The sequence below is a fragment of the Hypomesus nipponensis genome, chromosome 28, assembly GCF_054491055.1.
Source record: "Hypomesus nipponensis isolate SF chromosome 28, ASM5449105v1, whole genome shotgun sequence".
In the NCBI taxonomy this organism is placed as follows: Eukaryota; Metazoa; Chordata; class Actinopteri; order Osmeriformes; family Osmeridae; genus Hypomesus; species Hypomesus nipponensis.
This window is the reverse complement of record NC_140388.1, coordinates 12295001-12352500: the sequence shown is the minus strand read 5'-3', so window position 1 is coordinate 12352500 and position 57500 is coordinate 12295001. Positions and strand designations below refer to the sequence as shown.

General features: G+C 46.9%; 5 protein-coding genes and 1 long non-coding RNA gene across 18 annotated transcripts in view; 2 read left to right on the top strand and 4 right to left on the bottom strand.

Moving 5' to 3' along the window:
- sgsm1a (small G protein signaling modulator 1a) overlaps window positions 1–4746 on the bottom strand; it is a 27404-nt gene extending 22658 nt beyond the window's left edge. Inside the window, exons 1-2 of one of the 4 annotated variants that reach the window (XR_014751005.1) lie at window positions 4575–4746; window positions 4412–4455 (exon numbers count right to left, since the gene is read on the bottom strand). Coding sequence is in view for 3 of the 4 variants with exons in the window: in XM_084694468.1 (XP_084550594.1) it covers window positions 4412–4455; window positions 4575–4635 (105 nt within the window). In the remaining variant the exon portion in view is untranslated. The remainder of the gene's footprint in view (window positions 1–4411; window positions 4456–4574) is intronic. The other 3 variants (XM_084694468.1, XM_084694467.1, XM_084694470.1) reach the window with 3 other exon arrangements.
- A 4937-nt stretch (window positions 4747–9683) lies between these two features.
- Window positions 9684–16962, top strand: slc6a4b (solute carrier family 6 member 4b). The gene is made up of 13 exons (XM_084694471.1): window positions 9684–9906; window positions 10795–10929; window positions 11310–11529; window positions 11694–11832; window positions 11986–12120; window positions 13292–13395; window positions 14253–14380; window positions 14510–14622; window positions 14941–15072; window positions 15172–15271; window positions 15450–15550; window positions 16362–16529; window positions 16882–16962. Exons 1-13 carry the CDS (start codon window positions 9684–9686, stop codon window positions 16960–16962), a joined length of 1779 nt encoding a protein of 592 aa, XP_084550597.1.
- On the bottom strand, window positions 15834–20458 carry LOC146220101 (uncharacterized). Of its 2 annotated transcripts, XR_014751007.1 has the most exons (4): window positions 20207–20458; window positions 19911–19988; window positions 16149–16188; window positions 15834–15912 (listed from the first exon to the last, which is right to left on the bottom strand). It is a non-coding gene; the product is annotated as an uncharacterized LOC146220101 (long non-coding RNA). The 2 variants fall into 2 exon arrangements; XR_014751006.1 differs by lacking the exon at window positions 20207–20458 and having other exon boundaries at window positions 19911–20142.
- A 1915-nt stretch (window positions 20459–22373) lies between these two features.
- Window positions 22374–29774, bottom strand: ankrd13a (ankyrin repeat domain 13A). Its single transcript, XM_084695150.1, has 15 exons — window positions 29526–29774; window positions 28803–28938; window positions 28322–28446; window positions 28074–28119; window positions 27765–27908; window positions 27199–27388; window positions 27037–27103; window positions 26675–26756; window positions 26357–26418; window positions 26009–26139; window positions 25371–25528; window positions 25018–25149; window positions 24611–24789; window positions 24260–24324; window positions 22374–24157 (listed from the first exon to the last, which is right to left on the bottom strand). The coding sequence occupies exons 1-15, from the start codon at window positions 29622–29624 to the stop codon at window positions 23962–23964; spliced, it is 1812 nt and encodes a 603-aa protein (XP_084551276.1). The 5' UTR covers window positions 29625–29774; the 3' UTR covers window positions 22374–23961.
- Window positions 29775–30753: 979 nt separating this feature from the next.
- brd3os (BRD3 opposite strand) lies at window positions 30754–31722 on the top strand. The gene is made up of 2 exons (XM_084694607.1): window positions 30754–31003; window positions 31125–31722. The coding sequence occupies exon 2, from the start codon at window positions 31233–31235 to the stop codon at window positions 31485–31487; it is 255 nt and encodes an 84-aa protein (XP_084550733.1). The 5' UTR covers window positions 30754–31003; window positions 31125–31232; the 3' UTR covers window positions 31488–31722.
- Window positions 31723–31994: 272 nt separating this feature from the next.
- LOC146220098 (bromodomain-containing protein 3-like) lies at window positions 31995–44322 on the bottom strand. 9 transcript variants are annotated; one of them, XM_084694597.1, is made up of 14 exons: window positions 44262–44322; window positions 43474–43773; window positions 41780–42117; window positions 41239–41376; window positions 40802–40943; window positions 40382–40578; window positions 39832–40200; window positions 39320–39448; window positions 38961–39134; window positions 38382–38450; window positions 36574–36797; window positions 35974–36263; window positions 35464–35589; window positions 31995–34970 (listed from the first exon to the last, which is right to left on the bottom strand). In XM_084694597.1, exons 3-14 carry the CDS (start codon window positions 41969–41971, stop codon window positions 34852–34854), a joined length of 2169 nt encoding a protein of 722 aa, XP_084550723.1. In that variant the 5' UTR covers window positions 41972–42117; window positions 43474–43773; window positions 44262–44322; the 3' UTR covers window positions 31995–34851. The 9 variants fall into 9 exon arrangements, with proteins under 9 accessions (XP_084550723.1, XP_084550727.1, XP_084550726.1 ...); XM_084694601.1 differs by having other exon boundaries at window positions 36574–36758; XM_084694600.1 differs by having other exon boundaries at window positions 39832–40197.
- Between the last annotated feature and the right edge of the window lie 13178 nt (window positions 44323–57500).

Genomic DNA, 57500 nt, shown 5'->3' with positions numbered 1-57500 from the left:
GCATCTGGAAAATCTAGCACCGGACAGAGAGACAGACAGATGTCATTTCCTGCTGTAATGAGCCGGGTCCTCGGAGATATTACCCTGCCCACAGAGAGGTTTCGCCGAACACACACACACACACACACACACACGCCTATGCGAGAGAACACATGCACGCACACAAACAAACACAAACAGACACCCGCATGACTGAATCCAAACACACACACACCTGCAAACAGCAGAGCGAGACTGGGATAGAAACCGTGGCAACCGGTAGTGTCCATAGTCCGTCTACATAGCTGGGCCTCATCATTTCAAATGACTTGATTGTGTAATTGGTTGGATTCTACAGTCTCAAACACATCCACCAAATGTGATTATGGCTACATAGAGCAGGGAATGCCATTACCTTTCGTGCAATCGATCCACATACATCCTCCCTTTGAACCGTGGCTGAGTTTGAAAAAGAATACATAGAACAGATCCAGAAACTATGATCGCTGAAGTCCTCATCTTTCATCCCTTGGTCTGGAAGGCAACACCCTGTGCTTCAGTAGCCTGGCTCTGGATTCATATGGTCCTGTTCTGACACAAGCACATCTCCAGCTCACTCCAACCCACCTGTCTCACCCCAGGCCACCTGTCTCACCCCCTGCCACCTGTCTCACCCCCTGCCACCTGTCTCACCCCAGGCCACCTGTCTCACCCCCTGCCACCTGTCTCACCCCAGTGACACTCTCCGGAGCCAAGGATGACTCACAAACAGAGAGATCTGGAACAACAATTGAGAGGTTGACTAATATGCCAGTTCTCTTTCGAACAAAGTAGCTTGATAGTTTAATAAAAGGAACAATAAGACAAGATACAAGATGACTTCTAATTCGATATAATGTAAGCTATTCTATATTCCATTTTTTGATATTTTGCATAAAAAGCTTAAAGACTTAAATACTCTTAATGTCCCCCACTTGAGGTATTACTTTAAGAATGAGTCAATAGTACTGTTAATGTTGTTGTCCAGAAGCTGTTAGTATTGACAGTCTTGATAACGTCAGATGCACTGTTAACATACGCAAGAAGAATGAGTCATCCTGCATGAGAAATATCTACCTCCCTGTCAGATCACACACACACACACACACAATCACAGACAGACATATACATACACAAACACACAGAGCTAACACACGCCTAAACGCACACACTAATAAACCGGGAGAGGAGGAGGAAACAAAACTAGGCAATGCACGTAGAAACACTTCGAAGGTGGTTCGAGTTCTCACTGAGATCCAGTTGCACAGCCCACAGATTGATCTATTGATTGGTGGGCTGAGTGGATGCAGTCCGCACAGCTCTCTGCTTGTTAGCTGTGTCTTCTGCATCAGTGGAAGACCTCGACAAGCCATCCTGGAATCTAACTGGTACAATGTCTCCCTAGAAAACCTGCAGGTTTCTATGGAGACAGCACGTGTTATTCTGTGTGTCACCTGGACAGTGACAGAACGCATCAACAAGGTCTGTTCATCAAGAAGGACGGCAGAATCTACGCACTGAAGTACGCATCGCCGGCTGGCTCATTCATTCAAAACGTACAACACGGTGCACTCGCAGACAGCATTTAGGATTCTGTCTTGGTTCCGACTGTCTACAATAAAGACAGGTGATGATAATGCAGTAAATGATTCAGTATTCTTTTGAAGACGTTTTCACAGACCTTTGGCCACGTAGAACATTTGAATATAACTCCACTGAGTTCATGATCTTCCCTGTTAGAACAATGTAATTAAGATACACGCTCACGTATGTCATCTCTGGTCACACGAATAACACACGAATAAGTGGAAATTCATGCATTCAGCATTCTGTCATTTATGACTAGTGTGGGTGGCGTGATTTGGTAGAAATATGGTTGATGTCTGCAGAGCGTGTGTATGTGTTTAGAGACAGAAATCAGTAGAAGTAACAGATGGACAGAGGCTGTGATTACTCTTCAGTGCTTGGGTAGCAAATGAAGCCTCAAAGGACAAGTGATTGGACTCAAACAGATCAAAATCAATCCATCTAAAAAGCTACATGAACTACGCCAAATGAGTGCAATCTCAACCTAGTGGTCAGCTTATTACTGGACAGTAATCGAAAGAGTCGTTCATCAAGAGCCTTAGAAGCCTGAAGGTTATTATCGAGTTGTTGTGAATGTCCAAACTCGACAGTAGGATTCATCAAACGCCTCCAATAAAAAAAAAGGTCAATTATACAAAGATGTGAACGCAGAGAGCCGCTCGTCATCATCTTTATCACCATCAGTGACAACAGAGTCTGTCTCTAGCGCCCACAGCACACTTCTCCTCGCCTGCAATCTATTTGTACATACACTACCTCTGGGCGACCTAGGTTTGGAGAGAAATGTTTGACTACTATTACTGTAAGAAGAAGATATTGAAGAGGTTTCCTTCGGGCCTATTTTGACCTTCTGTCTGTATTCCGGCGAGCGGTCATGTCGACAGGAAGTCTAAAAAAAAGAAGGAAGAATGGAGGGAGGTAAATGTGAGGTGAGCTGTTGGCCTTGGTGCTCTGCACCTTTATGGGAGTGCGTCTCTCTCTACCTGAGTAAACACAGGTGTGTATTTGTGTTTGTGTGTGTGTGTGTGGAGGTCTGGGTAAGGGAGGGGCAAAGCCAGACAAACAAAGAGAGAGACAGGAAGAGAATGAAAGAGAGAGAGAAAGAAAAGAGAAAAAAAACGAGAAAAAGAGAGAAATGACTGAGGGAAAGACTGCGAGAGGCATGGTGGTGGTTTATATTTTTCACAACTGTACCGTCGTGTTCTTGGTAGTATGTGTTACGCGTCAGTCCCTGATCCCAGAGAGCATATGCTCAGGTTCTGAGTCAGAGGGCCTTGGGTGGGCAACAGAGATGTGGCACAAGGCCAGCTGGACTGGACAGATCAGACCCAGCACAGCCAAGACCCATCAAACAGTATCATTCAAGCTTAATCCTGAGTGTGAAGAGTAATCTGCACAAAACCCTTTTAGGGTGACTTCTTCTGGAAACATTCCTACTGCTTTGATTACCAACCCTCCTGACTTTAGAGTGGTGTTGTCGGTTGTAAACAGTGATGTTCGTGTCAGAAGTGCAAGTCAGGAGTAGATGAATCAAGTTGACAGAAACCGACCGACAGCCCCAGTCAGACAACACTTAGGCCACTGCACCACATATCATATCAATGCTATGATATGTACCACATGTTTCAGTCAGAGAAGTGTAGGCAATTGGTATCACAGGGGCATACATCTGTACTGTAGGATTAATAAACATGATATAATTTTCATATCAGGTTATATTGAAACTCCAAGCAGACAGTTATTTAAGCATTGTCTTCCATATAAGACACCATCTCTACACCTCCCCCGCAAAGTAACAACTTGCCTTCAGAAAGATGCTGTTCAGTCGCCATCATCATGATCATTTTACTTCAGTTTCGCTCCCTGGTGGCTTCCATCCGTTAAAGCACAGACAATGGAGGTTCTCTCTCTGTCTCTGTGTGTGTGTATGTGTGCCTTGTGTGAGTGAGTGAGTGAGTGAGTGAGTGAGTGAGTGAGTGAGTGAGTGAGTGAGTGAGTGAGTGAGTGAGTGTGTGTGTGTGTGTGTGTGTGTGTGTGTGTGTGTGTGTGTGTGTGTGTGTGTGTGTGTGTGTGTGTGTGTGTGTGTGTGTGCGCGTGTGTGGTTTAAGAGGAGAGTCTCGGGGGACAGAGTGCCTTGGTTGTCACTATGCGCCCCATAGCAGTTTAAATATCTCTCCTCAACTCCAGTAACACTGGACACAGGGCTTCCAGAACACAGCCTTGACAGGTTAGCTCCTAGGGAAGATCTGGGCCTGTCTGATAAGGAGCCTCGTATTCACTTACTAAAAAGGTTAAAAGTCAACAAACGGACCTACAGAACCAGCTCTCGTTTTTAGGACGAGTTTTTACAATAAGTGTTTGTGTGACATAAGGTCCGTCTGCTATTATTCAATTAAAAAGTCTTCTGTTTTAAGATTTTTTGTTTGTTTGTTTTTTATATAAACCGAAGAAAACATATTTACAAAACGTAAGGTTTTATATTTAGGTAATAAAAGCTGCTTTGAGGGCTAGACTAAGCAGGCCACGTTCGGCAAAAGTTTGTACCCACAAAAGGTAGGCTACATAGATTGAGTTAAACATGCATTATTGCGGGTGATGGGAAAAGCGAAACATCACTTGAATTAAATGTTCCTCTTGACAACTAACCTACAACAGAATTATAGTAACCACAGTAAAGGAGTCTTCTATTTAGTAATATTTGTGGGAGAGCGGAAACCCATTTTGTCCTGGTCAGAGGTAACTAGTCAAGTCATAACCAAACTGTTTGTTTTTCCGATTCGATTATTGTTCAGCTGAAAACACCCACCTCTTTCTTGACGGTGCGCAGCAATCTCTGACGCGTTTCGACTTCTAAAACATGACGAAAATAGAGATAAGTCTGTATTAGACAAAGGTTGGTGAAAAAAGGTATACACAGTGGCAACTGTGATTGAATTAGATGTAGTATATTGTATCTTGCGCTCTCTTACCTGCCATTGCTGTTGCCATGGAATCGGTCGCCAGTGTGCGGCACCTCGCGACTGTTCCCATCAGCTGAATGTTGCCAATGGAGGCGCGAGGAACCCAGGTCTTCTATGCACGCCTCTTAAAGCCATAGTGAACTTGGAGTGACTGTGCCGAAACAATCTACACGCGGGCTACTTTATCACACAAGGTTGCACGAGGTCAGGTACACACAGTCATGCAATAACATTAAGCAATTTAATTTCCATTTCTATTCAAAGAATCTACGCCCGCCTACGCGATTAATATGAATGATAATGGATGGGGGCGAAAACTTGAATAAGCTTTTTTCACATTCAGTTTCATGTCATGTCAAGTGATCAGTGAAAGAGCTGGTGGACATACGGAATCCACGAGGCAACCAGGAAGCAGTGACCCGTGATTCTGTGCATTGAGGAAGCGTGTATTGTTATACATATTTGATTTATTGGGATACAATAATCCAATTTTTGGACAATTGATATTCCAAGTGTTAGACGCGAAGGCTCCACGAGCTGCAGCCCAGGCCAACACGCACACCCCGCTCTCGAGCCCTGGTTAATCTTGGTTCCATATACAAAAGCTTTCTCTCAAGATGGGTTGCCAAGCAACCTGCATAGACACATCAGCTGGGGTTAAATTGAGCAGATTCACTAAACTCGAGCTACGTCTGGTTTCCTGGAATCCCGTTCTTATTAGGGGAGGAATCATTTAGGTGGATGCTACATGGGAAATTAGGCTATGTATTCATGGTTGGCTTGAAATGTTGAAGTGCGTATCTACACAGTAGGCCTATGATGTTAGCCCGGTCTATGAGGAGTAGTTTAGGAAATAATTCAGGATTTCCTTACACAAACACATATGAAACACTTGCACATTCACATGTGAAATGTTCGCACACGCTTTCATACCTACTACTGAAAACTTACATAGGCTAGGCCTACATACACACATCCGCAAGGCACGCCTGCAACGTCGTAAATGTCGGAAACCTCCTAGCTTCAGCTTCGCAAACTTGTGCCGCTACGCCACCTTCTGGAGACTAGGCTACTTCAATTTCATCGAGGTGGAGAGGGGTGAAACCATTCACACTGCATCTAGCCTACTAAACAAGTCAAATTGTGTTTTATACATTTATACATAGGCAACCATTATACCGACATAGTTCAAATAAAATACAAATATTTTTGTTTTCATTGTAAAGCTCTACATATAGGCTACATTTAGCAGACACTCTTATCCAGAGCGACTTACAGTAAATACAGGGACATTTTCCCTGAGGCAAGTAGGGAAAAGTGCCATGCCCAAGGACACAACATCATTTGGCAAGACCGAGAATCGAACCACCAACCTTCGGACTACTAAACCGATTCCCTAACCGCTCAGCCACCTGACTCCGCTAACAGGGGTGGTTCTACACTGGGGCCTACAGGGGCCTATATTTTTTTTAAACATAGTTTTTCTTCTTCTAGTAGTCATCATTAAACGAGGAAGGGACATTGCAGACTTTTTTGCCCCAGTAAATAAAAAAGTGAGAGAAACATATCAAGGTATTGAGAGAGCTGAGGAGCTGGATGAGGGAGAGCCAGAGCATTTAGTATGATTTTAATGTAAAGCTAAATTAAAGTATGTAATGTTTAAATAATTTGTTTCCCTTTTTTAATGTGCCCCTCTGATTAAACACTGGCCCCTCCTTGGCCCCCCCAGGAAAATGTGTCTAGACCTGCCACTGCTCTCTAAAGCAGGTCTATGGTCTTGCTTAGGCTGATGTGTAGAGGACAATAAGAAATCAGCAAACAGATCATTCTTGTCAGTTATAAAAGTAAGATTAAAAAGTTCTGTTTAGGCTAGTGCGCCACATAGGTAGGCTAGCCTACATTACAAATATCTGATGATGTCAGTCATGTTTCCTGAGATCAGTCAATAATGTTTGGAGCCTCTATCCCCATCAGGTGGTGCTAGTGTTCATTGATTTTGTTTTCTATCAGGCGCCAAAATCAGTTTTTCTGTTGAACACGATAGGCTACGTTATTTAAATAAATGCAAAATTTTAGTCCAAATTATAACATTTGATAAAACTCAATTTAAGGTGGTATATAGAAGGATAAGGGCAGTGAGAAGACATGCCGAGTTTGGTTCTGATGTGATCCAGCTCATTGGAGGGAGATGGGCCGGGGTGCTGTGCCTGGGGCTCGCACCTGTCAGGTAGACGAGCTGAGAAGGGTAATGCGGGTAATGCAAACTGACAGAAACGGAAGAAATAACAATTATCCTGGCTGGACGAGCCTCCCACCCCCCACCTCCCTCTCCGTCCTCCATCATCTCTCTCACTGAGGAGGCACCTAGAGAGGTTCAACTTTTCTTAAACTCGTCTTCTCTCCATTTCCATGATGTCAAGTTATGGAAGAGACTTCAGACACATGACGTTCACCAAATCCATTTTGAAGCGGATCGAAAATGCTCACTTGAGTTTTTTTTAAATTATTTTATTTTTTTTATCTGCTGAAATGGACATTTGAGAAGAGCATACATGAGTCAGAGATTTTTATAAACCTTTTCGCCAGTGGGTCATTTACTCTGTGCTGTTCCATTTAGGGATTATAGATTATATATTATATACTTATATAGAATCACAAGGGCAGAAAGAGTGTGAAATAACTGGTTACCCGAGACACAAATGTAATCAGATATAAAGTGCAGTCAAAGTAACTGTGAACCAGTGCCACCTGACCTGACCTGCTGTCTGTAATTCACCTCTCACTGCATCTAAGCGATGACGATAGCTTCTGTCCATCACAGTAAATACTGTAGATATAATGAGAAATCTGATGACCAGAGTGCTGATAAATAAACGTTGATAAATCACTTTCCTTTCCTCTTGCTCAAAATGGTCTTTATTCTGGGAGCCCTTCCTTCCGAGGATGAATCACACATTATCATGTTGTTGGATTATGTAGTGGTGCTGCTTAATGCCATGCCAGGACTTATGCTTGAGTACACATCCTAACTGCTTCTCTCGCCAATTAACGGCAGACCCATTCTTTGTCACGCCAGCGTGAAACTCAAGCCAGAATGGCGCGCGACATTCGGCACTCCACGGCGCGCGACACTCAGAATCGCACTCAACTGTCGACGTGTCCAATCAATAGGCCGACCCTTAAAAAAGATCCAGGCTATCTCAAGGGCCTCCACCACCTAAATCCCTTGTGAGGCCAGGCTGACTACGGAGCCAGGAGATGCCTGGAAATCCTCACTAGGGGTGACAATAACAAGATGTGAGCGGGGCTCTGAATCACAACGGCCTGGATGAGAATGTCACGGACGTCAGAGGCACTAACACTTAAGAGGGCAATGAGGAAGACCACCGAGGGAAGTGAGGAGGGAGAGGTGAGAGGGAGAGGTGAGAGGTGAGAGGCTCAAGAGGACATGAAAAAGGGGGAGAGAGAAAGGACACGGACCGCACCGGTAACAACAAAGACAAGATCAGCAGCAGCACCAGCAAACACAACAAACAAACAGTGAGAATAAACAGATTTCTCCCAGGCCTTCCTCAGATCTCCTTCCCGGTTCTTCATGCTCGTGTCCATGTGTGATCAGAGTCGACATTCTCTAATGGGCACCAGGGCATGTGGAAGCAGGCCCTGTCAGTCCGATGTGCTTTTACCCCTGTGTGCCAATGCAGATTGACAGGGTTGCATGGAGATGGCCAGTGTCATATAGCGAAGGGTCTGTTGTTTTCTGTGCTAGCCCCCAGCGGGCCCCGAGCCCTTGGCTGAGCAGGCTTTTCCCCCTGACTGGTTGTTTTCCCTCCTCCTGTCACAGCTGCTGGAAGTGGGGCTGCAGTCGGCAATCTGATGATATCAAGTCAAAGGAGCTTTCAAAAGGTCGTCACAGCATAATGTGAACAATCACACTTGCAGAAGGCTTGTCCATATGTTATTAGATCGGTTTCCTGCCGGTACAAAGCGCCGGTGACAGGAGATTGCGTGTGTTTGTATGAACTTGGAATAGTGTGTGGTTTAGACATATTGTTCAGGTTCAATGCAGCGTCTCTAAGAATGACAATCTGCCATTAAATCATCAGCCTCTTTGATTTTTATTCTCGTAGCAGAGAGGTGGCTGCACTGAGTGAGGAGGATTCTTTAGATTGCCTGGACGCTAGGCCAGAAAGCAACGACTGCCATTTGGCTTTTAAGTGACAACTTCACAGCAGTGTTGGATGCCTGTCGTCCTGTCTCGTTATCATATCCATTTTCCAAACTAACCTTGTTTGGTGCACTCTCCACTCTCTGACCCGCATGATTACTGCAGTTCGTAAATGTGGTCAGACTTTTCAATGGGTCAGTGCTAAAAGCGGTGGATTCAATTACGAAGTCTTTTTTTATCAGGTTTTCTTAACGAGTCTAGTTATGCCACAGAGCTTTTGTTCTGTACAGTTTCTAGACCAAACAACATTTCCGCGAACTCCGGAAGCCAAAACGCTTACAGAAATTACTCTGGTAAAGTTTCCAATACAATTTTTGTAGATATAGTTATCCTCACTTAACACACACTTTTTAGGATAATTTGAAACTAAATTATTAGATGTTTGAGCTATGTGTTGTTGAATTAATACTAATTAGGCTTCTCTGTGTTATTTGTGTGTAGCCTACTTGGAATCTGTAGTCTATATAATAAAGTCTTTGATAGCCAAATTACAGATTCAATTATTATTTAACGTTTATTTGGTCAAATCTGCTACACACAGTTGTGCCTATTCTTTGAATGGGAAAAATAAATGCATAATTGATTTTGGAAACAACAATAACAAAATATATATATTGAGCTATTTCAATAAAAGAGGTTATTGACCTTTGATCCACAGTTTCATCCGTAGGCCTATTGACCTGAATTCTGTTAGTAGTGCTACTAAAGCTGGAGGTTTTGAACCCACTGATACGCACTCCATTAAGCCACCGCTTCCAGTGGGTCCTACTCCTCCCACTCCAACCTGTCATCACCCTCTTCACCACAATCTTTTCTCCCTCTGAGCTTTGCCAGTTTTTTTCAAAGTTTCTTCTACCAACGGCGGACTGACTTTAGATAGTCCGCCAACCATGCCCTGCCAAGACTCAACGGCCCCGGTGGGTAACTCGTGCGCCCAGGGCCCCTCGAATGCCAGCTATAACACAAACAACGCGCCGGTGCCAGTCATCACTCAAACGGACTCCAGGGACAAATGGAGCAAAAAGATGGATTTCCTCTTATCTGTCATTGGATTCGCAGTAGACTTGGGAAACGTTTGGAGATTTCCATATATTTGTTATCAAAACGGAGGAGGTAAGAGTTTTAGACGCAGTTGGCTATTTAAAATACATTTTGCTAATTTATTCTGGACGATTTTATATCATGTTTAAATGACATTCGTTATGCGTTATTGGTAAATCGTTTTCAAATATATAATTTAAAACGATACTGTAAAAACGATGTCTCTATGCGTGTTGATTTTAATTAAACTGTATATATTCAACAATGTGCGCGCGTTATTGTGAAGACCACAGGGACCTGTCCACGGTTTTTGATTGTAGGCTATACTTTTCCCTACGCGAGAGCCTAAGACTCAGAACTTAAAATGTCATGTCCGTTTCTTTCGTCAAAATGAGAAGAAACGGTATTTCAAAGTAGCTTAGTATTTGAGACAATTCAGTGTAGGCATATCATCTGCTCATGGAATTGAGTAAATTCAATTTGTTATAATCAGATGGAACTATAAGCCAAGGTTGTATGTTGAATAACAAAAAGTAAAAAAAAATATCTCAAACGGAATCTTCTGTGTCCTTATCAAAATGGTGTAGCTTTTGTGATACGTTCACTGCATAACTGTAATCACTTGTTGCACAGGCCTACACTATAATACTCATTAATCTGACACAGTTTATCCCCGAAAAAACATTAAATCGCTTCCAATTATTCACAACGTCAATTGAAACAATTCGTCTTATACACTTATAGCATCTTGTCAATCAAAAACTCAATGATGTAAACTAAAGCCTCAAGCACCTAGAAATAGGGCAACGTTTCAGAATCAGTATAACGCCATCCACCAAATGGTTGACCGTTGCTGTGCCTACACTTTATAATGTATGCAGCCTTTTACACCATGTTACAGTTATTATAAAGCAGATGTGGTCTACCTTCATGACCTCCAACACTTCCTCTGGTGTGTAGGTGCATTTCTCATCCCTTACATTCTGATGGCCATCTTTGGAGGGGTGCCACTATTTTACATGGAGCTGGCGATGGGCCAGTTCCACAGGACAGGAGCTATATCCATATGGAAGCACATCTGCCCCATTTTCAAAGGTACTCTGCTCACCACCAGGTTAAAGGTTACACCCAGGGCTATGCCCTGCATGGTCCACTTGTTACATATACACAGTCATCAGTACACTCCTAGATAGAATAAGTTATGAGGATTTCTTTCAGAGAAGTAGTAAAAAAATAGAACTTTAAAAACTCATATTGACTTCTGGTAAAAATAAAATACAAATAAAAATATTTATGAAATGGTTCTTGCTAGAATTGTGTACCTGCGTTAGTTTTCATAAAGTTCACCCACTTCTTTCCTGAAGCATAAAGGAAAACACTGACAAAGTAACAAACCCATCGCTTGACAGCTCAAACGTGTATAGCTAGACGCCTGATGTTGGCCTCCCACAGTTAGCGTGTCTTCCTGTGTCCAGGCATTGGGTTTGCCATCTGCATCATCGCTCTCTACGTGTCCTTCTACTACAACACTATCATCGCCTGGGCTCTGTTCTATTTCTACTCCTCCTTCGCCAGCACGCTACCCTGGACCAACTGCGACAACGTGTGGAACACAGAGAACTGCACCAACTACTTTGGGAAAGACAACGTCACCTGGAATAACTACTCCAGGTCTCCAGCGGAAGAGTTTTACACGTAAGTGCATGTAAGTGGCAGGGAAGGAGGACGATGGGATTGATTTAAGCGAGGCCTTACAAAGATTGTGATCATGTTTCAGGGTCCCCTCTCCCCTCCCTCCCCCCTTCCCAGCTTACAGTCATCGTGTGTTTGCTTGTGGTTGTGATGCTTCACCATCTCAGGAGGAACGTTCTAGAGATCCACAAGTCTCCGGGGCTCCACAACGTGGGGAGCGTCCGTTGGCAGCTGATGCTCTGCCTCTTCCTGATCTTCACCATCGTGTACTTCAGCCTGTGGAAAGGAGTGAAGACATCAGGCAAGGTACAGGGAAGCCAGCTGGAGTCACACGCTGCATGGCTGACCAACTCACAAGGACGTGACATCAGGTTCCCTGAGATCTCACAGCCTTTTCGATGACCTCCACCCCCCTTCCCCTCCTCTCCTCCCTCCTCCCCCACCCCCCTCTTCCTCAAGGTGGTATGGGTGACGGCCACCCTGCCCTACGTAGTCCTCTTCATCCTGCTGATCCGGGGAGCCACGCTGCCGGGCGCCTGGAGAGGGGTGGTGTTCTACCTCAAGCCCAAGTGGGAGAAGCTTCTGGAGACAAGTGTGAGTCTCCCCCCCCCCCACCCACACACACACACACACACACACAGGATCTTTCTTACCCTGAGGACGGCCTCAGAGCTGATGGAGGTGGAGGGAGGAGGGAGGTGTCTTGAGGTGGCCTCAGATGGATGTGCTCAGTGTGTACCTCAGATGGATGTGCTCAGAGCTTACCTCAGATGGATGTGCTCAGAGCTTACCTCAGATGGATGTGCTCAGAGCTTACCTCAGATGGATGTGCTCAGAGCTTACCTCAGATGGATGTGCTCAGAGCTTACCTCAGATGGATGTGCTCAGAGCTTACCTCAGGGCTCTCCTCTCTGCAGGGCTGAGTGTGAGGTCTGAGTCTGAGGACAGGCTTTGCTTCAAGGGAATATGGATGAGATGAGATGCATAAATAAGCCACAGAACAGGATAATGCGACGCATAATTGGTTTCATTTTTTTTCTTTAACAAAGCCCCCTTCGTTCTCTCACTCTTGCACTCATGCACACTCCCTCTCTCTCTCTCTCTGTCTCTCTCTCTCAAAAGCATGTCCCCCTCTTCAGATCTCTCCAGGTACAGCTGTTTGGAAAATGGGTTCCTATGAGGCTCTCAGTACCTTTTTCAGCCTGACAACTGTTACGGCAGAACGGCCAAATATGGAAATTAAAGAACTACATGTTTTCTCTCAACAACCTTTTATTATTGCGTAAAGTGCATAAAGTGCACTAGTGAAGGATACACTATAGGTAATTATGTTAAAAGCAAAATGATTTAACATTTAGACCAATTTGATAAATCTACTCAGGTAAGCCTTATTTAGGATTCTTTATTCCTAAGCAGAATGTGGGGGGGAATGTGAACCAGCAACCTCTTGATCTACAGTCAAACACTAACCACTGAACTATACCTGTCCCCGGTTTACCATTGTTAATCTTGTATTCAGCTCCTTCATAAAGCTCTCAACCCCCAGGGGACATTGTTAGGGTCTATAACAGTGGTCTTCTGTCCACTGTCCTGTCCAGGGCCCAATGCCCTGCATACAGGATTTAAGATGTTTCTCTGCTCCAGCACACTTGATTCAGATGAATGGCTCCTTCGTAAGGCTTCTGCAGAGCTTGAAAACAACCCATTGGTTGAGAATGTGAAGAGTTGTGCTTGTGAGGTCAGTTGTTCCCTCTGTGTTCTGCAGGTGTGGGTGGATGCTGCCGCTCAGATATTCTTTTCTCTGGGACCAGGATTTGGAGTCCTACTGGCGCTCTCCAGCTACAACCCTTTCACCAACAACTGCTACCGGTAAGAACACTCTGGGGTCAATCCAGGGGTCACGGCGAGGTCGCGACGGGGGGGGTCGACGGTTCAGCAGGGAGGAAGGGAGCATGTTAGGATGTTTGTGATCTCAGTTTGAACTCTCTCTGGGTCGAGGCCTTGCCGATGTGCACGTCTACAATCTCTTAAGCCAGCCTGTCTCAACCCTTTTACCTCGCCCTCTCCCGTGAGTCCAGCAGCTAAATCAGCTGGATTAGCTGTGTATGCGTCAAGTGAATGGTTGAGACGGATGCCCTTCAAAAAAATACAAAATATATAATAAGAATCGTCTTTCAGACAATGTGATTAGAACAGGGAGTGGTTGATGGGGGAATCGGCGACGAGTTATCCTGAAGAAGAAATCGAATTGTGAACCCCTTGTAATAAGGCAGTGGAGTGTGCGTGGGTAACGCGATTAGCGCGGCACAGTGGAACGTGAGGAAGTGGAGCCTGTCTGAGATGTGAATCACACAGCGACACTGAACCCAGACACACTGCTGGGGGAGGGCAGGGTCGTGTTTTTAAGGAGGTTGGAGGCTCTTTCTAGAAGGGTAGAACTGTACCACAAGAGAGGAAGGGAACCGCTGTTGGTTGGGTGTTAATATTCCAGTCCAGATCTTATGTTGTATCACGTGTAGTGGCTGTTCTGTTATTGTCACTACCCCAGCAAGAGAAGAGGTTTTTCTATTTCTTTCAAATATTTTTTAGGCCAGCTTGTGGGAAAGGGAGAAATAGATGATAGACATATATAAAATACATGCGGATAAAGATGCAAACAGATTCTTGATTTCTGATTGTTCCTCAAACTCATCAAACTCTTTGCACCAAACCCTAACTGTGGACAGCGATGCCATCGTGACCAGTCTGGTGAACTGCCTGACCAGCTTCGTGTCTGGGTTCGTGATCTTCACAGTGCTCGGCTACATGGCTGAGATGAGGAAGGTGGAGGTGGAGGATGTGGCAAGGGACAAAGGTGGGTCTCTGAACCCTGTTTAGTTGTAAATGAATGAGATTTCAACGTACTGTTCTTGTTGAACATGTGACTCTGACCCCCTGAAATACTGTTAGAACTTCTGCACTTCCGATCTGTGTCTCCCTCCAGGTCCCAGCTTGCTGTTCATCACGTACCCAGAAGCCATCGCCAACATGATGGGCTCGACGTTCTTCGCCATCATCTTCTTTGTGATGATGATCACCCTCGGGCTGGACAGCACGGTACGAAAGAAACCCTTGGTGGTATTTATTTTGGTCATTTTTGTTGACGTGAAATCTTCTCCTCAGGGCCGGCCCAAGCCTTAAGCAAAATTGATTTGGGGGCCCCTCGGCATCGCTTATCGTTGCAAAAAAAAAAAAGAATATATACATTTTTACATAATACATTAAACTGTAATTTCATTTGCTCTTTGGGGCTCTCTGGTAGCCACAGGGGCCCTAAGCAGCCGCTTAGTTCGCTTATGCCTTGGGCCTGCCCTGCTTCTCCTGCTTGGTGGTGTAGCAGTTCTTGAGCTCATGTCTCCGTGAATGTTTTCTCAGTTCGGAGGTCTGGAGGCCATCATCACGGCCGTGCTGGATGAATACCCAGGGTACCTCTCCCACAGGCGGGAGCTGTTCGTCCTCGTCCTGGTGATCGTCTGTTTCCTCGGCTCCCTCAGCACCCTCACCAACGTAGGTGGCCACACCTACCGCTAAGCATTCATATAAATAATGGTTGTGTCGATGTGTGTTCACGGGTCGAGTCACATTTTGTCCCTCGGTGTTCGGCAGGGCGGGGCGTACGTGGTCAAGCTTCTGGAGGAGTTTGGCGTGGGCTCCTCCATCATAGCTGTTGTTTTCCTTGAAGTTATCGCCGTCTCATGGTTCTACGGTGAGCGGTGGCTGGATCGCACCCCACCTGGGGCCTGTCCGTAAAGCGAGTTTATCGAATAAGCCAGGCCGAATATAATCATTTTGATGGAACAACAATGAACCTCCCTGTTTTTAAAAATGTATTTTTGACTACTGGAGCATCTTGTGGTAAATGTGAGTTTTTGTCTTCACATCAGGGATCCAGAGGTTCAGTAACGACATCCAAGCCATGCTGGGATATGCTCCCGGACTGTTCTGGAAGGTCTGCTGGGTAGCCATCAGTCCAGCCTTTCTTGCGGTAAGGAGAACCGTGTGGACGTCTGTTTTTAAATCCTTCTCAAGACCTGTTTTTATTATTTGGCTTTTAACACAATTGCCTTTCGTTGTCTTGGTTTGTTTCTTTAACTTTTTCGTGGGTGTTATGTTGTGTTGTAGCCTACAGCAGTTTGGGCAGCGGTTGTTGTTTTTAAATGTGCTTTATAAATCAACTTGACTTAACACTGTCGTGAACAGGAACATGGTGCTACACAGGGAACTATGGAAACAGGTTTTGTACAGACCAGGGACAATATCACAAAATAGCAGGCTCTGTGCCTCTTTTAAGTTCAGTATTACATTCATTTCTTTCTCTCCTGGCCTCATCCCAGCATCATCTTGATCCTGAAAATGTCAATTCCATTACTAAATATAAACGTCACATAATCTAATATCCCTGACTATCTACTGTACATCTCCAGTAGATTCAATTGGCCTTTCCCCATCTCCTCCAGGTGACATTTTCACACATCTCATCTCCTTTTATGAGAAAGGTGCTGCCGTCATCTACCCCGATGGGTCGTAGTTATTAAAGAAAAAAAAAGAGAGTAAATACAGTTAGGTATTGAAATAGCTTTTACCTTGTCAAAAGGGCCATCCACAAATGCAGCTTTTCTCCCTCTGTTGAATGGAAAGATTGAAAAATTCAGAATATAAGTTGAGTTGGCATGACATGGGTGTCACAGTGTGGTAGTAGGGGCCCCAGTGGGGGTCAAAAATGGAACTGAAGTTATTATTTATTTATATGAAGTATTACTTATTTGACGGTGAGTGAGTGTTCTGTTTCTTCTCAGTATATCATAGTGAGCTCCCTGTTGAAGACTCCTCCCCTGACGCTGTTCGACTACAAGTACCCCGACTGGAGCATCTCAGTAGGGTACGTGATCGGAGCCTCCTCCTTCATGTGGATCCCCATCTACATGGTCTACAAGCTGGTGTGGACACCCGGATCCCTCAAGCAGGTCAGACCAACAGACACATTACATTCATTCATTTAGCAGATACTCTTATCCAGAGCGACTTACAGTAAGTACAGGGACATTTCCCCCGAATCAAGTAGGGTGAAGTGCCTTGCCCAAGGACACAATGTCAACCTGGAATTGAACCGACAACCTGCTTATTAATGCCCGATTCCCTAACTGCTCAGCCACCTGACCCCTTAGAAGCAATCGATGAAATAACTTCACATGGAAGGGTGTAGGCTAAACGGGCGGACAACAATGTTCCCCAGGCAGCGAGCGAGTTAGCGACACCTGTATCAGGTAACTGTTGTGTCGACGTGAACGTGCTAAACTTCCTTGTTGTTCCCTGCAGCGCCTGGCGGTGTGCCTGCGTCCTGAGAGGACTGTTCCAGACATCCACACAGACAACCTCAACATGACGCCCATCCCGTAGACACAGCCCCCGCCGCCACCGGCCAGGCCAGGCGCGTGATGTCACTTCCTGTTCCTGAAGAGGACCGCGCTCTGACAACACAGACCAACACCCCTGGGACCTAGCACATGCTAAGCAGGCAGCTCGATGGGTACAACACACACCAATTAGTATTAAGAGGAAATATGATAAATGCGTTCCCAATTCCAAATGTAATAGTCTTTAGGTAAGCTGTATTATCTCTAGGTTGGTTTGGTGTTCGTCGTCAGTCATGTCAGGCGATGTGCACAGATGACTTCAGCATTCACACACGTGACTGAGGACTGAACTTCCAGCAGCCTGTACTGTACCAAGATTCTAGGGACACTTTGCAATCCAATCGCTCCTTTCCTAAACCAGATAAACCAGCTGAAGTACTTACATGACAATATACTTGATTACCATGCCAAGGAATTACTGTAGGTGTTCTATCATTCAACAACAAAAATGCTCATACGTGATTCTATATGTTGTACACCTGACAAACAACAGCCAGGACTGTTTCTTTCAATTTTATTGATAAATATAGGGAAAGGGAAAACCCGATCAGTGCATTTATAGCCAATATCAATGTGATTTGTTACGTGTGAGAAGTAAAACAAATGTGATATATTAATGGTTCATATCTTTCTATTTCAACTCATTTTTATTAATTTTTTTCATTTTAAAGTGTGACGATTACCTCAAAATAGCAGTGTTAATATAAGACTAAAAACACTGCTAAGGAGAAATCAGTGTGAGAGAACACTGGATACGATCTCTCAGTATCCCTTGTTCTTTATGCTTTATTTACATCAGGAATGAGTATCTCTGTAAGAAGATTAATCCTAAATGAAACAAGCCAACTACATGAAGTGTTATGTTACATATTCCCAAGTGTTTGTTGTTGAGACAAACAACTTACAGTGTTTTTTTTTTGCCTTAAATATGCCTATATATTCTAGATATGTAAAAGACATGTATAATCTGTATTGATTTTGTGCCTCTCCAGACAAACATAAAACTTTTTTTTAGTTTTCTTTATAAATGAAGACTGTTTTTTTGTGCAGATAAAATACCCAGGCCCATATCATAGCCAGCCAGAGATTTGACATATTTTCATGTATTTACTATTTTGAATTGTCTATAAGAAATGTAATGAGAAGTTTATTTCTAAATATATTTTGAATGTCTTGTGATTCCTTTCCACCTCTTGATTCATTTGATCCTGTAGTACTGTTTGGATGTGTCAGAACTGTTCTCCACTTGTGCAGTCCTGAGCAGGAAACAAACGCTATAAAGACGTACAACATAACCATCCTGTCTGTTACCTAAGATGGTTAATCAACAAATCCAAGTCTAGATTTCAAGACAAAAGCCACATCACATTGTATTTTTCATGGGTTAATGATGTTCCTGAAACATGTTGATTGACTGAAATATCGACACAATAAACACAAGGGGAAGAAACGTTTGCAGGCTGGATTTTTGTCACCGTTCACCCGGCCTCTCATGTCATTGTTGGGGCGCTCCTGATGCAGTCACCTCAATGAGAGATTTTAATTAACAGGCTGATTTGCAACATCCAGAATCCATCAACATACAAGGGAATAGAAGTGTCCAGCTTCAAATGCTTTTAATGAAATGTTTTATTAAACAGAACGGCAAGCCCCCCCTCCCAGGCCACAGCTACTGACTGATATCCACGCAGACCTGGACCGCAAGGCTCGATTGTGTTAAGGGGCACTGGTATGAGAACTGGAGAATATAAATGGGTACATAATTCCTCATTTGGGTAATATCCACCGAGGTGGGAGGAAGGTTGATCAAAGCCCTTTTGTGTGAGCTACCGCAGCAAAGCCGTCGCCACACACGGACGACACATGAAAGGGAGGGAACGGCTCAATGGGAGTTTCTTTTCACCGTCAGTTGAGAACGGCGCGGCAAACTTAACGGTCTGTGGCAGACACAGATACCGAATGACTGCAAGGACTGCAGATCCGAGACTCCAACCTAAATGTAGGTTTATCATCTTGAACTCCGGTGTGGACTCTGTAAGCGCATGTTCCAAAGATAGAAGGGTAACAACATTAAAAGGCAGCAACAGACTTCTGAAAACTGATGAAGCCCTTGGCATGTGCCTAGTGTGTCTCCTGTGAAAAAGATAATTTAGAGCCAGGGAAGCTCAGGCCATCTCTAAATGAACCATCTCAAAAGAGAACATTATGTGTAATTGTTGCAGCTATCCAGGCCTTGCAGTGTAGGCTACAACAGAGATTAGTCTTAAAGAGATATCCTGGTCTAACACCGAACCATTCAGGCCAGCAACAACAGAGGTCTGCACACAGAACAGCTAGCTACAGAGTAACACTGTACATCAATATTATTATGTCGCCTATTGTACAGATTCCTTTTCACAGTGATCTAGGGACCCAGGAAGCTTGCAATTTCATTTCCAACCAGAGCCACTCTCGAGCCCGTTTCTGCTTAGTGGCTCATTAAGAGTAGAGAAGTGTTTGTAATGATGCATGTGCTTTCAACAGATGGTGATAAGGAAAGGCCACGGAACAGTCATGCACAGTAATGATGTAAGAATCTAACCCCAAGGATCTTGACCTTTATAAATACACCTCATTCCTCTTTGACATTTAGGAAGATTATGTGATGAGAGAAGCCAACACTTGCATTATCAACAGTTTGAAAATGGATTTCGTGCTTATTTGTTTTATTTGATAAATTGTATTAGGCCTACACTTTGTTGCCTACCTGTAGGCTATTCATTGTTGGCAGGTACCTAAAAATCGATTTCGCGTATTGTGTGCAAAGACTCTGACCACATACGGACATACAGCAACTTAAATGTCAAAACACAAAAGCGTGACTTGTTTTCGATCAAAAGAGCAAATAAAAACATCCACAATTACATTTTAATCACTTTGTCAACAACTTACCCTGGCGACTCTAGGACCCAGGAACACCATCTTGGAACGGTCCGCCTTGATATCCATCATCATCGTCACTGCCCTTCCCTGCTTGAAAGAATTCCGAAATCATGCTTAACAGCCGACTAATTTTAAATTGGTATGTTCTATTAGGCGGTGCATGTGTAAACGGGCAAGTGCTTGACACAAAACTGAACGAAAGAGCATATGTGATCCTCCTGAAACAGAATGTAGGTAAGGTTTTACACGGATCGGTAGCCAATAGGCTAACCAAGGCCCTCGTTGATTTACGGCGAGGAGCACACCTGACAATTCTACTGATGTTGTCCTTGTTCATCAGTATCTAAATGTCTTTAGACTGTAAACGACATAGGCCGTCTGAAGTGGGTAGCCTACATTGTATTGGGATATAAAGGAAGAGTGAGACAGCGTAAATGGCTAATTTGCTCATTAATGTTTCTTGCAGTTCTACTCGTGAGTGTCTTCTCTATCCTGTTGGTGGTCATCATCCTGATGGCGGTATGCGTTTACAAGCCATTGAATCGACGATGAGAAACAGCTGAGTTTGGTCTCAATCAAGAGTACTTCAGTCCTGGGGACTTAATTGCCTTGTTCTTCCACTAAGGTCTCGCAACTAGTCAGGGAGATCCACGCATAAACGAAACACCCGAAAGACATGAAATGCTTAGAAGTCTTGACCCTTTTAAATGGCAGTTCTGACGGTTATTTTCTTGTAGATGAAAGCTTGTCTATCAGCGATTATAGAACATTTTACAATACAATTAGTTTAGTTCAAGTTACCAATACTGTAGTTTTAACATTTTCGTCATTGTTTTACATGTTTTTTAACATTTGTGATATTATTAATTTTTTTAATGCATCATAGATTTATTAAATTATTGTTTACCGTGAGAAAACATTGATGATGTGAATGATTAAAACCCCAAATGGTAATATTTTCTCTTTCTGTGTTATAACCGTTTTAAGTTCATGTTTAACATCTGGAAGTTATTAACAGATGTTGTTTTTTGAAGATAACACCCAAGTCCAAGAAAATTACTATTATAATACATAACATGAATGATTTGAGTTGCCTTTATACAGATTGAGTAGTTATGGCAGCCCATTTTAGGCGTTTGTTACCTCATTTCACCCCTTGTTGTCCTGTTTGGTCACCTTACAAACAGAGAGCTTCGCATTAGCACTTTTGAAGCGACCACTAGTGCATAAAGCTTGTGATCGTTCTCACATTGATTAGGAAGAAAAAATAGGAACCGGTTCCTCTAATCCACAGCCATGGAAACAAAGTGCTTTACTGGAACAGCTCTTCTACTGAGGTAGTGTCTGAAAACGGAAAGACATCCAGACTCACCTGTCGACGAATAAGCGTACTAATCACTGACTCAGTACATTGCCCCTTTCCGGCCACCTTGTAATTGTCAAGTCATTACTTGAATATCTTAAAGATGACATTGGTTCGTAGATGTATGGCTTTGGACTGCTACTTAACTCAGCAGTGTTCTAATCACAACATTTGGAAACTTGGTTCTATTTTTTTGTGCCGTCACACTTATAAATATGATCCAAAACATACAACCACCTGTCAAGTTCTGGTTGTTAAGCAAAATAATCTGAGGCAGCTACCGTAGTCCTCAGGGCCCACTGTTTAGCTTGTATGAGATGTTTCTCTGCTGGTTCAAACACAAGGGAACTTGAGAAAGACCTATTCATATGAATCAAGTGTGTTGGAGCAGGGACAGTGGGCCCTAAATCCAACTGATCCAAGGCACACACTGGGGAATTCACAATATACACATCAGTAAAATACAAATATTACCTTATACAACATCTAATGTACCAGTCTTGTACAGTGTAATATAATTTGTATTATTTTGAAGAATGCACAAAAAATTTCAAGCAATTACGGGAAAGACAAAAGAAGATATCTTATCAAGAAAATCATCATTACCGCCATGAAGTGATATTGGATAACAGCATTTCCCTTTCTATTTTTAGGGTTGATTCCCCCATGCACACTATGGTGCCAGTGTCTATTTTGACATTCACATTAAATCCAATTGGATTACTGTAAACAGTCCAGATGCTGTGATTGGTGTACCCAGTACAGATGTCATGATTGGAGGCGGTTTCTATATTTAACAAACACAACAGCCAATCATACATAATGTTTGTTCCTCAAACCTCAACAGAACTACAGCTTTGCTGCCTTACAATGAGAACATGTTCTATGAGACAGTAGTCACTTTTATCAGTTCTGGTTTTTATAACCGATAAAATGTGTAGAATTTCCTTTTGGTAATGTCTGTGTAAGTACAGCAACCATACATATAAACGAGCTGTTATTTCTCCAAATTTAAAGTAATAACAATTTTTTTTAATAAAGTGCTTTTATTTAAGAAAGATGTAGAGACCAACATCACAATTGACAGATGTTTCTTGAATTATTGAGCATGTTAAAAAATAAGCTTTTCTGCTAGCAAAGGAAGCAGTACAAATACTTCCACAAATGTACCCATAGTCACCATAGTTACAGTAGACTGTTCAACAGTTTGGCAATTTGATCATAAGCAGTTAAAAGCTCAAGCCCCCACAAAACCAGATAAAGAAATTAATCACGTTTTTATTTTTTTTAACAATTGTTTATCATTGTAAATACCTCAGTGGATTAATTGCGTGTTCCCCAAAATCAGTAATGTATATTTGAAACCCCTTAATCTCTTCTGGAAGGATGTAAGGCATATCAAAGTTGCTTCTCTGGGTTTGATTAGTTTGGTCTTGGTGGCGTGGGACCCACCTGACACAAACACGACACCCCAGTCAGCCACATCAGAGAAAGCAGACTGGCTGAGCCGCACACCTGACGACACACTCAGCTAGAATCCACTGAGGATCTCTGAAAGCTCAAGTTGCATTTACATCAGGTCATAAAAGTCCATCATAGTCACAACTGGGTACAGAACCATGCTACGTTTCCTTTTAAACCCTGCTGTTTGTGGCGACTGGTAACCATAGACATTTCCCTGGTTATGAAACGTCTATGTTGCAATCTGATAGTGGCTGAACACGTCTGAACTGCAAAGGTGAGATCACCCAACAGGCACAATGGCAGATGCTATTGGTTGTTAGAGTTGAGGTGGTCATGGTCGATGCTGCTACTTTTAAAGGACAACGAACAGAGTTGAAACCCGCCCAGTTAAGGACAGCAGGAAAATTCTCTTGATTGGACGCACAGGAACACACCGCACGTCAGAGACAAACTATCGTGCAGTTGGTCTAAGTCTGACTAGGAGCACAAGTTCGTATCGGGAGGTCTACTTTGATACCACGGCGCAAGCGGAATGTGGCTGGAAACTTTTCCAGAAGATTCCGCTTACGACCAAACGGCCTGGCGTTATTCGGGGGCAGGGAGGCAAACAGGAATAAACAGCAGCAAGTCATAGTTATGACTTGGTCTGGTTTTAGTATAAGGAATGACCATATCCGTGACTCGATTTAAAGGAATATACTTCCACAAAATGTTTCGAAGCAATTAGGGACTGTAGAATGATGTAACCCTGAGATATTCTATCTTCAGTCAGACCACAACCTTCTGTGATGTTTAGTGGGAGTACAGGACTGTGGTCATTAGCACAACTGTGAACCATCAACAACCATTGACAGACTCAACTTCGGCTTTTGACTAAACAACTAATACAGGTGCATCACAGGTTGCAACCTAGAAAAACCTTCCAAAATAACCTCAGACGACACAGATGACTTTAGGAGTGACTAAGTACTATGCAGAAATAGAACTATACAAAGAAGCATCGTTTTTCATACCAGAAATTGGTACATTACTGTCATACCATTAACAAATAACCTGAATTGGCAGAATTCACGACATGTTCCATAAATTACAAGAGGTTGCATAGTGGGTTGTGGTGGAAGGTTGGAAAGGAAGGCTGGGGTCAAGTGGCTGTATCTCTGACAGGAAGTGCCAACTCAGTTATGGCACAGTGTCGTCGTCCGTCGTTGAAAACGTGTCACCTGGTCCAGCCTGCTACTTCTCTGTTAGAGACAGCTGCAGTATCCTCTCCAGCTCCTCCTCCTCCTCCTTCCTCCTCCTCTGCTCCTCCATCTGGGCGCGGGCAGACAGCTCCATGGCCAGACGCAGCTCCGCATCACGGCTGGAGGCTGAGCTCGACCCGGACGGATTCCCGTCTCCCAGATCCACTAGCGCCCCCTCTGGGATGCTCCTGGAACGACACAGCAGGATTTTTGTTTCGTTTTTGTGTGCAAAAAAATCATACTCAAAAAGCGTCAAAATGGCCGCCTTAGCAATGTTGGATGTTGCGTACCTGTCGCTGGAGCTGCTGGGCAGGAGATCAACAAAGTCCCCGTTGGCGTTGTCCCAGTTCAGCTCCTAGGACACAACCAGCATGGAAACATCAGACAGGGACGTGGCTCTGAGAACACAACCAGACCCCATGTCGAGCGGTGTGGTCAAGGGGCGTAGTTTTGGGTTGAACATTGGTGTTGAAGTAACATACCACAACATTAATAATATTGAAACATCGTTGGTGTTTGAATATTGGGGGAGGGGGAGGGGGGGTTATCCAACCACCATCCCCCCCCACAAACTACGCCTTTGGGCAGGGGTGGGCAATCCTGCCCTTGGGTGTGGCTGTGTCGTGGTGAGTGAGGCAGACCTGGGCCGGGCTCCCGCTGGTGTCCAGCAAGCTCTGGTGGATGGCGTACTGAAGGAGCTCCTCGTCGTTGTTGGATACCGGAGCGTGCCGGCTCCCGCCTCGGAGACGGTAGTTAGGCGGGACCACGAACACCGACGGGCACACCTGGAACGGGGGAGGCGCTGCTGGGGGGGGAGGGGCTGCAGGGAGGAGGGGGTCAACGGTCGTACAAGGAACCCAGGTTGGAAGGGAGCAAAACAAGCTACTTTAGCATCAGAATATTCATTTTAACCTTTAATTACAATAACACGGTCAGTCAGTCGGACGCTTTGTTCCAAAGAGACGTCGAGGTTTTACATGTGTGTGTGATGTCATCTGGGTGTTTCCTTATGCGTGTGTGATGTCATGTGGGGGTTTTCGGCTCCTACCGGCAACCTCGCCGTCCTCCGAGGGAGAGGGCGTGGTCGCTGAGGGCGGCGTCTCTACCAACTCTGCTGTGCTGCACTTGTTGACGCTACCGAAGGTAATCCTTGCGTTCAGCACGTGGAACAAGGGGATTTCTGCAAGAGGCGCATGTTTCATCATGTCACTACAAGAAGTTTCAGGGTATGCAGATTTGAGAGTTCAGGTTGAAATCCAATTTTACGGAAACATTTCACCATAATTTCTACACTATAAATTGTACAGTGTTTGTGATATAATTACTATTATTTTGAGGAATACACAATAACTCATGCAATAACTGGAAAGACAAAAGTGAAAAAGTGTTGAGTCACTCGACCTATTTTCACGGGGAACCCAGGAGGGAACTTGAGGGTGACGAAGTCTCTCAGGCGTGCAAAGTGAGTGCTAGTCCGAGCCATGAGGTCGATGATGGGGGTGACCTGCTCCACCAGCGACAGGGGGTGGTCCTCACTCATCCACAAGGTCCCCTTGAACCTGCACGGAAGGGAGGGGGGGAACACAGAGAATAACATCAACCAAAGCGGCTGATTCACCAAGCAGCTGCTTTTGTCCAAAGCCACATCCATACAGTACAGGTGTGGAGGGGGCTGAACTGGTGACCTGTTCATTTGTAGGGCAAATTCTCTACCCCTGAGCTGTACCCACACCCCAAATCATCTACATCAGTAGTCTTCCACCCTGGTCCTCAGGGCCCACTGTCCTGCATTTTCTAGATGGTTCCCTGCTCCAACACACCTGGTGCAGATGAATAGGTCGGTTATCAGGTTTCTGCAGAAGGCTGTTAATGACCATCTAGAACCAGCAGGGAAACATCTAGAACATGGAGGACAGTGGGCCCTGAGATCCAGGACTGACGACCACCACTCAACATAATCTCCCGGCCTAGGCTTATCCATCCATGCTTTCTCACTAAGTGACCAGATCTCTTCCTGGTGAAATGGAGGAAGTTCTCACTTCTGAGTTCGGATGGTGAGTTCTATCGGACGCCCGATATCTCGGTCTTCCAGGTCAAAGTCCGGGTCAAAGTACTCCTCAGGAGTGATGGCAGTGGGGTTTGTGGCCGTCGCAAACTCCAGGGTGAGGTCCTGTCAACACAACACAGTCTGATAGAGGAACTCCAGGGGCCCGTTCCATAAAGCCAGTTTACCAAATAAGCCAGGGATAGGAAACTCGCTTTGTGGACCAGGCCCCAGGTGCCGCCTTTGCAGCACCGACAGTAAACGGACAGCGTTTATCTATTTAAAAGGGGGTTTAACTGTGAGTGTATGAGAGTTTAACGCCAGCTTGGCCTGTAGCTCTTACCCCTTGAGCGTTGATCTGCTGTTCTACAGTCCCCAGCAGAGACTCCAGAACATTCCTCTCACCTAGGAGTGAAAAGGCTAATTACACATCTCGTCACTGCCCTGCTAGTGTCATAAATGCCAAACATAACAACATTCCCACACCCTGTCTCAGACAACTGTTTGTTATACACAGCGGTGGTCTTCAACCCCGGTCCTGCCCTGCATGTTTTAGATATTTCTCTACACATCTAAAACATACAGGACAGTGGGCCCTGAGGACCAGGGTTGAAGACCACTGACACACAGGAAGCCAGAACGACACGGATAATTCCCCTACTTTTGATCCTCGCTTTCTCCTCGTCTGTGAGGTGTTCAGTCCTGGTCCTGATCACCACGTTGACGTTGTTCACAGCGAAAACCTGCAAGGATCACATGACATCACACAGGATCACGTGACATCACACAGGATCAGGTGACATCACACAGGATCACGTGACATCACACAGAATCAGGTGACATCACACAGGATCAGGTGACATCACACAGGATCACGTGACATCACACAGGATCAGGTGACATCACACAGGATCAGGTGACATCACACAGGATCAGGTGACATCACACACAGCTTAGAGAGCAGACAACTGGATATCAGAACACGTGTGTGAGGGTCCTAGTAGACAATCGTCTGTCATGTACCTTAGCTTCGAATCCATTGACAACATCAGTTTTGTCAGTCCTCCAACCCCAAATCCCAGACTTATTCCTGAGTGATAAAAATTGTATTATATGCATATATTTTTTATATTTGAGCAAAACAACAATGGACGATGGCGGTAGAGGATTACAATCGGGCCTTGCCTCTCAAATGCAATAAGCTTAGTGTCCAGGAAGGTGTTCACAACGGGAGTGGTCAGTCTTTTGGCCACTTCCTGTTCGGCGGGCTGCATGGAGTCCATGGTCACATCCTCCATCTCCCGCGAGATGTCGAAGCGCTCCGTGTCCACCACTTCCTCGTCATGGTTCACCTCCATCAACTCTGTACACGTGTCTGTCACAGGGAGCAACCACAGAGAAACAGAGAGAGAGAGAGAGAGAGACAGAGAGAGAGCGAGAGAGACAAATCAGGTTGTGGGCAATGATGGGGAGACCCTTGCTCAGTTATGCCACCGCGTCTTTCAGACATGAAACACACACACAGAGACATGCACACACACACACAGAGACACGCACACACACACGCACACAGAGACATGCACACACACACACACACACACACACACAGACACACACAGAGACACACACACACACGCACACAGAGACACACACACAGAGACATGCACACACACACACACACACACAGACAGACACACACACAGAGACCAGGATGTGAGAAGCTCCCGGTAGGCCAGGCCAGGTGAACGTACCGTCTCCTCTGAAGATGTAGCTGCGGCGGCCTCTGATCCAGGTCATGTTCTCGAAGCCCAGCAGGGTGGCGTCCACTCGCAGGCTGGCTCCGCTCTTCCAGATGCGGCACACGTCGCTGGGACACACCCGCGACACCAGAGGAACTGAACAACAACGCAGTTACACACATTTTATTTGGGTTCATTTATTTGTTTTATACTGGCACCAGCTAGCTCATGTATTGCCGGGGCAAAATGTTCTGGATAGAAGGACTTAACCAATAATTACTTTTTCTTTTTTTAAATTTAGTCTAATACGATCGAACTTACTCCAACTTGTGAACTCCCATTTCATTTCCATGTAGAAATCTGGAGACTGGAGGTGAGAAAGAGGAATACGTGAGACCACAACTTTAATTTCTCAAGCAATCAGCGTGCTAGTGTGATTACTGAGAATACTGTAGGCAGGGGAGGGGGGGAGGTGGAACAGGTGGGGGCACAGAGAAAGGGGGAACAGGCAAGGGGGGAAGGTGGGGGGGGGACACTGGCAAGGGCAACAGAGGAAGGAGAGAGCAGACCTCTCGGATCTTGCTCAGCAACTCTGGAACTCCTCCCAAGGCGGTAGAGGCTTTGAGGTAGTCTCGACGCTGCAGCACCAGCTGAACCATCTCTGGGTCTCCAGTGCTGACTGCTTCCTGTAGCACTAAACAAACACAAGTGGATGAGAGATAGCTAGCTAGAGAGTTTACATAAGTCCAGACAATGATGTCAACTGTTTCCACCAGCACAAACTATAAACACCCCCTTGTGTGACCAGACAAAAAGGTATTGTATGAACCGCTAGAGTTGAAACTGTCTCGCTAAGGCAGGGAGAGAGAACACCCACATAGACAGACATTCATCTGGAAGTTTCTTACTGTTGATAGATCAATCGTTGTATCTATATATCCAAAACAGTGAGTTATGCTGAATGACAAGCCTACTATAAACAAATGAGACCGCAAAGCATCCTGGCTGAGTTCCAGGATGCTGTAATAGCCTGTGAAGAGCCAAACTAACCTGTCCAGTTATTGGCATTCTCTTTGGTAACTTCTGCACCATGTCGCAGAAGCACTCTCACCGACTCCAGGTGGCCTAACGACACGGCCAGGTGGAGCGGCGTTCTCCCTCGGGGGTCCACTGCCTCGATATCATGCTGAGAAAAGGAAGAAACGGCAAAGTTCCTAGTATTGCAAGGTTGAGCCTTGAAAACAAGAACGACGACAAGTGTCGTGATGGAATTTATAATAGAATGTTTAAGGTTTCTAAGCTGCATGAAATCACTGGATATCTGAGCTGTCATGGTTATGCACTGTGGCCATTCCAGCTGATGTCACATTCTAATTTAAATGACGTTGTTGGCATGGCTCTTGTCTTGTAAATTGTGGCACTGTAAGCAGAGAAGGGTTGTTTATTATGTAGCAGTTAGTTAGCTTGGCTGGCTAAACAGTTACAGTACAGCACTAGTCCTAGCTACCAACAAGAGTAGGTACGGTAGCCGTAGCCGATGTCAACAATACACACAGACACAGAAATTTCTTTTGTAGTTGGTCTAGGTATTTTTCTTTCAGCTAGCGTTATATAGCTAGCTAGAAGCTGGTGGGCTGTCAGTACGTCGTCAAAAAGTAGACTAGCCAGCCAGCTAGCATACCAAAAGCTAGGCTATCGTGTAAGAAAAAAAAAAAAAAAAAAAACCTCGGCTTCAGCTCAGCAGTCAGATATTACATTGAAATTGTCACAAACCTGAAATAACTGGCTCTCCAATATCCTGTAATCATTTCCCCAGACCGAGAAATGCAGCGGAAACTTAACCCTGAAATCTTCGTTGGCCGCTGATAACATCTTCCTTCTCGTCGAACTTATCAAATGAGAAAACTAGCTCACATGAATGGCCATGTGAAAGCGGTACTAAACCCTATTATTAATCATATGTGATATTAATTCATTTTATGTACACGGTTTTATGCCTTATGTTGAGTTGTGATTGCTAACTTTTCACAAATGAAACTTTTGCAAAATAAGGAAGTGCCAAGTTGAGTCTATTGTTATGGGGGTGTTAGGAAATAAAGAATGTCCTATTTTTGTGCATTTTGGTTATTACTGTGAATCAGTACAGGTCTTAAATGGCAGTAAATACAAAATTTGCTATTGCATTTGATAAAATACAGTTCTGATGTCAATATTCTCACTAATAATACATCCCTCCATAAAAAGTGGGTCATTCCAAAACAAAGACGAAACCAATCAACGCTGAGGCAAAGCGGAAGAGTTCTCCAAACCATTAGGTGCGTTTGACTTCATGCAGCGCCGGCGTTGCATGCTGCCGGCTGACTTGAAGCAGCCAATGGCATTCTCACCTTGAAGGCAGCAGGCTGCAGCCAGCTGTCGGCGCCGCCGGTGCTGCATGAAGTCGAACACACCTATTAACATTGGGAACCTTGTATGGAAGAAAATCAGTGACATACTGTTTTGAATTTTAAAAGGTTTTGAATATCTTCGTTTTGAATTAACCTCTTTAAAATTGAAATTTTGGCAATTTGACTTTATTTAAATGTAAAACAAAAATCATATCCATAAATTCAAGGTTTGGATATTCAGTTTTCTCAAAAAATGGAGCCTAAAAAAATTTATATCACCTCTCCCATCTCACTTTTCTGAGAAGGGTCAAACTGCAGACTTTTCTCCTCAGGCCCCTCTCATCCAGGTGTAGCTGCAGATCAGTCATACCATTATGTCTATGAGTCATACAATCACAGCCTGGGGTCTGAAGAGATGTCCGGTCTGAGGCAAGTACCTTGGCCTCCTGATGTTGCAATCTGATGTTTTGACATTGAAATACATTTTCTAATCATCATCATAAACATTTTGCCGTTTTAAAATATAAGTGTGCTTTTTCTATGGACGGTTTAATGTTTCACGCACAAGTCAAATTCCATTTTATATGGAACAACCTTTTTTAATGATTCCTGTCGGATAGGTTTGTGTGAGTACCGTTGCTATAGGCAGCATCATCAACAACGCAATTTTTAACGCTTGTCTAAAAACTATGTGACATCAACTAGCTAGCTTAGCTAGCTGGGAAAATGTTATACTTTTCTGAAAAACAGCAGTAAGCTGCAAGAAGTGGAGTACTCGACAGCAAAAGCCAGTTAGTGTTAACGTTAGCAGAAGGCTAACCATAACCATGCAAGACTGTTTTGCGGGCTGCTATTATTAGGAGTGTAAGCATCAGCATTTTTCACCATTTGGGACGTCATTATCGGATCGGATCAGGTTTCGTAGCTGGCTCTTTATTTGTTAGCAGCTATGCATCTGACAGTAATCGTGATTTGAACTTTCCAGGAAGGCATTGAAGCGATAACATCAGCAACTCAGCACCTCCGCAAGACCATGCCCTGCCCCTGCCAAAGATGACCTAAAAAGGGACAAAGAGAGACTTGTAATTGTAAGATGTCGGAACGATATCCTTTGGCCGAGAAAGCTCTATCCGAGGGTTATGCCCGGCTGAGGTTTAGAGACACATCGCTGCTCATCTGGCAACAACAACAGCTGGAACTGGAACAGGCGCCGCCAGCAAACTACCTCAGTCGGAGTCAAAGTACATGGTACAGTCAATACGGGAACCAAGCCGTCGTAGTACGGGATAAAAACTCCCTTGACGCCGCTGAGACCAGCGGCCGTTCCAGGATTTGTCTAATTATGTGACAGCTGTCACAAGAGACGTACTGAAAATGTCCTTGATGGTAAATGACTGTGTCAGTATGTGTATCTGGTCATGGGGGGTAAGCCTGGTTTGAGGCATGCATTACAGTGTTACATATTTCTTGCCTTCATGTCAGAACACGTCCGCGGTACATTCATTGCAGTGTAATGTAGTTTTTGTATGTTATATATACAATTTATTTTGTAAATAGTCATATGTTCATACGTATTCATATTTTGAATGTTTCGTGCTATCGTTTCAAACGAAGATGTGCTACTAGGGCATACTACCATCCTGACCCATTAGCGACCAAAAATGATTATACAATCTGGCTTCAGCACACTTGCGGGACGTGAAAGAATGCCGAGGAGAAAATCAACACGGGCCGTGAAATAACCACTAACGTACTATTCCAACGTACAGCACTACACATACAGTCAATCTTCCTGAAGATCCATCCAGGATTACAGGATATATTCCTCATGTCACACAGGAGTGCTGAAACAGGGTTGACTACCACACGGTCAATAAAACTTTATTCGAAAAGGCAAAAAAATCATTTATACAAGTTTGTTTTGAAGCACAGGCTCTGCTGGCTTCCTAAGAGCAAGTCCAGTCATGGGGCATCACAGGCCTGGACTACAACAAGCTACTGGGCAACCAGACGATGTTGTGGTGATCAAGACTCTGTAGGGCATGGTCACAAGGCATCAGAGGTGTTCTACAGAGAACCACACATCAGAGGTGTTCTACAGAGAACCACACATCAGAGGTGTTCTACAGAGAACCACACATCAGAGGTGTTCTACAGAGAACCACACATCAGAGGTGTTCTACAGAGAACCACACATCCACAGGTTACGTTTATGTAGTTTATTTATGAAAACAAAGGAACTCAGAAAATAAGGGATCCCATAGAAGTAATTACATCAGTTCATTCAGCTTTGCTTGTCTGTTCTCTCCCAGGGGGCCTGGAGGTAAGGATGATGATTCCTCCAGGGCTGCTGTCTACACGAGATACCATACAGTGCTCAAAGAATATCTGAGAAAAGTTATCAGTCGGAGTGCATGCAAATACATAAAATCATTTAATTAAAATATAAAATCAACTATAAATTGACCATGAAACTAAAAACAAAAATGAGTGAATATGATGAAAAGACTTCTACTCATATCCCATTCATCAGTCAGGTAATCCAGCTGATGCTGTCTGTGTTGTGGGTCGCCAGGCGTTGGGAGGTCCCCTCCTCTGGCCGCAGGACTGACGGCAGGCAGTCGCACTTACCACGTCAGATAAAACAGAGCCACATCTGTCATCAGTCACCACAGCTGTATCACACAAGGTATCAAACAAACAACCTGAATACATGATTTGGAATTTGGAAGGAAGACCAGAGAGCAAATCACAACATAGTTCACTAGCTTGATTTACAAAAGGTCTCGCTATGCTCAAATAGAAAACAAAAAGATGGGTGACATTTACTTTGAACAGACTGTCATGTGTCCTGTGTTCAGTAAACTAATTAAGTTGTTTTATGTGTTTTTCACACAAATACTACAGAGAACCAGGCTACAGTTAGTGTTTGTTACACCAGAATAGGAAAAAATGAAACATTTCAATAGAATCGCTGTCCGATAACAAACAAACCATTGTATTACATTCAGAAATGACAGGTGGCAGTAATGGCAGGTACCAGGTGTGGTACTGCCCCACCACTGGCAGAGAGAGAGAGAGAGAGAGAGAGATGAGTGAGAGAGAGAGAGAGAGGAGTGAGAGACAGGACCTAGAGAAACAGCGAAAAAAGTAGGAGGAAAACCCTAGAGAAAAAAGAAAACCCAGTCTTAACTGCTCTGCAGAACAAATTCTAAATCGACTAACTGGACATATCACTCGAGGAGCTGATTAGTGGAGAATCAGAGGTGGGCTCGTAGGTTTGTCTGTCAGGGCAGCTTATTCCCAACCCCAAGAATCAGTCTGGCCTGCCCTGGGTACTGGGGTCAGGGGGGGGGGGGGGGGTAGTGGGGAGTATCAAAACAAACACTGGTACAAAATATGAGACACGTAATAGACATCAACACAATCCGTGAAGAAATATGAAGAAGTAGTGTTGGGTTAACTGACGTCCTGACCTCAGGCTTCTGACGCTCTGCAAATAGACGGCAAGCCTGGGGGCTGCAGGCAGGTCAGAGGTCAGGGAGACCCTGGGGGTGACCCTGGAGGTCAGAGGAGGTGGACAGGATTGAGACGTGTACCATGCTTCTCCAGAGATCACTTAAAAAAACAAAAAACTAATGTCATTCTGAATCCACGGAACGTTTCAATGACATCATCGTTAATCCTGTGACGACTGAAGTAACCACAAATATGCTGTAACCGTGGCGATACTGTTTCCGAGTTGATCGGTAGCTGTGGTCCAGAGCCGCCGGTGTTTACGGCGCTGGCTAGAACCCTCTGACCGTGGACGCTTCTGGAATGTTGCTGAGGTGAAGGAGCGGCGGGGCAGGGGGGGGGAGCAGTAGTCTGCCAGGGGAAGGGACCTATCGTTGCCACGGAAACAAGTCTTTAGTGTTGTCGTCCAGGATTCCCCTCCGGGGATAACGACAACGAGCCTCCCAGACAGCAGCCGTGGTCAACCGGGATAAACAAGAGGAAGTGACACGTTGCTCTTCCTGTCTGTAGAGGAAGTGACACGTTGCTCTTCCTGTCTGTAGAGGAAGTGACACGTTGCTCTTCCTGTCTGTAGAGGAAGTGACACGTTGCTTTTCCTGTCCGTAGAGGAAGTGACACGTTCTTCTTCCTCTCTATAGAGGAAGGTGGGGGTGGTGGTGGTGGTACCAGGCGGTGCCCTTGTAGGGCAGCACAACACAGAGAGACTAGGGACAGTCAGATACTGCAGTCTCACTCTGTTCCTACTGGCCGTACGACTCTACAGGCCTCTACATACAACCCATGGCCAGGTTCCTCAGACCACGCCTGCTGTTCCTCAGAGAGAAGGTCCTCCAAGGAGATTAGCACTAGTAGCTAGAAAAGGGTTAAATGAGCGAGAGGGCCTCACATATGTACAGTCTGGCTTCAGGATGGAACTCCTCCGAGTGGCCTTCGGGTGGTCTGTGTATGTGTGTGTGTTCAGTCTGAGTCACAACTAGAGATGGAAACATGTCTGTTTGTTCAGTCCCTTGTCACTACTGGAGATGGATTCACACATTTGTGTTATGTGTCTACGTGTTTGTACGCGTGTCCTTACTGGAAACAGATCTATTGTGTGTATATGTGTTTAGTCCGAGTCACTACAGAAGCTGGATCCACATGTGTGTGTGCATGTATGTGTGTGTGTATACGTGTGTGTGTGTTCAGTGTGTGTGTGTTCAGTCTGAGTCACTGCTGGAGCTGGACCCGCTGGAGCTACTGCTCCCAGACTCAGAGGAGCTGCTGCTGCCACTCAGACGAGAGGCCCCGCCCCCTGCAGCCGCGCCCGCCGCCTTCTCTGTAGGGGAGAGACACGGGTCATCAACACACACACACACATATATACACACACACAGATGTGATGCAGATACGGACGCACACACAAATAAACATATACACACACACATGCACACAGGTGGACATGGACACACACACAAGATGTTTCCCAACAGAAATTCCAGTAAAGTCAGTTTCATAGAGCGAAGGTGAGGGGGACAACCAAAGTGTCTGAGTGCCAGACGGCAGAGCAGAGAACACAGAGAGGAGAGAGAAGGCACGTGTCGAAGGTGTCTAAAGTACGGGCACAGAAACCTAGACTGGAGACCTGATCAACGTACATCCTCTCTCCAACCTTTCAACCTCTCATCTCCTCTCTGTCTGTTAAAACTGGGGTGTACCCTGTCTGTTTCCCTCAACGCTCCAGAGCATCTCTCTCAATCTCTCTCTCTCCAGAGCAGGCCTGTTTGAGGCCTCAGGTGCTCCTGCTGAACACCCAGCCCAACAGCAGATACCTGTTCTGGACGATCTCTTGCTGCTGCCCAGCTGTCCGCTCACGTCCTGTAGTCTCTGCTCTAACACTCTCTTCTTCTCCTGAACCAGCTCCTCCTTAGACCTGGAACTCTTTTTCCCAGAACCCACTGCAGGAGACACAGCAGTGCATCAGCTGGCAAGGTGCTGTAGTGTCATAACTACCCCCCCCCCCCTACAACCTCTACCATCTAGCCTCTAGTCTCTACTGGCTGCATGTGGCCGTCTGTCAGAAGCTTGGGACGGGGAAGTCAGTAAGACTGACTGGAAGGACACAAGGACAGACAGACAGGCAGACAGACAGGCAGACAAAGAAAGAGAGGGTCGGAGGGAGGGAGAACAGAATGGAGCTTTACAGTGCTTGGTCAAGAGTGAAAAATGAATTAGCTGTCAAACAATACAAGACTTAGAACACATAGAGAGAACGGTGGAAATGAAAAGGGAGGAGATGTGTGCGTCCACACACACACACACACACACACACACAGCCTTACGTAGCAGCTTGCGTTGTTTCTTCTGCAGGCAGGACTTGACGTATCTCTCCAGCTCCCTCAGAGTAGACGGCTTGAGCGTCTCGAAGTCGATCTCGATCTCGTCTGGGTTGGAGTCCCGCAGCGAGGGCTCCCGGGACTGGATGATGTGGACGACGCGGCCCAGCTTCTCCCCCGGGAGACGGTTGATGTCCAGGCTGAGCTGGCGCTTCTCGTCGTATGACATCGGCAGGGACGGCTCCTCCCCCTCCTCGCCGTTCGCCGGCCCCGCCTTCGATCCCTTCTTCGGTTGCCTAGGAGACGAGGGTGACACGGCTATTGCTCTGCTGGACGGAAATGCGACTGGGCATTGGATGGGGTCAGACAGGGTCATTGGGGTCAGACAGGATCAACAGGGTCAGACAGGGTCATTGGGGTCAGACAGGATCAACAGGGTCAGACAGGATCAGGGGACTAAGGGCTTGAGGGGCAGACTGAGAGGACGTAGGGGCCTGGGGTCAGATGGGATTAGGGGGTCACAAGAGGTCAGGAGACAGAGAAGGGCATGAAAGAGGGGTCTTGGGGCAGACTGGGGCAGTGTTAGGGGTCAGGGGTCGTCGGTACCTGGGGGCTGTAACGGTGCTGTTGGCTTTCCTGGCCGGAGCTTTCTTCTGATTGGCTGGCTTGGTCTGTTGCGGAGCCTTGGCTCTCTTCTCGTCCTCCACCTTCCCCTTGGCCGGCTTCTCCTTCTCTTTCTTCTTCTCCTTGTCCTTTTTCTCCTTCTTCTTCTTTGGTTTGCTGACCGGAGCCTGTGATAGGACAGCCAGTTGTTCGTGGACCGCCTTCAACTGAGGGTGGTGTGTGTGTGGGGGGAGGGGGGGCGTGGGGGGGAGGGCGTGGTCAAAAAGACAAAGGGGGCGGGGCATCAGCCATCTCTGGAGTGAGCAGTTTCCAAGCAACCTACATCTCCAGACACCATTACAGCCACCCCAGGTACACCTCCACAAGACAGAGATCTGTCTTTTCCTTTTGGTTTTAAATCAGTGTTTCTCGACCCTGGTCCTGAAGGAGACCGTGTCCTGCATGTTCTAGATGTTTCCAACACTCCCAATTCCGACGAACGGGTCGTTATCAAGCTTCTGCTGAGCTTGATACCAACCCGTTCATCTGAACCAGGTGTGTTGGAGCAGGGAAACATCTAGAACACGCAGGACACCAAGCCCTGAGGACCAGGGATGAGAAACGGTTTGAATCATGAGTCACCCACCTCGGCCAACATTTAGACAGAGACAGAAATATGAATCACTCCCAGTCAGCCCTGATTCAGCACAATTGCAATATGATTGGCGGTTTCCCTCCCCAGGCAGGTTAGATGCAATTAAGTGACAAAAAAAAGTTATGATGCCAACTTAAAGGGATAGTTCACTTTTTTTTTTTTTTTTTTTTTTTACAGTTGCCATGTTTCCCTTTTCATCAAGATTCCCCAATTTAAACATCCAAAAAAACGTGTCATTCCACATTCAGATTGGGAGAAAGAGGATTGGTTCAATAATTAGCTAAGCCAATCAAAACTTAGCTAGCCACTTCTGTAAAGAAACAGAACGAAAATGTTGAATGAAGTGACCTATCCCTTCAATATCACCTGTAATGAAGCACAGTATCACGAGAAGGAGGAATTTGAGCCAACTAATTGCTTTTGAGTTCAGAGAGCCCCAACCAGTAGAGATGTTGGAAAATGTGTTGACAGGGTTAGCATGTCATGCACATACAGGGCCTCTCTGTGATCAGAACGAGGGGATCCACATCGCAGGCCTACATGTGGTCAACATTTCAAAGGGATAGTTCACCATTTCAACATTCCTATCCACCTGACTAGCACTTTACTGCACTTCGCACAGAGAGCCGCTCAGGTGGGTCATCGAAGAGGGATCAAACACTAAAAGATGCTAATAACAGATCAGGTTGTTTGAGGTCACGTTGACTCTCTCTCTCCTGTCCTGAGATCACATGCAGCTCTCCCCTGCCTGCCGCCTTCGTAGGTCTCTCTAGTCACACCTGGAGCCCCGCTAGTCACTCTACTGCCGCCATCTGGGCCGGTCTCTCTCTCTCGCTCTCTCTCTCCCCAAGCCCCAGCTACGCACTGCCTGCTCCACTGCCTCCATGCTGCCTCATCCACTGCCTCAATGCCTAGTTCATCCACTGCCTACCTAGTTCACTGACTCAATTCTGCCTCCACACTCCCTGGTCCACTGCCTCATCTTCCTCCTTGTCTGCCTCTATCCAATGATTATTCTCCTCCCAACCTACCAACCCCCCCCCCCCCCCCCAACCACCACCACCAGCTGTCACCCCCCCCCCCTCCTGGCGCTCTCTAACCACGGTGCAGTTTGAACAAGGAGGATTGTGGGACTGGGAAGGAAGAGGTAAATCACCTGGAAACGTTTGGCACACCCGTTTTTGTCCCCCGCCCTTTTGGCAGCGGGGTGCTCCTGAGTGAACCGCTGGGTAGAAAGCCAGAGGGGGGGGCAGGGGGTCAGAGACACACACTCCACACAGCAGTTAACATCAGAAATACAGCTCAACTCTACTGGCCTGGGCTGGTCCATGGGGGAGGGATAAAGAGGGTGACTCGGTTCTCCCAAGCTTCTCAAGGTACAGTGTCAACATGCAAGCCGGTGTAGCTAACCCAGGGCCCTGTCTACGTAGCCTACTGCAGGAGACTGCCTCACGGGTGGTGGGAGGGGGCGGGGCCTGGTTCTGGTGTGGGTGATTGACAGGCGGAGCAGTCTTACAAGGCTCCTCCCCCCCCCCCCCCCTCTCTCTGTCTTATCTCAGGGGATGTTCAGGGGGCTGTCTGGCCTGGTTCACCCTGACTGCTCTGGTGACTCTGCTAGGCTAGGGTAAATATGAGCTAGGGTGGGGGGTGGGGGTGGGGGGGGGGGGTGGGACGGTCCATCCCTGCAGGGCGCGGGGGGGGGGGGGGGTCTTGGTCCGAGGTTGGTAGAGCCCACCTGTTCCTGTAGCTCGGCCAGCCGCGTGGCGCGTTCCTCCTCGGAGTCGGAGCTGTCTGTGGAGGAGGAGCCGGCACTGCTGTCGCTGCTCGCCGTGCTCTTACTGACCACCGGGGGCGCCGCTGCCTCAACTGGCTCGTCGGGCATCTTGGCAAAGCGCATCTCGAAAACATCCTGCCGCGCAGACACACACACACACGCGCGCGCAGACACACGTACACACACACACACAGGAGTGTTCAAACACAGATGTGTGAGAGTGTTTGAGAAGTTCACACATTGGGCTATGCTTTCCGCCTCCAAGCTTAGGTGGGTGTGTGTGCGCGCATCCATGTCTTTGTGTGTGTGTGTGTGTGTACCTGCAGTTTGCGCGCCATGGCGACCACCTCGTGGTCAGGAGGGTTGTACTTGTAGCAGTTGGAGAACATCAACCGCACGTCTGTGGCGAAGCTCTGGGCGTCGGGGTATTCTCTGCTGTCCATCTTGGTCTGAGGAGACACACAGCACCACTCAAATACCACCTGGCACTGCATGTGTGTTGACAGTGCTGAGGTCCACTACAGGGTGTGTGTGTGTGTGTGTGTGTCTATACTGTGTGTGTGTCTATACTGTGTGTGTGTCTATACTGTGTGTGTGTCTATACTGTGTGTGTGTGTCTATACTGTGTGTGCGTGTCTATACTGTGTGTGTGTGTGTGTCTATACTGTGTGTGTGTGTGTCTATACTGTGTGTGTGTGTCTATACTGTGTGTGTGTGTGTCTATACTGTGTGTGTGTGTGTCTATACTGTGTGTGTGTGTGTCTATACTGTGTGTGTGTGTGTCTATACTGTGTGTGTGTGTGTGTCTATACTGTGTGTGTGTGTGTGTCACCTTGACAGTGCTGAGGTCCATGGGGTGTTTGATGATCTCGTGGTAGTCGTGCAGCTCCAGGGCGGCAGCGTCCACAGGCTTGTAGAAGGGCCAGGCGTAGGCTGCGTGCTTCTTGGACAGCATCTCCCTCAGGATGGTGTCACAGTGCTTCATCTGCTCCCCCACCCCCGCCCCCACCCGCCCCTTCTTCCCCCCCGCCTCCGCCCCCTCCTCCTCCTTGCGGGGCGGCTTGGGGGGGCGCGGGGCGCTGTCGCGGCGGGACGCCACCTTGGCCTGTTTGGTGTCCAGGGGCGGGGAGTCGCTCCGGCTGGCAGCGATGGCTGACGTGGTCGGGGTGGTGGTGTCTGCTTTCCTCTTCACACCCTTCTTCTGGGGAGGACGGACAGGCGCGCACACACACACACACACACACACACACACAAACACACACACAAACACAGGGGCAGACACCTCGCATCAACATTCTGATTCCCACGCCCCCTCCAACCGTGTGTGACGGTCTGGAGTGACTGTTCATTTGCTAAACGCTCGACGCCACGACGGTCGTTACCTTGACAACGGGCTGCGCGGTGGGCATCATGGCGGGTGGGGGCGGCGCTGGGGCGGGCGTGGGCGCGGGGGCGGGGCCGGAGGCGACGGTTGGCACGGGCGTGGGCGTGGCTGAGATGACGGGTGCCTGAGGGGCGAGAGGCGGGGTGCTGGGGTACGTGGTGGGGGGCGAGGCCGACGACTCTGCTAGCTGGCTCACTGGACACACACACACACACACACACACAGTTACTCTTGGGGGGTTCTCCAGCAACATTCCTCATAAAAATTCCTGGGTAACACACACATGAAAGGTTAACGTGTCACAAATTGCTCAACGCAAACGACACAAGAACAGCCCGGAAAGGGTCAGGACAGGGGTCAAAGGGCATGGCTGGGGGCAGTAGGAGTCAGGACAGGAAGGCCCGGGCCAGGAGGGTACCTTGACCAGGGCCAGATGGTTTCCGGGCCTTGTTTTTGGGGGCTGGAGGCAGGAGGGCCACTTCCTCCTGGGGCATCTGGGCCACTTTCTGCAGGAAGATCTTCTCCAACGCCTGGGCCATCAGGACGATGTCGTCTGTCGGCTGGTGGGCAGGAAGGTCAGAGCAAACAAATGTGTTTTATCGTACATTCATCCATTGGTGCTGGCGCCTTGGTACATATTTTTCAAAGAAATTCACTGAGCAGATGCTTGTTTATAAGTACAACTAGTACAATACTGTCCTAATATTAGTTTTTTTTTTGCAGAAGCCCATCGTTCGAACAGTATTTCGGTGGTCAGAATCAAGGAACAGTCTGTTCCTGAGCACAGTGATCAGGTAGTCCCTGTGTGCGTACGTGTGTGTACATGTGTGTGTGTGTACATGTGTGTGTGTGTACCTTGTTGTAAATGTAACAGTTTGTGAACATGGTGTTGAAGTCCTGCATGCACTCGCTGGCGCTCCAGTAGTAGTTGCTCTCCAGACGCTTCTTGATGGTGCCCATGTCCATGGGGCTCTTGATCACCTTGTGATAGTCCTGCCGGACACAGGTAAACACAGGTAAGCACAGGTAAACATACCACCACCACCCCGATACCACACAACACCTTCAAACAGGACGACCAACAGCATCCCTGCACATAGAAGGGCCTCACAGCTTAAGCCCACACATTCATGTTCCTGGCACACCAGAAGGAACCATGTTGTTTACATCTTCCTACTACAACAAAATGATCCCCTTAACTAGAATCGGCAGGCAGTATGTTTTCCTGATATCAATCCATCTTTATTTATATAGATAAATATACTAGACTGAAGTGAAACACGTTCCCCTGTGCTGAACGGATATCCTGAACATCCCTCTGTGTTGATCCGGCATAAGGCCTTTATCAGATCAGTCTACGTGCCCTGCTCCTCGTCTGGACCGACGGTGGACTTACGGCAAGGCCCAGTTTGATGGCGTCGACAGGCTGGTAGAAGGGCCACGCAAACTGGTGCTTCCAGAGTGTCTTGACCACGACGTTCTGCATGTACTGCAGCTGATTTGTCTTCCGGCCAGGCTTGGTGGGGTTGGAGGTTTCAGGGGCTGGGGGGTTGATGAGGGGCGGGGTGGCCTCGGGCGGGGCCGACATCCTGACTGCAGACTCCTACTTCCTGCTTCCTCCCGGTGTGTGTGACGCACGTCTGAGCGCGTGTTCTGGGGTCTTCAGTGGAAACAGGGCGCCTCTTTCTGCTCCGTGGTCCTCCAGACGCACTCACATCCCATCGCACAGCTGCCCTGGCGGAGAGGAAGCACAGAGGCTGTTTAATCAGGGCACTAGCGAGGAACCCAACGTCTCAGAGGTAACTATTTTCGCTGGCAGGCGTCTGAGTTGCCTGATGCACACCCGTTCTCACGATAATCAATAACATCTTGCTGTGAGTTGCTTCTCATACAAACACATGAGGAATTATTTCCACACACTAGCACTACGAGTCCCGTTTAGGTGATCTTGGTCTGTAATTTGGATGCAAATGTATGGTTAAACGTATACCTTGTGTCAACTGTGAAATGTTTTATCACTTGTATCTATTTCTTTCAAATAATTTATAAGCCAATCCAAAACATGGGGTTCAAACGTTAAACATTGGGAATATTTAAAGCCGATTAATAAATCATCACATATATCAAAACAGCTCATAATGATCAAATACACGTGGAGCAGTAGCCAAATCCAGCGAGGTGTTCTCGCGGACTTGGGACCAGTACCAGATGTTACACGACCTGGTCAGCTAGTATTTGACGAGTTCAATAAGTGTTGTGAGTGACAGCTACTCAGGTAGCTAACTAGATCACAAAATTATAAATCACATTCACCGCCAAATAGACATTTCATTAATTTCTCGACGGTAATCTAGCTCGCTAGATCTATATAGAAAGAGATTTGTAGCGCAACTAACTCACCTTAATGCACGGTGGGTGTACCGCTAAATAACGTAACGTTAGCCAGCTAGCATTTGCTTCAAAGATAAGTAATGTGGACTAGTTAGCCTAAGCTATCACAGCCAGCGTTCTCTCTAGCGTTATCCAATTAAGCAACCGAGTTGAATTGCACGCTAACAGTAAGCGTAAGATAATAAATAAATCATAAAAACAAGATTATATATTTATAACTTAAACTAAAAAGGTGGAAAGTAGCTAGCTTCTAGCACGTATCATAATTATATTCCTTTGAAAAGATGGCGGGCAGAGCAATGCAATGCTAAATAGCTAGCTAACAAACTGGTTAGCTATGCAGCTAGCTTCTATTTGGCAGTCCTATTTGTGCACGCGGTGATTCAGGAGCAGATGTCCCAGACAATAATACTAAACTAAAGTAGTAAATGAGCACTGTAGCCTCAATACCGAAGCAGATGTAATATTTTTATTTAGGATATGGTTACTCTAGCTGTACACTAGCTAGCCTACAGACCCTAGCAAAATGTAACCAGCTCGCTAGCTAAGTACGCTTTGTAGCTAGCTATGCATTGTTTCAAGGCGCCGAGCGGGCAGACGGACTCCCTTAAAAGCAACCTATATATTCAGTGCATTTGAGACCCATATGCGAAATGCATTACATAATTTAAATAAAACTAATATGAAAACAAATTTTACTTTATTGCTTTGTCCTCAAATGGCTCCAGCGGTGTTTAGATCGCAGTTTTCTGGCACCTTTTATTTAGCGAAGTGGCATAATAGATGAGTTATCAGCTGTCTGCGCGATTCCTTCCATGCACATGCGCAATATCCGTGGAGCACCCTGGGCCTTGTGGCTGTTCTACGAAAAAGCGCTTGGAATAGGTCGAAGTCTCTGAAGGACGGACTTCATTTCCCAGGATGCAGCGCTCAGAGCCAAGTTCTGGTTCTGGCCCACTCAGTTCGGCGTCGACTGCCCTGTTTGACGTTGTCTGAACTCTGTAAATAAAACGCTAGCTAATCAATTAGCCCAACTTACAGTCATTACCATAATCACATGAACACACTAATCAGTCAACGATAACCGTAAATCAGTGTAGCATACCTTGTCGCCTAGCTCAGACCTGATACAATTCTTGTCTAAATAAAAGCTTTATTTGCCCATCGGAGTGAATTATGACTATAGATTTTAAATATTTCTCAAAAGAAAATTGATCGGAATAAACTAGCAAGGAAAATGCTGTGCTATTGAAACGGTCGAAAGGCGTTTGGGTTTTTGACAGTTTGTAGCCTACTACACACAAAATGTGTAATAATATGGTGACATAATCCACTCGGATTATTTGTGTCACATATCTTTGTCACTTGGCCACATCACTGAGCCAAATCTAGGTAGGCCTACCTCAAACAACCACAATACCCCCCGGAACTTCTTGACAAGTCTACTCTACACCACTGGTTGTCTATCTCCGGGCCTCAGGGCTCACCATTTTTTGATGTTTCCATGCTGGTACAGATGAATGGGTCGATATCAGGCTTCCGCATTACTTGATAACGATCCACATAATAAATAAATAATTGTAATATTATTATAATTTTTGTAGTCTGGATGTTGCAACAGTTCAACAATTCATCCACAAGAGGGTGTCAGTTACAAATAAGATATCTAAAGGTGATGGGACCAGGTAAGGGTTTGAGTCTTGGTGTCTACAACTGTGTATCCAATCATATGCAAATATAAACTATTATGTTTGGTTTAATAAATACTCCCCCATACATTTTACAATACATTTAGTTTTGTACATTTTTAAGCATTTGCACTGATTTGTGGGTTAGCCAACACGTAACACCTCTGCCGGATTAAAACAACTTCTGTTGACATAGAACGTCTCTCACATCAAAGAATGCTATGTAGAACAAAACATTCAATGATAATATGGCTATAATCTAAAAAACAAATGCACATACTCAAACATACAAGAAAGCCACATTGCCCAGACATTCACAAGGTGCAATGCAACACATTCAGAGCAAGAGAGGCGTTTCTGCCAGCAGTCAGGTAGGGGAGGAGGTGGAGGGGGTGGAGGAGGAGGTGGAGCACATGCTTGTCAGGAGTGGCCTGGAGGAGGGAGGGGTGGAGGTGTGTTCAGATGCTGTCCTAACAGGAAAACCATGGTACATCGAATGACGCATCATAATGGGGGAATCATCCACACATCTATCAGACTGGCTCTTCCTCACGATGCCTGGGTAACCAAGTAGCACTTGAAGTAATCTTAAAAGTCAGCACTCAATGGACTACAGCTGCCCATATTGTGTGTGTTTGTGTGAGACAGGGGAAGTGTGTGTGTGTTTGTGTGAGACAGGGGAGGTGTGTGTGTGTTTGTAAGGGGTGTGGGTTTCGAAGAGAGATTTACTGGTGAGGTTCTGTTGCCATAGCAGCTGGATTTCAAGCATTCCATGGCCAGGTAGGTTCTAAACAGAGTGAGTGTGTGTGTTTACCTCTAGACTGCACTGTGACAGACACAGCTCTGTTTTATTTTCAACACACAGGCACACACACACACTCACACACTGCGGAACCCACACACACACACACACACTCACACACTGCGGAACACACACTCACACACTGCGGAACACACACACACACACACATTCACACACTCAGCGGAACCCCCACACACACACACTCACACACTGCGGAACACACACACACATTCACACACTCACACACAGTTCTCTTCTTCCAGGGTGTGTTGACTCAGTGGAATTCCTCAACTAGTTTATTTAACATTCTGCGGTTCAGCAAGTGGCTGTGTCCAGGAGAAGCCAGGCGTGCACTAGCAGTGTGTGCGTGTGCGTGTTTGCATGCGTGTGTATGCGGATGACTAAATGAGTGTATATAACATGCAAATCCATTGTGTTTTTTCTTTTGTTCAAATCCACATGCTTGTACAATGCACTGTAGTTGTACGTTTTGTGAATGTGATTACAAACCTGTAATCACCTGTAATCACACACATGGATGTGTCTGTGTGTGAGCACACCTGCCTGCCTGTTTCAGGTGTCCTCAACCTGCAGTACCACGGCTGTGGGCTGGGTGGCGCTGTGACACAGCCGTCTGTGTGTGTGAGGGTCTTTGTTTGGCCAGCCATTGTTGTCTCTGAGCTTGTGATACTTCCCTTATCATGAACTCTCTTTGTGTGGATTCCACTGAGAGAGAGAGAGAGAGAGATAGAGAGAGAGAGAGAGACAGAGAGAGAGAGAGAGAGAGAGAGAGAGAAGTAAAATAAGATCCTCGTTCTGACCTGGTGTGGTAGAGCGCTCTCGTCTTTCATTCTCTAGTTCCTCTCCTTTCTCCCCCCTCTCTCTCCCGCTCTGTCTCGCTCGCTCTCTCTCTCTCTCACTCTTTCTTGCTCTCTCCCGCTCTCTCTCGCTCTCTCTCGCTCTCTGTCTCACTCTCTCTCTATTTCTCTCTCTCTGTCCTTCTGGACCCAAGCCAACGGAAGCACATGACAGCACTCTGACTTGTCTAATATTACATCTGATTTTGATTGGATAATCGTGTCACGCTGTAATTGAATTGGTCCTCCAGAGGAGTGTGTTCCCTCCAGGTTCTCCCTGATCTCCTCTTGAACATCACCTTTGAGCCTCCCGCCTCCCTGCTCTGTCAACGCAGCGCCACCACTTCCTGTATGATGTACGCAGGAAGCACTTCCTGTATGATGTATACAGGAAGTATATGTCCCTTACCAGGTTTCTGGTCTTCTTGTGGATGTTAGGCCTGAAACAGAGGCCTTTGGGTGTCTGCCCCCTGGCCCCCTCGACTCCGCCCCTCCTAACATTAGTCCTAAAGGAACGGAGCTTGTCCAATCACAAGCAGGGACAGGCCACAGAGCCTCCAATCATGTGTCAGTAAAGCTGGGACAGGACAGAACTGTCTGGTCTGAGTGTGGAATGATCTGGAACGCAGCGGAACGGCCTTTCTCACAGTCCAACACACACACACACACATGCACACACACGCACAGTCAGAAAGCGAGGCTGTGTCTCCGGTCCAGATGTGTGTGTGTGCAAACCTTTCGCCACGGTTAAACACAGAGCAGCTCTTTTCCATTCACGCCCTCTCCCTCTTTCTTCTCTTTCTTCTCCCACTTTCTTCTCTCTCTCTCTTCTCTCTCTTCTTCTCTCTCTCCTTCTCTCTCTTCTCTCTCTTTCTTCTCTCTCTCTCCTCTCTCTCTTTCTTCTCTCTCTTCTCTCTCTTCTTCTCTCTCTTCTCCCTCTTTCTTCTTCTCTCTCTCCTTCTCTCTCTATCCTTCTCTCTCTCCTTCTCTCTCTCCTTCTCTCTCTCCTTCTCTCTCTCCTTCTCTTTCTCCTTCTCTCTCTCCTTCTCTCTCTCCATCTCTCTCTCCATCTCTCTCTCCTTCTCTCTCTCCTTCTCTCTCTCCTTCTCTCTCTTCTATATGTGTGTGTTTCTGGAGTGTCCACTGTGACTCTCTGTAAAGAGAGTTTAATAATCTCACCGGACCGCCAGCGAATCAGGGTCGTTTGATCATGCATTAATGAAGACCACATTAGCATAAGATGAAAGTGAGTGCTGATAGGTCAAAGCGATGAAAGCACCTCTGTAGTGGTGATCTAGTGATGGCTGTTTGATGTGAAGTGAGCATCGCATCTGATGTGCAGATATCAAAGCCACAAAAACCTCAGCATCATCCAGGCATTGTCATTGATGACATTTAAATCACTATTTCTTAAAAATATTTTTTATTTATTTTATTTTTATTTAAGTCTATGAAGTGTTACTAGATAATGTAGCACTCCCAATAAACATATTACCGACTGAGTAGCCATAAACTTGTAGCTATTTTTTATACCTCATTCGGACAGTAATAGCTACAGACCATTGCTAACACAGAAAAGTATCACTTTTGGATTAAATTCTTGCAATTTAGTTTATTTCTGGTGATATTTTTTTGTTTTTGTTTCTATACTGTTCTCCTCCTCTGTGTGTGTCGCTCTGATCTGACTTGATGGAGCAAGGTAGCTGTGTGTGTGTGTGTGTGTGTGTGTGTGTGAGTGTGTGTGAGTGATGTAATTCATCCATGGTCAGATAATAACATGCCACAGTGATAGAGAGTGCAGTTAACTAATAGGTGTGCTGAGATTACCCTGTCTGCACACACACACACACACACACATGCATGTACGCACACACACACACACACACACACATGCATGTACGCACACACACGCACACAGCTTGAGAGTCTCTCCAGGTTGTGCATCAGATGGGCAGGACAAACTGCCTCCTGATATCTATGGTGTGTCTGTGTGTGTGTGTGTGTGTGAGTAGGTGTGTGTGTTCACTGTGTGAGTAAGTGTGTGTGCGTGTAGGAGTGACATTAGCCTCTGCAAGCGTGAAATTAGACTGGTTCCCTCTATTCATCCTGCAGGACAGGGAAGAGAGAGAGTGTGTAGCAAAGTGTGTGTCTGTGTAGCAGAGTGTGTGTGTGTGTGTGTGTGTGTGGGAGCTGACTAATGTAGTTGAGTGCAGCTCAGTGCAGTAGAGGATCTGTAAAACTGCATCCAGCTCCATAAGCACAGGGCTGGTTATCGAGCACACACACGTACGGACACACACATGCACGCACAAAAACACTCACACACTCAGTAAGCCAGGCCTATGCATCACGGTAATCGCGTCGCTAGGGCTGATGGGTAATCGTGTTACAGATGTCAGGAGTGTAAATCAAGTTCAATCAGCCCTGCTCACTCATTGGTCCACCACCCTGCTTTTGGGGGCTGCTGATTGGTCACCAGGGCGGTGTGTGTCTAGGTTGTCTCTGTCTGTCTTTGCTTCATCCTCGGAAACACACCTCACACACACCTCACGTACACACAACATACACATGCCTCACACACACCATTGTCTGTCTGTCTGTCTGTCTGTTTGTCAGGTATGAGGATGACTAACAGCAAGGAAATAGGGGCTAACCAACCAGACACACTCACACACACACTCACACACACACTCACACACACACTCACACACACACTCACACACACACTCACACACACACTCACACACACACTCACATGTTAGATCTTGTTCTTTGATTTCCTCCTGCTTCTGTTGGCAGCTAGATAACTTCAAACAAAAACCATCTGAAACTCTCGGCACATCCTCTGCTAATGATGGCTCTGTACACACACACACACACACACACATCCGCTGAGATGTAATGATTCTGAGTGCAGCATGGTCTGATCTCCTCCTCTTCCTCCTGCTCTCTTCCCCTAAGGCAACAACTTTCCACACACGCACACGCACACACACACACACACACGCACACACACACACACACATGCAAGGGGTAGAGCAGAATTGTAGCTTTGTGAACATAGGAACCAGAGCAGACGGATGTTCTTCTATCTCACCTAATATCCTTGCAATATTAATCACACCTGCAGGCCATGGTTCTGTGTGTGTGTGTGTGTGTGTGTGTAGGTGAACACATTGGAGCAGCTCTCCATGCCCTGGGTGTTGGCCCCGCCCAGTCTGTCCAAGCAGCCAATCACACTGCTGGATGTGTACCTCAGCCTGACCGACAACATCAGCCTCCAATACATGATGAGTCCAGCTACCGTCCCAGTTAACCGGCTGGTTTAGGGATAGTAAACTGAAAAAGTGTGTCTGAATATCCCCCTAGGCCACGCCCCCCTACTGAAGACCCCGCCCCCCTCCTGAAGACCCCACCCCCCTCCTGAAGACCCCGCCCTGCCCAGAGCTGACATCATCAGCAGGGGACAACAGGTCATCACAGCACACACACAGTGACACACACACACACACACACACACACAGTGACACACACACCTCTGTGAGGTGATCTGAGGAGAGCAGCACAGCAGCACTCAGCAGCCCTGGACTCACTCAGAGTCCACGTCTACACGTATCAGCCCAGCCAAGCGGGGCACGCACGCCCGAGAGAGAGATAGAGAGAGAGAGAGATAGAAAGAGAGAGAGAGAAAGATAGAGAGAGAGACAGAGAGAGAGATAGAGAGAGAGAGAGAGAGAGAGACAGAGAGAGAGAGAGAGAGAGAGAGAGAGAGAGAGAGAGAGAGAGAGAGAGAGAGAGAGAGAGAGAGAGAGACAGAGAGAGAGAGAGAGAGAGAGAGAGAGAGAGAGAGAGAGAGAGAGAGTGTTGGTCTGTGTGTTTGTATAGGAAAAAGTGTTTCCGTGAGAGTGAGAGTGAGGTAGGCGAGGGTTTAACAAGGCTGACCTCACACACACACTCTCTCTGCGCTCTGTGCTACAGCACCTCCATGTTCCCCAGGCAGCAGGGTAGCCAGGGCTGTCGGCCCAGGGCTGATCTGTGTTACTGCTGGAGCTTGGAGCATCATTTGGTACATGGAGTTTTGTAGTAAATGTAAATTGTAGTTTATTTCATGGCATTTTGTTAATAAATAAATGTGAAGTTGGAATGGATGTGTGTGATGAGCCTTTGTCAATCTTAACCTCCTTCCACCTCTCTCTCATCCCTTCTCTCTTTCCCCTCCCCTCCCCTCCCCTCCCCTCCCCTCCCCTCCCCTCCCCTCCCCTCCCCTCCCCTCCCCTCCCCTCCCCTCCCCTCCCCTCCCCTCTCCTCTCCTCTCCCCCCTCACCTCTCCCCTCCCCTCCCCTCCCCTCCCCGTCCTCTCCTCTCCCCAGTCATGTGACGTGGAGGGTCTCTCTCAGGTGGTCATGTGACTGTAGCCCAAAAACAGGAAGTCCTTCACACCCCACCTGCCCACACAAAGACACAGAGGGAGAGAGAGATGTAGTCCTCTCATCACTCTCTCCTCCCCCCAGTTCCCCTTCTCCTCCCTCCAGTAACCCCCCCTCCCCTCCCCTCCCCTCCCCTCCCCTCCCCTCCCCTCCCCTCCCCTCCCCTCCCCTCCCCTCCCCTCCCCTCCCCTCCCCTCCCCTCCCCTCCCCTCCCCTCCCCTCCCCTCCCCTCCCCTCCCCTCCTCTCCCCTCCCCTCTGACAGTCTCCTTTGCTCCTGACACTTGAGTGACACAGAAAAGAGAGTCACTGAGAGATGGTAATAAAACAACTAAAAGAAAGTTGCTCCCCCCTCCCCCCACCCCCCCTGCTCCCCCCCTCCTCCCTCTTGTTCTCCAGGGTTAAAAGAACCTTTCTTCCTCCTTCTCATCCTTTACATATGAATAATGCATAAGCATCAGCAGCACCTCTCTCTGTCTCTGCCTCACCTCCACACACACACACACACCGCACAGACACACCACACAGACACACCACATGAAAGTACACACGCACACACCAATGTCCACAGTCTCTCACACACACCTCACACACACACCTCACACACACACCTCACACACAGATGAGCTGGTTCAAGTCATTTCCTGATGGTAACTGGATTTAGCTCTCTGCTGCTGTCCTCACACACACACACACACATGGATCTGACTTGGGGAGTCACACACACTCATACACACACATACACACGCACACAACCACCTCCAAAACAACAGAATCTCTCTCTCTGGATGTGAGTGTGAGTGTGTGTATGTGGTGTGTGTGTGTATGTGGTGTGTGTGTGTGTGAGTGTGTGTATGTGGTGTGTGTGTGTGTGTGTCCCACTCCTAGGTCAGACTGTTCGTCCGGGCCGCCCGCCGTCCCCATGGAGACGGACAGGAAGTGAGGGTGTGGTTCAGGAACAGTTGTTTAGCTCATCCAGACGCTGCTGGGAAACACATGGCTGTCTGACTGAGTCTTATCAGGACGGGTGATGAGCGGTGGACGGACGTTTTGTCTGCTCCACTCGGCCTGGCTGCTGGGACAGGCTCTGTCACCGGGTTCAGCTGTCAGAAGATCTGTGTTTGTGTGTCGGGTGGAGACAGGCTGCTGAATCAGACTGATTTCTGTTTGCCCTCTGAACACCTGAGAAAACACGGACAGTCTCACACACTAAGTGCTGAATAGGTTGCGTTGGCAGTGTTTGAACTGCATTACAAATTCAGATGGAGTGGATGGAGTGGCCAACAGCTCCTTTCATATGGAGATGTCTGTCTGTGTGTGTGTGTGGATCAGCCAGGAAACGCATCGCTCATCTAGTTAACACGATAACACACACAGCTGCTCCCCTCCCGTGTGTGTGTGTCTCAGGGATGGAGGGACAACCGGGGGAGGGGAGGAGAGGAGGACAGGGGGACAGGGGGACGGGGGACAGGGGGACAGGGGGACAGGGGGACAGGGGGACAGGGGGAGGAGAGGGTGTCTGTGTGAGGGGGGAGGAGGGGAGGACGGGGGAGGAGAGGAGATGTTGACTCTTAGGGAGGGAGGAGGAATGGGGGAGGAGACTGACTCTTTTGGGGAGAAGGGGGAGGAGAGGAAAAGAGGGGAGAAGGGGAAGGTGTGTCTCTGCTGAGATATGAAGGTGAGAAAGAGGAGGGACACAAAGAGGATGAAGATGCAGGTGGAATTCATTGTCTGGTTCCCAGTAGAGATGTGCATGTTTGTTCCAAAGCCTTGCAGTGCGTGTGCGTGTGGGTCTGTGTATGTGTGTGTGTGTGTAATGATATGCATGCTCAGGGCTCTGGTTTGATCATGCCTGTCTGTGGGGCTGTCACCTCTGAGAGAGGGGAGGGAGGCAGGGAGGCAGGGAGGGAGGCAGAAAGGGAGGGAGGGAGGCAGGGAAGGAGGGAGGGAGGCAGAAAGGGAGGGAGGGAGGGAGGGAGGGAGGGAGGGAGGGAGGGAGGGAGGGAGGGAGGGAGGGGAGGGAGGGAGGGAGGGAGGGAGGGAGGGAGGGAGGGAGGGAGGGAGGGGGTATACAGTGGGGTGAAGAGGTGGAGAAAGAGAAAGCTGCTCTTATCTTTGACAGTGGCTCAGCGGGGTGCATCTCTCAGTGTGTGTGTGTGTGTGTGTGTGTGTGTGTGTTTGACAGTAAAAAGACACTACAGGCACAATCATTGTCTGTGCCACCTATTTCTGCCAGTACACTTTCCACCAGCTCTCTCTCCCTCCCCCTCTCTTTCCTCCCTCTTTCTCTCTGTCTTTTTGTCTCACCCTGTGACGTTCTATGTTTGCTGAACAAAGAACGAGGGATTTTGAGCTGATGGAGAAGAGGGAGGGAGGAGAAGAGGGAGGCAAGCAGACAGACAGACAGACAGACAGTCAGGTAGACAGGTAGACAGACTGACAGACTGACAGACAGACAGACAGACAGACAGTCAGGTAGACAGGTAGACAGACTGACAGACTGACAGACTGACAGATGACAGACAAACAGGTAGAAAGACAGACAGACAGACAGACAGACAGGTATAAAGACAGACAGGAAGACAGACAGATATGTAGTCCCGCATGGTAAATTGCTAAATGATCTTTAGCTTCCTGACAAAGGGTAGCTTTGTCAGGAGGTGTGGCCTGTTCAGAAACCATTGATGTGTATGTGTGTGTGTGTGTGTGTGTGAGAGAGAGAGACCATGCTGGTCCACGTCTCTTTGACATTTCCACTATCTAAGTAGCAGCACTTTCATACCACCAGAGCCCAAACTACACGTATAGAAAATCAATACCACAGATTTACTCACACACACACACACACACACACTCCCAGCTGAGCGATTGATCATCCCTCTCTCTCCTGCCTGGGCAATTATCTCTCTAATTATGTAGAATCCATCATCAGCTTAGCCTGACAGCAGCCAAGAAGTGTGTGTCAGTGTGTGTGTGTGTGTGTGTCAGTGTGTGTGTGTGTGTGTGTGTCTGCAGTCCATAATTGCTGGGAGATTTGACAATTCCCTCTCTCTGCATGCATCTTCGTCTATATGTGAATATTACCTTGCACGTGTGTGTAAGAACCATTCAAGTAGAAGCAGGAGTTTGGCTCCTTTTTATGATGTCAACGTGGACAGGAATGTATTTTCTGATGATGTCACGGCAGGGTGTGAGTTACGGGAAGGTACGGCTCATGGGGGGGGGGGGGGGTTGCCTTTTGTAACATGGGACGACCTTGACACTTGGCCCTGTGTGAGTGATGGGGGAGGGAGGATGGAGGGAGAGGAGGAGGGGAAGAGAAAGGAGAGAGGAGTGGAACATCTCTCTGTCCACCGCTGTGCTGTGTGTGAGGGATTTTTTTCTTGCAAGTCATTTAATCATTTATCAATCAAAGGTAACCAATAAGGAGAGGGGTGGAAGGGAAGAGAGGAGAGGTTGGAAGTTGATTTAGAAGGATTCTTTCAGACCTGTCATACTGCCATGGTAACCAATCACAGGAGAGGATGATAGCAGGCTGTGATTTGAGGTCTGGTCCCAGACACACGCCCATATATAGTCCTACTTCCTCTTCCTGTCCAGGACAGAGACCGTCAAAAAGCTGAGCTCAGACGAGGAGGCACAGCTCAGGTTACCCTGTGGCCTGAATGTGTGTGTGGGTGTTTGTGTGTGTGTGTGTGTGTGTGTGTGTGCTGACACCGCTGTTCCTAAACACATTAAGGTTGTAGTAGTGTGATTAAACCCAGTTAAGTTTGATTTATTCTGTGACAAGGTCACTGGACTATAGATCTGTACAACATATCTCTCTCTCTCTCTCACACTGGCAGGCTGGTCCTAGCATCTGGACCAGGGCACCAGCCAAGAGACGTGTGTGTGTGTGTGCGTGAGTGTGTAAGTCTGTTTGTGTCAGTGTGTGTGTGCCTTGCAGTCTGAGACGAATGTTGTTCCGACCAGTTCTTTGTCTTGAAACAAAGCGGGACTTGTGGTCTTATTCCTCTGGGTCACACACATACACACACACGCACACACACACACACACACACACACACACGCTGAAAGGGCAGCTGTTTGTGCTGGGGTCTCTTCATTGAGATGCATTGAAAATGGCTCAAGCAGCAATTCACAAAATAATCACAACCACTTGGCAGACCACTCCTGAAGGTGGCAGGAGTGAGTGTGGGTTTGTCTGTGTGTGACTGTCTGTAAGGTTAATACGTATCAGCAGTCACAGGAAAAAATGTCCATATTTCAATATTTGACGGCAGACAATGATCTCAACACGTCAAGCACACACACACACACACACACACACACACACACACAGGCAGGGGGGCATCTGTGGAGGGACTGTATGCTTGACAGGGCTGCATGGTAAGCACCCAGCTAGCTGAAGCATCAACAGAGATGTTTCACACACTCCTTCAGCAGCAGAAACACACGCAGGGAGATCTCTCCTGCTCCTGACCAGCCTGTCTCCCTCCCTCCACCCCTCCACCCCTCCACCCCTCCCTCTCTCTCTCTCTCTCTCTCTCTCTCTCTCTCTCTCTCTCTCTCTCTCTCTCTCTCTCTCTCTCTCTCTCTCTCTCTCTCTCCCTCCCTTCACCCCTTCCTCCCTCCACCCCTCCCTCCCTCTCTCTCTCTCCCTTTACCCCTCCCTCCCTCCACCCCTCCCTCCCTCTCTCTCTCTCCCTTCACCCCTCCCTCCCTCCACCCCTCCCTCCCTCTCTCTCTCTCTCTCTCTCTCTCTCTCTCTCTCTCTCTCTCTCTCTCTCTCTCTCCCTTCACCCCTTCCTCCCTCCACCCCTCCCTCTCTCTCTCTCCCTTTACCCCTCCCTCCCTCCACCCCTCCCTCCCTCTCTCTCTCTCCCTTTACCCCTCCCTCCCTCCACCCCTCCCCTCCCTCCCTCTCTCATCCCTCTCTTCATGCCAGGCTGGTAGCAGTCGGACAGAATGTGCAGAATCTGCCCACAGAGTCAGTCAACAGAACCCTGTATGTGTGTGTATGTGTGTGTCTGTGTGTGTGTGTGTCTGTCTGTCTGTGTGTTTATGTGTGTGTGTGTGTGTCTGTGTGTGTGTGTCTGTGTGTGTGTGTCTGTGCTCAGCACTGTCCATGGGAAAGGATTAGGACAGCTTTATTCAGGCTTTGTTTAATAAGCAGCACTCTGCCCTATCCGGATGGGAAACCACCCAACACACTCACACACACTCACACATTCACACACGCACGCACACTCACACACGCTCACACACATTCTCTCACACACACACATACACACATATATTGCAATATACTAAACACATGGGGGTTTGACAGTTTTTTGACATTATTTAACTGTGAGACAGGGTGTGTGTGTCTGTGTGTGTGTCTGTGTGTGTGTCTGTGTGTGTGTCTGTGTGTGCCCCTAATAACAGAGAATGAAGTGACAGGATAAACCACTCTCACTGCCTGAAGGAAACCTATCCTGATTGGCTTAGATAAGTGTATTTAGATATGTGTGTGTGTGTGTGTGTGAGCAGCTTTTGTCTCCCTCTCAGTGGACCAATTAGAGAGGAGGAGGACAGTTCCCAGGTGTGAAGCCATCCTCAGGGTGATAGAGCTTTGATTGGTGTGTGTGTGCATGTGATGTTGGATTTGGAGGGTCTTTACTCAGTGAAATGGTACTAATTTAGCGGTGACGCCTGCACAAGAACTTGCCCCCCTTTTAAATGCTTCTTCATCTGGAAATTGAATAATTCATCTGGCTAACATGGTGAACACACACTCAAGGAAATTACACTCATGTCGCAGAAGTTCCATTTCTGCAGGAGACTCAGACAGCTTCTATTATTCACCACCCTCTGAACTCTGTCAGACCCTCGACCGTGTGTGTGTGTGTACGTGTGTGTGTGTGTGCGTGTGTGTGTGAGAGAGATAGAGATTATTTGTGACATATTTTCATCTTCCAGTGTCTGTCAGGGTGAACTGGAGGACAAGGAGAAAAAGCATGGTATGTTACCCCAGTGGTGACCCAGACACACACACACACACACCGCAGTGGGAACCATGTGTAAACTCTTCCCATCTACCTTTACTGCTGTGAGATTGTTCCACTCCACTAAAAATAAACCTATAAAACAATTCATCAAATTCCAACAACACCAATTTCAATGCTATGGAAATACATATGCTTAGATTGTATAATCATTTTTGCATACATAGATTTTTCAAATTATTTTTTCAACCAATGAAATCAGAATGCTGTTGACCTCAAAGGTTGGGAGGAAACACAGGAAGTGGTGATGGTTCTAATGGGAAATGTGTGTGTGTGTGTGTGTGTGGATATCCTCATGCCTCTAGTGCCTCTTGGTACTCCACAGTCCGTAGGTCCCTGGTTTCCCTGGCAACATGACAACCCCTGTGGTGCTGAGTATTGAGGTGATACCATCTGTGATTTATTTATCACACACACATACTCCCACATACACAGCATGGGCTGTGATTGGACACATCCACACTAGTGCTGTCAGTTAAACGCGTTATAATGGCGTTTACGCAAATCCAAAGTAACTGCGTAAAAAAATGTATCGGGCGATTAACGCTCTTTTTGGCCTTGCAAACTTTGTAGTCTAGCTAGACCGGAAACAAAACAACAGGCACGCCACACACACTTGTTTGGGCTTGCGAGCCGGCTAAAGAGTAGTAGCAGAGCCCGTTTACGGATATTAGACATTTGTTAAGTTTTGAGTGGAGAGAATGGGACAAAAAGAAATCAAGCGACATTTAGAATAGATAAAAACATGCGATTAATTGTGATTAATCGTGAGTTAACGATGACATTAATGCAAATAATTGCGAAATAAATATTTGTATTGTTTGACAGCACTAATCCACACACACACTCACATAACAACGTTGACAATCCCAGTGGCATGTGTGAGGGTACAGAGGTACAGAGG

Bases quoted from the DNA above. Each gene is read 5' to 3' on its own strand.
- ankrd13a (XM_084695150.1), bottom strand. From the start codon at position 29,624: ATGTTATCAGCGGCCAACGAAGATTTCAGGGTTAAGTTTCCGCTGCAT. The intron at 25,529-26,008 runs GTGAGAACTTCC...CCTTCCGTGCAG, and splicing joins CTCACCATCCGAACTCAGAA to GTTCAAGGGGACCTTGTGGA. The intron at 25,150-25,370 runs GTCGAGTGACTC...CGCCTCTTGCAG, and splicing joins TGGGTTCCCCGTGAAAATAG to AAATCCCCTTGTTCCACGTG.
- LOC146220098 (XM_084694597.1), bottom strand. From the start codon at position 41,971: ATGTCGGCCCCGCCCGAGGCCACCCCGCCCCTCATCAACCCCCCAGCC. The intron at 40,579-40,801 runs GTACCCTCCTGG...GTGTGTGTCCAG, and splicing joins ACCATCTGGCCCTGGTCAAG to TGAGCCAGCTAGCAGAGTCG. The intron at 38,451-38,960 runs GTGGGCTCTACC...CTTTCTACCCAG, and splicing joins TGGCCGAGCTACAGGAACAG to CGGTTCACTCAGGAGCACCC.
- brd3os (XM_084694607.1), top strand. From the start codon at position 31,233: ATGTCGGAACGATATCCTTTGGCCGAGAAAGCTCTATCCGAGGGTTAT.
- slc6a4b (XM_084694471.1), top strand. From the start codon at position 9,684: ATGCCCTGCCAAGACTCAACGGCCCCGGTGGGTAACTCGTGCGCCCAG. The intron at 11,833-11,985 runs GTACAGGGAAGC...CTCTTCCTCAAG, and splicing joins GAGTGAAGACATCAGGCAAG to GTGGTATGGGTGACGGCCAC. The intron at 14,623-14,940 runs GTACGAAAGAAA...ATGTTTTCTCAG, and splicing joins CCCTCGGGCTGGACAGCACG to TTCGGAGGTCTGGAGGCCAT.